Source organism: Nicotiana attenuata, chromosome 6 (assembly GCF_001879085.1).
Source record: "Nicotiana attenuata strain UT chromosome 6, NIATTr2, whole genome shotgun sequence".
Lineage (NCBI taxonomy): Eukaryota > Viridiplantae > Streptophyta > Magnoliopsida > Solanales > Solanaceae > Nicotiana > Nicotiana attenuata.
The window spans coordinates 90749998-90816990 of NC_031994.1; the positions used below are offsets into that span (position 1 = coordinate 90749998).

General features: G+C 37.7%; 2 protein-coding genes across 2 annotated transcripts; both read right to left on the bottom strand.

Moving 5' to 3' along the window:
• Positions 29736-32079, bottom strand: LOC109227443 (ethylene-responsive transcription factor ERF114-like). The gene is made up of 3 exons (XM_019392611.1): positions 31651-32079; positions 30234-30611; positions 29736-30137 (listed from the first exon to the last, which is right to left on the bottom strand). The coding sequence occupies exons 1-3, from the start codon at positions 31793-31795 to the stop codon at positions 29878-29880; spliced, it is 783 nt and encodes a 260-aa protein (XP_019248156.1). The 5' UTR covers positions 31796-32079; the 3' UTR covers positions 29736-29877.
• Positions 34673-45593, bottom strand: LOC109227445 (protein BONZAI 1-like). The gene is made up of 16 exons (XM_019392615.1): positions 45223-45593; positions 42608-42655; positions 41587-41735; positions 41458-41506; positions 39527-39583; positions 38786-38974; positions 38566-38700; positions 37732-37793; positions 37544-37646; positions 37122-37236; positions 36404-36480; positions 36184-36321; positions 35919-36083; positions 35354-35467; positions 35182-35275; positions 34673-35047 (listed from the first exon to the last, which is right to left on the bottom strand). Exons 1-16 carry the CDS (start codon positions 45370-45372, stop codon positions 34953-34955), a joined length of 1740 nt encoding a protein of 579 aa, XP_019248160.1. The 5' UTR covers positions 45373-45593; the 3' UTR covers positions 34673-34952.

The window sequence follows — 66993 nt, forward strand, 5'->3', positions numbered from 1 at the left end:
TGTGACAGAAATCGTATGAGGCGACCGAGTGAATTTGCCAATTGCTCTCTTATTGATGCCGTGGATGTAATCGTAGAAGCTGATGATGAAACGTTGACTATTGAGGACCCTCTTGCTACATGTCTGGTCAATTTAGATGAGGTGAATGGGGAAGAATTGGCAGAATGGGTGTTGGCTTTAGAGGGCAGAGGGTTTTAGGATAGAACTCTTGAATTCGAGCCCCTGCACTTAGAAAACAGAGAAACTCCTCCAGCCAAACCATCCATAGAAGAACCACCAAAGCTGGAATTGAAGCCACTGCCCGCCCATCTCAGGTATGAGTTTCTTGGACCTAACTCCACATTACCTGTTATTATCTCATCTAGTTTGTTAGATGTGCAGGCACAACAACTTCTGCAGGTACTCAAGGAGTGAAAGACTGCCATTGGGTGGACCATGGCAGACATTAAGGGGATCAGCCCGGCATACTGTATGCATAAAATTCTGTTGGAAGAAGGACACGAACCTTCCAAGGAGCACCAAAGAAGGCTAAACCCCAACATGAAGGAAGTGGTGAAGAAAGAAATGATTAAGTGGTTGGATGCGGGAATCATTTTCCCAATATCTGACAGCAACTGGGTTAGCCCGGTGCAATGTGTTCCTAAGAAGGGTGGCATGACGGTGGTAAAAAATGATAACAATGAGCTGATCTCTACAAGAACCATCACAGGCTGGAGAATTTGCATGGACTACAGAAAGTTAAATCTGGCCACCCGGAAAGACCACTTCCCACTTCCCTTCATTGATCAGATGCTTGACAGATTGGCAGGGAGGTCTCACTTCTGTTTTCTGGATGGGTACTCAGGGTACAATCAAATCTCCATTGCACCAGAGGACAGAGAGAAGACCTCCATTGCACCAAAGGTGCATGATGGCCATATTCACTGACATGGTCGAAGACATAATGGAGGTGTTCATGGGTGATTTCTCAGTGGTGGGAAACTCATTCGACGAGTGCCTTATAAATCTGACCTGTGTGCTGAAAAGATGTATTGAGACTGACCTGGTACTTAATTGGGAGAAGTGCCATTTCATGGTACAAGAGGGCATAGTCTTGGGACACCGGGCATCAAGCAAGGGAATCGAGGTGGACCGTGCTAAAGTTGACGTGATAGCAAAGCTGCCACCTCCCACTTCAGTCAAGGCAATCAGGAGCTTCCTCGGGCATGCCGGTTTTTACCGGAGATTCATAAGAGACTTCTCAAAAATTGCCAACCCTCTCTGTAAGTTGTTAGAAAAAGATCACCCTTTCTTGTTTTCTGATGATTGCAGGGTAGCATTCAAGGAGTTGAAAAAGAGGCTAGTCACAGCACCCATCATTATTGCCCCCGACTGGGAGAAACCATTCGAACTCATGTGTGACGCCAGTGACTACGCAGTGGGGGCAGTGTTGGGACAGCGGAAAGACAAGCTAATGCACCCAATCTACTATGCCAGCAGAACGGTGAGTGGAGCCCAGCTGAACTACACTATGACTGAAAAGGAGATGCTGGCTGTGGTGTTTCCATTCGACAAGTTCAGATCATACCTGATAGGCTCTAAGGTAATTGTATATACTGATCATACAGCTCTCAGGTACTTGATTGAGAAGAAGGAGTCTAAACCGCGCCTGATTCGTTGGGTGCTGTTACTACAAGAGTTCGACCTTAAAATCCGTGACCGTAAGGGCACAGAAAACCAAGTCGTTGATCATCTATCACGACTTGAAGGAGCTGAAAACTCAGTCGAGGTTGAAGATATTCTGGAAACCTTTCCAAACGAGCAGCTACTCACTACAAGTCTTGAGGAAGTGCCATGGTATGCAGACTTTGCAAATTACCCGGCAAGCGGTATAGTTCCCTATGACCTTTCCTCTGTGCAAAAGAAAAAGTTTTACCGTGACTGCCTCATGTATTATTGGGATGAACCTTATCCTTTTCGAATATGTGTTGACAATATGATTCGGAGGTGTGTCCCCGAGATAGAACAATCTTCTGTTTTGCAGGCATGTCATGCATCAGCATATGGAGGACATTTTGGAGGAGTCGGGACGGCCGCGAAAGTGCTAGAGGCCGGGTTCTACTGGCCAACAGTGTTTAAGGATGCACATCAATGGGTGAAGGGCTGTAATGAATGTCAGCGAACCGGGAACATTTCCCGTCGCCATGAGATGCCCATGAACCCAATTTAAGAGGTTGAAGTGTTCGATGTCAGGGGGATTGACTTCATGGGCCCCTTCATCAGCTCATTTGGCAATAATTACATACTTGTTGCTGTGGACTACGTGTCCAAATAGGTGGAAGCTGCAGCACTTCCCACCAATGATGCAAGAGTGGTGGTGGGATTTTTGAAGAAGAATATATTCACCCGTTTTGGGACCCCGAGAGCTATTATCAATGATGGAGGCACTCACTTCTGCAATCGAGCCTTCGAGAAGTTGCTAGCAAAGTACGATGTGTGCCACAAGGTGGCAACACCATATCATCCTCAGACCAGTGGACAGGTCGAAGTGTCTAATAGAGAAATAAAGAGTGTATTGACCAAGACTGTAAATGCCACAAGAATTGATTGGGCGAAAAAGCTAGATGATGCACTCTGGGCCTACAGAACTACTTTTAAAACACCAATTGGTATGTCACCATATAAGTTGGTGTTCGGGAAGGCCTGCCACTTGCCAGTGGAGCTTGAACATAGAGCTTGGTGGGCAATGAAACAGCTGAATCTAGACATTGAGGCTGCGGGCACAACGAGAATCATAGAATTGCATGAGCTCGACGAGTTTCGATATCTTGCTTTTGAGAGCACAAGGTTGTACAAGGAAAGAATGAAGAGGTTGCACGACAAGAACATTGTGGAGCGGACATGGTATTGCTCTATAACTCAAGATTAAGGCTATTTTCGGGTAAGCTCAAGTCACGATGGTCTGGACCATTTCAAGTGGTCGAAGTATTCCCTTCAGGGGCTGTAGAGATTGCCTCAGAGAAAGACTCTCATACATTTAGAGTCAATGGGCAGAGATTGAAACTATATGTGGGCATGAATGAACCAAAGGACATGTCAGAGATCCACCTGACTGAACCTCAGAGGTCGAGTGAGCCTTAAATGCGCTTGTCTGCGTCGTGCCGCGACGTTAAATCAGGCGCTACATGGGAGGCAATCCATTGATTTGTTGTAATCGTCGTGTCACGACATTAGCTAAGGCACAGGTTGGGAGGCAACCTAATGATAATAGTAGTTGTTAATTTTGAGCTTGGGAAATACTAACCAATGTAGGTGAGCTTGGGTAGGTGACAAGTCTATCGGAAGCGGAAAGAACAGGTGAAAAAAATAAAAAAATTCGTGCCCAGGAGCACGCCCGCGCTACCCACCGCGCTACAGGCCGCGCATATGGGTAAGTGTTCTGCCTCAGCTCCCAAACACTAGCGCGACCGCGCTAGAAGCGCGACCGCGCATATGGCCATGTGTTCTGCCTGGACTAGCGCGGCCGCGCTCGTACCGCGCTAGTCCCGCCCAACTGACCAATTTTTTTCCCTTTAACTTAAAATTAGTTTTTTATTTTTAATGTTAATTTCTTTTCCTTTATTCTATCCCCCCCCCCCCCCTCAACCCCAATTCCCCCAACGTTCAAGCAAAACAAAAGAACCCAAACCCCCTTCTTCTTCAAAATTCTATCTTCTTCAAATTCCCAACCCACCTTCCCCAAGTTTCAAGCCACGCTCTCCCCTACTCTTCTTCACTTCTCTTCACATTCTCTCACTACAGGTATGATTTCTTTGTGCCATTTTTCTTTTTTTTTCCTTCAGAATTTCATTTTTATTTTTGTATTTATGTAGTTGTTTTTTTTCTTTTCTTTTTTTAGTCAAAATTTGTAGCATATGTTGTAGTGATTGTGGGTGGTAAGGTTGGTGGAGTGTAGCTTGAATTAGTATGTGATTTTGGGGACATTGTAGTGGTTATGGGGTTGTAACATGTTTGACATGGGGTGTGAGTATATACTCCCCACAAGGTGTTTGTTTAAATGCCTCAGTGAATATAATTGAATAATTGTGACCAATTGTGCGCATGAAGTCTGAGTAACTGCATTGCGTCATAATTTTTTTTTGGGCTGTGCTAATGTTATTCCTTTTTCCAGGTACTATGGCTCCCTCTAGGAAATGCCGCACCACAGGTGCCTCTTCCAACAGTCAAGCTGGATCGTCCAGGGCGTGTGGGTCAGCTCCTGCTCGTCCCTTTGATGCCAACAGGTTCGTATCTGTAAAGGCTCAGGACCGCTTTGCGGATAAGGCCCCTAAAAAACCGATACCGGAAAGGGGCATAGATATAGGGTCGGTCCAGCTGGGCTGCCCTTACATGTATACTGAGCTGGTAAGGCGGGGGTTGCAAACCTTCATTGACGAGCCGGGCGAGGGGAATGTGATGGTTGTCCGCGAGTTTTACGCCAATGTGAAAGAACATGTGAATGGCATCGTAACTGTGCGCAGAAAGGCGATGGATGCCTCTATGGAGGCTATACGGAGGATGTACCAGCTGCCCCCTCCTGTGGATCCATATGAAGACGGATATGAAATGTATGGCAGATCACACACGCAGTGGGCGATGTTCTTTGAAATAATCTGTGTACCCGGAAAGGAAGTTATATGGATGAAGTATGGTCAGAAGTTTCACTCTGCGGTGCTAACCTTTGAAGGGAAGTGCTGGTTACATGTTATCAGCAACCGCCTGATACCGTCTTCCAACACCACGGAGGTGAATGGCCCTCGAGCGGCTCTGATTTGGTGCTTTATGACTGGCCAAAACTTTGACGTGGCCAAGGTGATTCATGAGGAGATGTTCATTCGTTGTCCGGTGAAAAGGTATGGGTTCTTTTTCCCTTCCTTAGTTACTCGACTTTGCCGGGCAGCTCGGGTGCCTGAAAATCTGGATGTGGATGGGAGAGTGCCAAGAGACCACAAGTTCCGAGCAAACAAGGTTACGACTGGTAAGGAGCCGGTGGCAGCAGGTGGTGATGATAGTGGTGAATCTGATGACTCTGAGGATGCGGAGGCTGAGCAGGAGGATGTGGGGGCCGAGCCACAGGCCCGTGAGCAAATTGCAGCAGCTGCAGCGCCGTCTGGGACTGCAGCACCATCTGGAGCTGCTCGGGTTACCCGGTTCACAGCTTTGGAGCAGGAGGTGGCTGGATTGCGTGCCTCGGTCACTGACTTGGGTACACGTGTTGACGCGGTGGCTGCCTAGCAGGTGAAATCGGAGAGGAAACTATTGGGCTGGCTGAGAGCTCTGGGTCGTGCTTGCAATTTGAACCCAGACACGGTCTCCGATCAAGAGTGATATTTCAGGGAAGTTCCTTTACCTCACTGTTCTTTATTTTGTATGCCATGAGGACATGTCTTCTTTTTAAGTATGGGGTGGGGATACTTCAATGTATGTATGTATATGTAACAACTTAACTGTTTAATGTTTTCTTGATTATTTTTGGTGGTTTGGAGTAATAGTCAAATTAGGTAAGTATAAAGTAGGTAAGTTGACTTGTCCCAACGACGGATCTCTTTCGACGGGGTTCTTGAGGGTCTAAATCGATGTAAAAAAACATAACAGGAATATGTTGGACTCTTCCTGATGACGGGTCTTTTAGACAACATTCTTGAGGGAAGTAAGTCTAAAGGAAATACCAAAAAGATTTTTTTTTGTTTTGTTTTAGGTAGTGTAGTAACTCCCTCTTGATTTTTCTTTGGGCCACGGTTCTTTTCCAAGGGTTTTGCTTGAACCGGGTGTAGTTAGTTTTTGTTTATTTTGTTTTTAGTTTTTAGTTAGTATTGATGGGCTACGAGCTGAAATAGAAAGAGAACCCCTTGGCGTTGATACACCTGAACACAGTAGACACTAGAGTGTAACGTTTAGTCTCAGTGGTTGATTCTTGCTAAAGTGTCTTAAAATTGTATGTTTGTAACTGACTTGAATACTCAAACGAGAGTGTCTTGATAAGCCAATCTGGAGTGAGTCATGTGCCATGTGTGTGTGAGTGTACTGTATTCTATGCTCTACATTTGATGCCTAGAACTTGCCCCGTGTGTTTGCAAAGCGAAATGGTAGATTTATTCAGTCTTAGAAGTGATATAGGCATTTCTTTGTTAAGTCAGATATATAAAGTAGACCCACCTAAATGTAATACATCGTAGTCAACCCCGTTGAGCCTATAAGCCTATTTCTTTGGCAACCACATTGCGAACCTTACCCAATTGTTTGAATGGCCCATCTGTTTGAACCCCTTTACCTCCCATGAGCACTTGAATGGTCTTAAAATATGCAAAAGCTGAAGTGGGGGGTGGTGGTTTGGTTTTTGAGTGGAACCGATGAAATAGAGGAAAGGTGCAGTTTTTGGAAAAGTAAAAGAATAAGCACCACTTAAAAAAAGAAAAAAAAAGAAAAAAAAAAGAATGAGTAAATGTAGTAGTTGATAAGTGGTGACTTGATACAATTGCACCTAAGGGAGTGGGTTGTTATAAGTAAAAATACGGTGGAATGTCTGGTTGACATAAGTATAGTTTTGAAGGTTAATGTGATTGTATTAAAAGTGCTTAGGGAGGTTAGTCACTATACCAAATATATCATACCCGTCCCCTTAGCCTACATTACAACCAAATGAAGTCCTAATTGATCTTAGACTGAATGAGCTCGATTAGTAGAGTAGTACACTAAGGGAAAGCCTATGGTGCATCTTTGTGGCATGTGAATGTTCTTTTTGAGAGTGAGCGAATTTTGTCTATCTGAGTTCCTAATTGTTCTTAATATTATTATTTGTGGAACTACTCTCGTGTGTGATGTGAGGTCATGTGATTCACGAAGGAAAGGTAAGTCTTGACTTCTGTATAGAGTAATTTGAGTAAGTACGAATATTGCATAGCACGTGAGAGTCGACTTTTGAGGCAAAGATTGTTCACTACTAGGCGTAACTTTGGCGAGTTGTTCTTGGTGTGATACGTTAGGGGAAAAGCTTAGTGAAGGAACCTTTATAGAGTGTGGTGGATTGCTCGTTAAGTGTGGGGTGTTGATAATAGGCTAGATTCATGTAATTTGGCGACTGTTTATGCCCCAGCCTGGCTATGTTTCACTGTTATAGGATACTTAAATGATAATAAATTGGCTCTAATTGTGAATTTCATGTTTTGCAGGAGCGAGTTGCGTGTATGAGGACTTAGAATTGTATTTGGAGCTAAAATTGAAGCAAGGGAAGCCCCTCGGAGCTGAGCACGTTGAAAAAAGAGAGAAAGAAAGGCTAAAATGATGACCCAGACTAGGGCGCCCACTAGCGCGACCGCGCTAGCCCAGGATTTCGAGGCAGAATGTTATGCCATATGCGAGGTCAGTAGCGCGCCCACTAGCGCGACCGCACTAGTCCAGTTCGGAAAAATACAAGTCAAGGGTAAACTTGGAAGTTCGGGGGTAATTCCACTTAACCTATAAGAGGTCCAGCTCGCCCAAAGGGACATTATCAAGGTTTTTACAGCTTAGTTGAAGGCAAGGAGAGGCAAGAGGCAAGGAGGATAATTCAACATCGAGTTCTTCATTTCTTCCTTTTGTATTTTACCATTTGTGATGAATTTGGCTATTGTTATGATGAACACTAGTATGAGTAGCTAAATATTTAGTCTAGGGTTTTGATGGAACCTGTTGAAGGATGAACTTCGTGTTATGTTAATATAGTTTGCCCGATTTAATCTCTATTTGTTCAACTACGTTCTTGTTATAGTTAATTGATAGGATCCTCAATTAGCTGTGCCTATTTAGTATGTATTACTCGGGAGAGAGTGCATATTTAGGTCATTGTTGAACAACACCACTCCCAAAGTATATGAGGAATCAATAACCGAGGGTTTAAAGGCGGGATTAGGGATAACGAAGCCTTGGGTGCGATCTAAAGTGAGCTGTACTAAAAGCCAGCTAGCGTAACTTGGGAGAGTGCGTCTAGTAAATTTTCGTGATTACTCGGGAGAGATTTACGGTATAAGAGTGCTCATGATCGATAGAGACGATTAGGCAAATCTATGTGAAACATAACAGGAAGGGATTCCATCAATAGGGAAAATCATAACGTTAGATCCTTCTCTTAATTGTTTACAACTTAATCATAGTTAGTCTTTATTTACTTAATTGCAGTCAGTTATAGTTAGTAAAAATATCCTCAATTATTATTCAAAATGTTTGGGAAGTTGATTACGTAGAATATAGTGAGTCTAACAAGAGTAAATGATAGGTTAATTCCTTGTGGGTTCGACTCTGGGCTACATACTCAGATTATATTTGCAACGTCTGCTTAGTCCTTTTTATAAGGCATAGTTGGGAGTGATCAGAAGTCATGTGTATTTTCTTGTAATTCTTTCTATTTATTACACCTCAGATTTGTCTATATACACGCGCTATATTTTTTGTATTGAGTTCAGCTTTTTGTATTAAAGTGACACATAAGAAATAGGGTTGGAGTGCAAAAATGGAACAAGGTTGAGATAGAGTGCCAAAAGGGAAAATGGTGCCAAGTTGAATGGGCTTTCTATGCATTTGACTTTTTTTTACTTCTAAAACGAACATTCAAAAATTCAAGGGATTTTTACCTTTCTATACTACATATGAAACATTATTACCCTCCCTAATAAAGTTTTAACTTAATTACGGTCATATACAGTTTACTAATTATATACAAATAAGTTTTAAATGAGTATCCCTTTATATTAGGAATTGAATAAGGAATATCAGTTATTTCCTTATCCCTTTATACTTGCCCTCTCCCTCTCTCTGTCTCTCTCGTCGTCTCTCTCTCTCTCTTCGTCTCTCTACTCTCTTTCTCTGTTTTTCCCCCAATTTTTCTTTCTTTGATGTTCTCTATTTTTTTATGCTTTCTTGTTGTATAGAGTTTTAATGGAATTCATCAATGGATTTTAATTGTTTTAACTTAGCAATTCCCTTTCATGTTGCACATTTGATATTCAAATTAAAATTGTCAATCAATAAATTTTGAAGATGTTTGATTCTCCACCGTTGACAACCATTAAAAAGCTTTGAAACTTTGAATTCGAAGAGTTTTCAAAAACTATTATTTATTTGGATTGGGTGTTCTTACAAACAATTGAGAATATTTTTTGGAGTTTATATCTCAATTTTGAGGGTGTTTGGTGAAGATTAGACTTGATTTTAGCCGAATTTCAGATTGAAAATCGAAGAAGAAGAAGAACACATGACATACAATATACTTACAAAATTGTATTAAAGTTGTATTATGGTTGTATGTAAATTGTATTTAAGTTGTATTCTGTTGTAGTTATATATATATTTTATTTGAATGTTGTATGAAAATTGAAAAATAGTTGTATAATATATGAATCGTTTTAAGAAATTTATATTTAAGTTATAAATACTATCTTTTTACATAAAGTTGTTAATATGTATCAAAATTGTATAACGAGAGAAAGTTTTGATTGGAATTTTAGAGAGGAAGAAGAACACACCACATACAAAATATATACAAATCAGATACAAAATACATACAAAAGACATATTGTATAAATTTTGTATGAAGATTATATTTAAGTTGTATGATGTCGTAGATGTATTTAACTGGGTAAAAATAATGTAAGAAAATTGTAGATAAATTGTACATATGTTGTATAATATATAATTAGTTGTGTAAAATTTATTTTTAGTTTATATGTTATTGTAGATGTATCAAATTTATACGAAATTTTATTTTTAATTTGTATGTTGTTGTACCATACAAATTTACTTTTCTTCATACCAGTGAATTACTTTTCTTGCTGTTTCTTTAAGTATCTCTGTGCAGTAGCATTTACAATCTTAATGAAAAAGTTCAGTAGCATGATCGTAACCACGCCATTCCAAACTGAAGCAAAAGAGAAATCCCATTTGTTCACCTGACAAGATGAAGAGTTGAATCAGCAAAAAAGAATCATGATTACAATCCTGATATTGATGGATAAAATGTATAAATTCCCTAATTTAAGGCACTAGTAATAGATTGTGTATATATATAGAGAGAATAGGGAAAGAGGAGAGGAGAGAAAAAAGAAAAAAAGTGTAACTAAATTCCCTAATTTAAGGCACTGATAATGGAATGTATATAATTTGTAAGTAATCTTTTTTTAGGGCGAGTAATATATAAAATTAGGACAATCTTAGTAAATAAGTTTCAAATATTGTATATGAAGGAAAAAATCTCTTCAAAGCTACAAAAAGTACAGGTTAGTTCGGCTATTTAACTTTTTATCTTATTGCTTCGTTTTTTTGGGTTCAATTACGCTGATTAATGGAAATGCCGTAAAGTTTGGCATGCGAGGAATTAACTGGGCGCTGAAACGAGTATTGGATATTTGCGGCTTTGTTTATCAAGTTGGAAATCACCTAAACTCTAATATTAGCGTGTGGACCAGGGATTGACCAATCAGTTCCATTTTATTTGGTTTTTTTTCGGTAGTACTGTTTTATCGAAGTGAGTTTGGGATCATATATGCATGGATCTGGAATTTGAGGCTTTAAAATGCCTAAATATTGGATGCCTACAATAATTGAATGCCAGTTTCGCGAATGTTAAAGTATTTAGGAATTTTTACCTCCTATAGCAAAGGTTAACACCTTATTTATTTTAAATAAATACCATTTTAAAAAATTATATTCTATAGATACCTTTTAATATTTATAGCAAAATATCTAATTTTGGTTACCTCCTACCCCTAAGCCACTAAATACGCTATTCAGTTACACTATTTTCTTTCTCTCTCTACTTTGATACATGTTATTCTCTTCCCCCATTCCTGAAAAATGAAAATAGCAACGAGGACGTTCAAGAAGTTGTGGTGGAAGTGGGGCTTGATGAGGAAACCCTATTGAGTTATCCAAAGTTGTTGTATTCAGAAGCTAAGGTCAATCACAAGGATTCAACAGCGACTTGTTGCTCAATTTGTTTGGCGGATTACAAGAACAGTGACATGTTAAGGCTATTGCCAGATTGTGGGCATTTGTTTCACTTAAAATGCGTAGATCCATGGCTGAGGTTAAATCCAACTTGTCCTGTTTGTAGAACTTCTCCATTGCCAATACCACAAACCACTCCTCTGGCTGAAGTTGTTCAAGGTTTTTGCTCGACAGCGAATTCGCCGGAAATTAGGGTTTGTTCTTGAACAAAGACAATGGAGTTTGGGACTGAGCAGTTGATTTCTGTTAAATATATTTCAAATGTATTTTTAATATAATCACGTCTTGTATTTTCATTGTATTTTCATTTGTGTTCATTATCTTTTTTCATTGTAATTCAATGTATCTCGCTGTATTCCATGTATTTCATTGTATTCACTGTCTTTTTTTATTGTATTTCAATGTATCCCGTTGTATTCTATGTATTTAATTGTATTCACTGTCTCGCTATATGCCATGAATGTATTCATATGTTTTTTTTAATAATATAATTTATGTATTCAGATGTATTATATAATTTCTCTAACGATTGCTATGTTTTTGGGGTATTTTTCGGTTGAGAATCTTTTTTATAACTGTAAATACAAAATTTGTGTGTTATAATTGAGTTTGTTGAGTTATATTAGGAGTCTATTATGTTAATTGATTCACTTTCCGTTTAAAAATAGTGTAATTCCCTGTTTCACGCTGTGAATACAGTCGAATACAATAATCTGTCCAGCTGTAATCCCATGTTTCACGCCATGAATACAGTCGAATACACTCGAATACAACAACTGATTAGCTGGGCTTCCCTGATTCACGCCTATTTTTGCTACTGTATTCATGAATACAGTAGCTTAAATACATCTAATACATCTTATAACAACAGAAAACGTATCTACAATCTGTAATATAGCAAATGATATCTATAGATAGCTAATTACCACTAAAAGATAGTGCTTTATAAAAATTTCTCAAGTATTTATCTACTAGTAACTTGGTGTTGATACGTGATGAATTAAGCTGCGGAACCGTAAAAATTGCACGGGGCGCCCTATTTGGTCGCCCCCATTTAAACTATACCCATTTTTTTAAAGTTTTAACTTGTACCCGCTTTTAAAACAACTTTAGCCCCCTTTCTCCTCCTCCTCCTCCTTCTTCTTTTTTCTTCTGCTGCTGTTGGTGCTGCTATGAAACTTCAGTTCATCGGAATGATTTTCATAAGTATATTCATCAGATTATTTAAAAATAAATTATAAATAACTTTCTAAAGTAAGTTCTGAAGAAGATGATAGTAATTTGTTGGATTCAGCTTTGTACATTATCAATGCATTTTAACCTGTTGTGCTAAATCATTTATCTAGTTTTTTAAGTTACTAATTCTACTTATGATAAACTTATTATCTGTACAAAAAATTAATTACATGATAGCATAAAACATGCTGAAGTTCAGCAAATATTGAACAAAACTTCAGCTAAAACATGCTGAAGTTCAGCAAATAGAGAACAAAACTTCAGCTACTAGTGCCTAAGTTCAGCAATTACAAACAAAAACTTCAGCCAACACTAAGTTTACGTGGAAAACTGCAGCTAAAACATGCTGAAGTTCAGCAATTACAAACAAAAATTTTAGCAAATAGAGAACAAAACTTCAGCTACTAGAATGCTTAAGTTCAGCAATTACAAACAAAAACTTCAGCAAATAGAGAACAAAACTTCAGCTACTAGAATGCTTAAGTTCAGCAATTACAAACAAAAACTTTAGCCAACACTAAGTTTACGTGAAAAACTTCAGCTAAAACATGCTGAAGTTCAGCAATTACAGACAAAAACTTCAGCACACTTGGTTCAGCAATTTTTGCTACTTCAGGCCCGTCTACTAGAATTGTAATGACCCGACCGGTCGTTTTGAGCTTTTGCACTTCGCTCGCCAGTTCTCGGGCATGTCTAGCCCCGTATTATGCATTATGACTTATGTAAATTGTTGGTTTTGGTTTTCAGGGTAATCGGAATGAATTTGGAAGAACAGTTCTCAGTTTGAAGCTTGAAATTTGAAAGGTTTGAATAAGTTTTGACTTGTTTGTATATGATCTTGGATTGGAATTTTTATGATTTGGTTAGCTCCGTTAGGTGATTTGGGACTTAGGAGCGTGATCGGAATGCATTTTGGAGGTCCGTGGAAGGTTTAGGCTTGAATTGGCGAAATTGAGATTTTGGCGTTTTCCAGTTGATAGGTGAGATTTTGATATAAGGGTCATAATGGAATTCCGGAAGTTGGAGTAGGTCCGTTGTGTCATTTGTGACGTGTGTGCAAAATTTGAGGTCATTCGGACGATGTTTGATAGACTTTTTGATCGAAAGCGTAATTTAGAAGATTTTGGAATTCTTAGGCTTGAATCCGATGCAAATTTGGTGTTTTAATGTTGTTTTGAGCATTCCGAAGGTTGGAAAGTTTGAATGATGTTATGGGATATGTTGGCATGTTTGGTTGAGGTCCCGAGGGCCTCGGGTGAGTTTCGGGTGGTCAATCGGACCATTTCATGTTGTGAAAAATTGCAGAATTTATGCTGTTGGTGTTGCGGGTTTTTGACCTTCGCGTTCGCGATGCATGTCCCACGTTCGCGAAGGGTTAAGGTGTGAGGCTGTGGAATTGGCCTTTGCGTTCGCGAAGATGGTTCCGCGATCGCGAAGGTGTCTGGTCTATGGTCATCGCGATCGCGAGTCTCTTGTTGCGTTCGCATAGAGGAAGGGGGATAGTTGGGTCCCTAATGCTTTTGTTCTACGCGTTCGCGTAGTAGAGGTCGCGTTCGCGACCTTTTGAGTTTGCTGTGCTTCGCGTTCGCGTGGGTCTATCCGCATCCGCGTAGAGTGAATTTAGGGTCTGGGAAGCTTGTGCTTCGCGATCGCGATGAGGGTCTCGCGATCGCGATTAAGGAATTTTAAGTGCTGGGCAAAATGTTCTAAAAGCTCATTTCCGCGATTTTGAGGCTAAGTTCCTCCATTTTTGGGCGATTTTGAAGCTTCTTAAAGGGAATTGAAGAGAGAATCAAGGGGGAACACTTGGAGGTAAGATTTTTGGACTCTATACTCGATTCTTATGTGAATTCTACCGAATTAATCATGGAATTTAAGCCTAGTATTGAAGAACTAGGGCTTGTAATTGGAGACTTAGAATTTGGGATTTGAGGGGCCATTTGAGGCCCGATTTTGATATTCTTGATATGTTTAGACTCGCGAGAGGATGAGGATTCCACAGATGTTAATTTTGTCGGATTCTGAGACATGGGCCCGGAGCCGGTTTGGTCAAATTCGGGATTTTTGGTATAAATTGGATATTTTCGAGTGGGCTTTGTTCCCTTAGCATATTTTAATGGTTATGCACTGTTTGTGGCTAGATTTGGAGCATCCAGAGGTCGATTCGTGAGGGCAAAGGCATCGCGGGCTAGAGTTTAGTCCGGATCGAGGTAAGTAATGATTGTAAATACTGCTCTGAGGGTATGAAACCCTGGATTTCACATCGTTGTGCTACTTTGAGGTGGCGGACACGCTAGATGACGAGCGTGGGGTCGTGTACCATTGGGGATTGTGACTTGGTCCATCCCGTACGACCATTAAGTCGCGTATTTTACTTGAAAACTATTGATATTGCTATATTTTAGAAAATATTATTGTGTTTGGGGCTAAATGCCGTGTCTGGACCTTGTGCCGATTGTTTGGACCCTTAGTTAGGGGCTCTTAGTAGTGTTTTCCCTCACTATTTTGGTTTAACATTTATACTCAGTCATGCTATGTTCTTACTGTTTTCATAACTCGGTTTTATTCACTTCTTTTGATTTCATAAATGATTTTGAGCCGAGTACTTATTTTACTGTCTGCCCGAGGGGCTTGAGTGAGATCTGACTGAGTGAAGCCGAGGGTCTGCGTTGTGAGGATATCATGGGATCGGGCTGCGCAACACAGCATGTGGTACCGAATTGTGATATATGAGAGCCCGAGGGCCAAATTTATTATGCCACGAGGTGGCTTGTGATTAATATGAGGCCGAGAGCCTGTTGATTATGCCACGAGATGGCTTATTATTGCGCTTGGGCTGTAAGGGGCCCCTCCCGGAGTGTGTACACCCCCAGTGAGCGCGGGTACCCAGTGTGTGTGATGTGTTGTAGCACGAGGGGCTGTTGTTATTTCACATTGAAGCCCGAAGGGCTGTTCTTGATCCATGTTGCCCGAGGGGCGGTTCTTGATTCATGTTATGCCCGAGGGGATAATTACGAGTGATTGTGAGGTAGCCCGAGGGGCTGATTCTGTTGATATTATGCCCGAGGGGCGATTTATGGTACATGTTTTGCCCGAGAGGCTGTATATGTTTCTATCATTTTTACTCATTGTTTTATCACTCGTTTGAAACTATTGAAAGTTGTTTTAAAAAGGAATTTTTACTGAAACTGAGCTTGATTTACGAAGTAAATGATTTCTATACTATTTGTTTTGAAATGTACTGTATTTGCTGTAGTGTTATGACGTGGCTTACGTGTTTTCTTACTGCTCAGCTTTCATTTACTTTTCTTACTTACTAAGTTGGCGTACTCACATTACTCCCTGCACTTTGTGTGCAGATTCAGGTATTTCTGAACCCGGTAGTGGGTGTTGATTGCTCAGTGGCAGAGTCATTGGAGTTAGCAATGTAGCTGCCCGACGTTCGCAGCACTGCTTTTCTCCCTCTTGTCTTCCTTAGACTGTATTTAGTACATTTTAGATTCTTAGTTGTGTTCAGACCATAGTAGATGCTCGTGACTTGTGACACCCCGATGTCGGGCTTGTGTATTTGTTCCGCACTGTTCATTTAGACTTATGTTATGAAATATCTGATTAATTAAAGGCTTAAAAATGATTGTTATTGATTAAAGGGTTAACTTCGGGAGTCGTGTCGGCTGGCCTAGTTTCATGATAGGCGCCATCACGACCGGGTCGGTTTTAGGGTCGTGACAAGAATGCTGAAATTTACGTGATTGCCTTTGCTACTTCAGGCCCGTATGCTGAAGTTACGCGAAAAAGTGGGTACGCTTGCAACTTTTTTTGCAAAGCGGGTACAAGTTAAAACATGACTCAAAAAGCGGGTATAGATGCAAATCCCCCCTGCGGAACTTGCTCAAGTTTTAATGGGTTCGCAAGAGTGCTTTTGATGATGGGCTGATTTGGGTTATGCCCAACTTAACCCATCAAAAATCGGGGTAAAAGTAGCACGGGCTAACCAGTTTTCGAACTGGTCATTCAAAAATAGCCAGCGTTTGCAAAGTCATTGAAAAATAGCCACTATTTTGCTACAACACGAAAAGTTCTAGCATAATATACTGGAGATCGGGGCACCTGTATCTGAACTTCCAGCATATTATGCTGGAACTCCAACACGCGGATAGTTCCAGTATAATATGCTGGAGATTGGAGCACCGGTGCTCCAATCTCCGGTATATTATGCTGGACCGGTTTATTATAATGGAACTCCAGCATAGTAATATTATACTCTAGAATTCCAGTATATTATACTGGAGTATTTTTCCGGATTTTGAACAGTGTTTTCGTTCAGATTTATCTTTACATGAAAAGTGGCTAAATTTCAATTACTTATGAAATTGTGGCTATTTTTGAATGACCACTAGTAAATCTGGCTATTTTTGAATTTCTCCCAAAATAGGGTGAAATTAAAAAATTGCCAGATTTACAAGTGGTAATTGAAAAATACCACAATTTCAAAAGTAATTAAAGTTTATCCACTTTTCATGTAAAGATAAATCTGAACGAAAACATTGTTCAAAATCCGAAAATATATTCCAGCATAATATACTGGAGTTCAAATTTTTTCATGTGAACTTCCAGCATAATATACTGGAGTCCCAGCATAATATGATGGAAGTTCATATACATGTGCACCAATCTCCAGTATATTATGCTGGAATTTTCCGTATTGTAGCAAAATAGTGATTATTTTTTAATGACTTTGCAAACGCTGACTATTTTTTAATTACCAATCCGAAAACTGGCGAGCCTGTGCTATTCAGCCCAAATGGAACCATGTATCAACCCAAACTTGACCCCAGAAATGTATAATTTTTGCAGAGAAAATCAACCAGCATATACAATTGAGAAATGCAAAAGAACAGGGTCAAAGCTTATGTTTGTGTTCTTTTTGTTGTTTATCAACTAGGAATCTGTCTTTTTTTTAGTAGTAATAGCATCATTACATAGCATTGTGTCACTTAGTGTGACATTGTCATTAGACAACCCTGTATGCAAAATAGTATCACTAGGAATGTTTTGGTTGCCTAGAGTTTTTAGCATATTACAAACTGAAATAGAAAGTTTCTTTGAATGTTTACAGTTCCCTCTCATGTCCATGCTCATCATGTGTTGTACGCAAAACGGCGGTGCTGCAAACACTTTTAATTCCTCCGGCATATATTTGTTTTCTTGATTTTTTGCTTCCTTAGCTAGTGCATCTGCTATTATATTTCCTTCTCTAAAGTTATGCCGTAGTAGTAGGTGCTTCCCCTGGTGCATTAACAACCTGCAAGAGTGTATTAAATTAGATAAAGTATTGTGGCCGTTATTGATGGCGTTGATTACATCAGTTGAGTCAGTTTCTACTTCCAGGGGAAATAGGTTGAACTGGTGCGCCATTTGTAGTCCTTCATAAAGAGTCTGCAATTCAGTGTGAGAGGGAATAGACTATGACAAAACCTCTGAAATCCTATTATCCATTTACCTGTATTGTCACGAAAGATACCACCTATACCACTTTTTTTCTTTTCAAAGGCCCCATCGATATTAAGCTTAATCCAACCAGTTTGGGGAGGGTGCCATTTAATATAGATTGTTTTGGAGTTGTGAATTGTTGTCATGCTTGAGCTCATGAAGTTGAATTCTAAAGATTGATTTATTAGTCTTTGGAGGTTGGGAGTGAGGGTTGTGTTATTGCGGTTGTTGGTGTTCCTGTTAATCCATATCTCCCATATAATGAAAGGAAAGAGTTGATGCCGGTTAATATGAGGAGATTGAAAGTTTGTTTTGCTGTCTTTAAGGTGCACTAGACAGTGTTGAGTGTTTGGAATGGTGTGATCCCTGATTCCTAGATCATCCCAGAGGGTTTTCATAATGGGGCATTTTATGAAGATGTGGTTGATGGATTCTTCTCCGTTATGGCACATGGGGCATTGGTTATCTATATATATTAATGTCAATGTAATATAGATATTGACGACAAGGAATTCTGTTGTGAAGACATTGCCAGAAGAAGAATTTAATTTTATTGGGTCATTGTAGTTTCCAAATCCACTTGAAATCATACTGATGATTAGTTGTAATTTGGAGCAACTTTGAGCATGATTTGCTTGTGAAGCAACCATTAGAGTTGAGATTCCATATCGGAGTATCACTGCTCCCAGTATTCAGAGGTATTGAATTTGATTGACACTTATAATTATTTCCTTTAGAATTTGGAAGGATATTTTTGTTAGATCCCAATGGTTACCAGAAATGATATCTCTAACCTTCATGGTTACCTCCTCTTTTTTAAGGGGTCCTTGAATACTCAAACGTAGAGGAAGGTGGTCTGGAATCGAATTGGAGTGCCAAACACTGAGGGGTGATTTTTTACAAGGCTGCCAAGTGATTCCTTTTGAACAAAGCGACCACCCTTTGATAATGATTTTCCAAATGAAGGATGTATTGATTAATAGTTTGCTACCGGCGTATCTCTTAATTAGCATTTTTGACCATAATGCTGAGGCATTTGTCATGACTCTCCACGCAAGGTTGCTTAAGGAAATTAAATTCTTGTTTTGGGCAGATTGTAATCCAAGCCCCCCTTGTTCCTTTGTTGTTGTAACATTGGACCAGCTAACATAGTGGATCTTTCTTGATTCAGTGGTGGATCCCCAAATGAAGTTTCATTGAATACGATCAATTTCCTTTAGGGTTTTGCTGGGAGGTATGTTTAATGCATTGCATGACTTGGGATAGAGTTAAGGGTAGAAATTGCAAGAGTTGTTCTCCCAGCAATGTTGAGAAATTTAGCTTTCCATGAAGATAATTTCCTATGCATGTTATCAATTATGTATTGGTAATCTTTGTGGGTTGGTTGATTATGAAGAATAGGATATCCTAGGTATTTTTCAAAGGAGCTGCTTATTTTGATGTTGAAGATATTTCTCTACTTCCTTTGCTAGATTAGGGGAGCAATTCTTAGAAATGATTAATTTTAATTTTTGGAGAATTATATTTTGCCCTGACATTTTGCAGAATAGGTCAAGGCTATTTTTTATGGACTTGCAAGTTTTCCCATTAATTTTAGCTATCAGGGTGAGGTCGTCTTCAAAAAATAGGTGGGAAATGCCCGGATCTCCAGGGCTTAAATGAATGGGGTCCCACTAGCAGATATCTACTTGGTGAGATATAAGTCTAGAAAACATTTTCATAGAAACAATAAAGATGTAGGGGGATAGAGGGCAGCCTTGCCTAATACCTCTACTTGAGCTGAAGAAGTCCGTCACAAATCCATTGACTAGGATTGCTATGTTACTAGTACAGATGCAGTTCATAATTAATTTGGAGATGGATTTAGGAAATTTGAAGAAATTGAGAGTTCGGTAGATAAAAGACCACTCTAGACGGTCAAAAGCCTTTTCTAAATCCAGTTTCAGAATCATATTGGGCTTTCTTCCTTTTATTTTCTTTAGTTGGTTGATGATTTCTTGCACTATGATAACGTTATCACTAGTTCTTCTCCCTTTGATAAAACTAGCCTGATAAGGGGAAATCAACTCATCTAAAAAAGGCTTTATTTTATTGGCTATAATTTTCGTAACAATTTTGTAAATAGTGTTACAAAGCCCTATAGGTCTAAAGTTTTTTAGGTTATTAGCATTTTGAATTTTAGTAATGAGACAAATATAAGTGTTATTCATATTTTTTGGAATGGAGCTATTTTTGAAGATTTGCAAGCAGACATTAATAACAGATGGCCCCACTATGTTCCAGTATTTTTGATAGAAGAATGGGTGTATACCATCCTGTCCTGGTGCCTTAAAGGGTTTAAACGAAAAAATTGCTTTTGTGACCTCAGCAGGTATTAGGGGGTTATCCAAGCTCCTTAGATCAGTTGTTTGGAAGCTTGTAGGATCTTGGCAGATGCTTAACCAATTAGTAGACTCATGGGAGGTTGTGAAACTGTTGAGAAAGAAATTTTGAGAGTGCTTTAGAATTTCTACTGTATCATTGATCCAGTTACCCTGGTCGTCTTTGAAGAAAGTAATTTTATTAATCCTTCTGTTGTTTGTGGCCATTATGTGGAAAAATTTTGTATTTGCGTCTCCTTCTTGAATCCACGGTATTCTAGCTCAAAGTTTTCAATAGTCATCTTCGATTTTAAGGAAATTATTGTACTCTAATTGAAGGGAGCGTTCCAATTCTTGGAGGAAGGTGCTATTAGGATAGTGCTTGGATTCCTGAATATCTTTTAGCCTAGCAAGAATTCTTGTTCTTCTTCTAAAAATATCACCAAAAATGTTATTTTTCCATTCTTTAACACTATTAATAAAAGAGCTAGAAGATTCCTGGTAGTTAGAACTCGTCCAGTTTTCTTTAACTAGGTTAGTAAAAGTCGGGTGACGACACCAAAAAGTTTCCAATCTAAATGGCTTAGAAGGAATATTGGTTCTTTTAGGTACTAGTTGAAGGAGAAGCGGATTATGGTCAGAGTGAGTTTTGGGAAAGTGAGTGACTGTTGCGTCAGGAAAGCAGTTAATCCAATCACTATTAGCTAGTATTTTATCAAGTCTTTCCATACTGAGCCCCTTATTCTTTCTCCTATGATTACTCCAAAGTGTATTTACATCCCTTAAAGCCAAGATCAATGAGGCCACATTTGTTGATGTAGCCCCATAGGTGCCTAATACGGTTACTATTAACAGTGTTGCCTCCTATTTTTTCATTAGAACCTAAGACATCGTTAAAGTCTCCTCCAACAAGCCAAGGTCCCGAACAGTTATCATGCATGTTGATAAGGTTATTCCACATTTCATTTCTATGATAAATCTTAGTACTTGCATAAATAGAAGTAAAAAGACAAGACTTGTGGGTAGGAATTACCTCTATGACGGCACTGATCTCTTGATTCCAATGCACAAAGCTATGGACATTCACAAGAGTATGGTTCCATAGAATAACCATGCCACCAGATTGACCATTTGTCGGGATTTCGATCATGTCAGTGAATCCAAAAGGATTGAGAAGAGGCATGTGGTTATCCATTCTTATTTCCAAGAGTGTAACCATGCATGGGTGATGGGTATCGATCATCTCCCTAAAGTGCATCCTGAAGTTATCACTATTACCCCCTCTCACATTCCAGATTATGAAAGAAATAGGTCTATTCATGTTGAAGTTCCAGTTGTGTAGGTCTCCATTCTCCTGCACCCTTGGTGCATGTACTGGGTTCCTCCTCTGAAAGGGAACCAGTATCATGGCATGCTGTCCCACAGTTGGGTCTGCTGGAGGCCTTATGTCCATGGTGCACTTGTAAAGTGCCATCGGACATTTAAGAATCTGCCTCTGTTCTTGCCTTTCCATGAAGATGAACACTTTTATCTCGTCTAGGTTTGAACTTTCCATTATTAATTCTGGAAGATTAAGTTGATGGCCGCCACTGCCTCTTCCATTACTTCCTCTCGGGGAGGCGCGTTTGTTGGTGCATGGGGGTGTACTGGACTTTGGTGAGGGTTTGGGTGTGCATGTTGAGCATTTGGTGTTGGATTCTGGGTTGCATGAGCATCCCATGGTGTAAAGATGGGATTGATGTTGGTGGCAATTTCTGGGGTGAAAAATGGTAGGTCTAGTGGTTGAGCATTCTGGATCGGAATAAAGTGGGGAGGTAGATTCCATTACCCCATCATTGTCTGGGATGCATTGAGGGGTAGGTTTGGTGCAATAGGATGGAAAATGTTGTTCAACCAGAGATGATTCATGTAGTTGTTCATTGACAACCGTATTTCTTCTGGGATCAGCTGGGCGAGATAGTGAGAGTTGTGAAGAACAATCACTGTCTCTCTCCCATTCAACATGATGTTGAAGGAGATGGCATGCCCTATCAAGCCCAACTCTACCCGGGATAGTGGTTGGTGATTCTCCGGCATTGGAGGTTAAATGAAGATTGTGGGAGTGTTGGTTGTTTTTTGGGTTGGTGGGTGGCAGGTTTGCCATTGCCTGTGAGTGAGTGAGGCGGATAATCTGTAGGAGTCTCTATCGTCTCCTGTTGGAAGTGGGTAATCTTGGCATTTTCTGATAAGGGAGTTGGACTTATAGGGGGGATTGGAGTCTTGTTGTTGCCTTGGTAATTTGCAGTATCAACTTCAATGATTGTAGAATCTCTTTGCATGATATTTGTAGGGGATAGCGTATTGGGTATATTTTGGGGGGTAGTAGATAGGTTTTGGATTACGTGTTTAGTAGCATTGGCCATTTGGAGTGAGGGTTTGTCTTGTTGTGACAGGTATCCTTTTTCATTACAGCATGCATGGGATAATTATGTATTTTATTAGAGTTATTTAGAGTAGTAGGTAGGTTATTAGGGAGGGGGTTACTTTGTTTTATAGTATTACCGGGGGTGTAGTGCCTACTGCCAGGCACGTCTCTTAGAGAATTAGTTCCAGCCGTTAGATTATTGGCTAATGGATAATTAATTTTCTGATCAATGGATGTCTGGTTTTTGGTTTCATCCAAAACCATGTCCTGCTCCATTAAGGACGAAAATTGGTTTTTGATAGAGGTGGGGATTTGTTTGGTTTGGATTCGTTTTCTTGTTTACTAAATATTTTTTTCCCAGTTCGATTATCCCCTAATTGGTTCGTATTTTGACGAGCTTTGTAGTTGAGGGTTTGAGAGGTTAAGAACATACCCGTAGAAGCATCACATATGTTTACATTGATACCTGTTTTTGCCGGAAATTCCTTGATTTCGTTCACCACCTGTTTTTTCTTCCCTTTATTGAAGGTGACTGTCCTTCACTCTTCCTAGGTTGTGGATTGTTTCTCTTGCATGGCAGTGTCTTCGCCTTTTTTTTTCTCCTCTGGTTTTGTTGTTGTTGAAGTTGTTGTTTGCTGATTCATTTTATTGCATTGTCCAGTCGAGTGGCCAAGATGGCCACAATTTAGGCATAGAAGTCTCTCGCACTCATACAAGATTTCTTGTTTATGGGACCCAATCCACACACTGGATTTAACCTGTTTGTGTAGTGGTAGCTCGACACAGATCCTTGCATAACGCCCACGCAGAGCTGTTGAATTGCAGGCATCCACTTTGAGCAGTCGGCCAATTGTATTTCCCACTTTTTGTAGTATCTTCTCGTCGTAAAACTCTGTGGGAAGTTGTGGCAGACGTACCCAAATGGCAGTAAGTGTTTGTTTAGCTTTTGAGGGTACAAAATTGGGGTCCCATCGTTGCACTGATAAGAAATGCCCAAAGATGAACCAAGGACCATTTTATAAAGCATTAATCATGTTTTCTTCTTTATTGAATCTCACCAAGGTCTATTAGAGGAAAAAGTTCCGTTGGCTTCCAGATCTCAGTCAATTTTCGTTTTAGTATTTGGTGTAATATTTTTTTCCCTTGGAGTTTGTTTATAACTGAAAATCTCCATGGATAATAGATTCGTTTTTTGTTTTCCCCAGTTATTGGGACTAAGTATACCTTTTCCCTTCTTCCTCGATGGCATCAATGGCCATGGGTAGTAAATACAGAGGGGGTGAGGATATTGAAAGGATTCTCTCTTGTTCATTGGTGAGAAGTTTATCCTTGAAGGAGATTGGTTCATTCACCTGAGAGGTATTAATGTTTGGAGGCTTAGGAGGTACTTCCTCCAGGTTAGTGATTGGTTCCATTAGTAGCAGGTGTGGGATTTTTTTTTTTTACATGCATACGTTATTCTTTTTACTAGTATCACTAATGGTTATTAGTAGTTAAAAGTTATTTCTGATAGATTTTAAATATGTTTTTATGATCACAAATTACTGAACATCGTTTCGAAATAAATTAACTAATGCATACCTCATTCATATAACAAATGAACACCATAGTATATATTTGGGCAATTTTCATAAAGCACTATTTTTTAGTAGTAATTAGCCATTTATAGATACTATTTGCTATATTACGGATTATAGATACCTTTGCTGTGGGTATAAGATGTATTTGATGTATTTAAGCTATTGTATTCATGAATACAGTAGCAAAAATAAGCGTGAATCAGGGAAGTACAGCTAATCAGTTGTTGTATTCGAGTGTATTCGACTGTATTCATGGAGTGAAACATGGGATTACAGCTGGACAGATTATTGTATTCGACTGTATTCACGGCGTGAAATAGGGGATTACACTATTTTTAAAACGGAAAGTGAATCAATTAACATAATAGACTCCTAATATAACTCAACAAACTCAATTATAACACATAAATTTTGTATTTTCAGTTATAAAAAAGATTCTCAACCGAAAAATACCCCAAAAACATAGCAATCTTCAGAGAAATTATATAATACATCTGAATACATAAATTATATTAATTAAAAAAAATATATGAATACATTCATGGCATATAGCGAGACAGTGAATACAATGAAATACATAGAATACAGCGGGATACATTAAAATACAATGAGAAAAAAAGACAGTGAATACAATGAAATACATGGAATACAACGAGATACATTGAATTAAAATAAAATAAAAAGACAATGAATACAATGAAATACATGAAAATACAGTGTGATACGTTGAAAAAATATTAAAATATATTAACAGAAAATCAAGTTGTTCAACCCCAAACTCCGTCGTCTTTGTTCAAGAACAAACTCTAATTTCCGGCGAATCCGCCGTCGAGCAAAAACCCTGAATCTCACTGTTCACACGCCGCCGTCGATCGGAGGCTTCATCTCCTTTGGATTCAATTTCGGTTGCAGAAATTACTAACACTGCTTGGGGACCCGTGACCGTCTTGTCAGAGGAGACATCCATAGCCGCACGACCATTTTTCTTATTCTTGTTTCTGTTCTACGCCATAGCTATGCGAACAGGGAGACGTAAGGATTTCTTCTGCAATTGTAATTGCAACGGAAGGGTTTAGGGTTTAATATTCCATATGGAGGAATAAGAATCTTTAGAGTCTTCAGCAATGACCGAAATTATATATACATACCACAAATGGAGAATTTTATCAAATAAAATCCTAATTTCCCAGCTCTTTCCCTCTAATTTTCGTACTCAGTGAGGTCTTCTTCGTTTTATCCTTATACTAAAATGGCGATGGTGGGTGAAGGAACTGGAGAGCTCTTTATGAGAAATCTGAGGTAAAAGTTGTATCAAAGTAGAGAGAGAAAGAAAATATTATAACTGAATAGCGTATTTAGTGGCTTAGGAGTAGGAGGTAACCAAAATTAGATATTTTGCTATAAACATTAAAAGGTATCTATAGAATATAATTTTTTTAAATGGTATTTATTTAAAATAAATAAGGTGTTAACCTTTGCTATAGGAGGTAAAAATTCCTACATATTTTCGATAGTTTCTATTTTGGGAATGTTACCCAAATAGCCGGCCAGATTCATTGTTTACTTTTTCTAGCCAGTATACATAGATTATACATTAATTATACACAGCTATACACATATTATATATAAATTTTACGTATATTATACATCTTTCAGCTACTTTTAATTTAAGAAAATTGGTGGGTGACTATTTGAGTTAATTCTTCTTCTATATTTTAATATTTAAGAATTATAATTTTATCATTTCTATACTATGTTAGTATAATATCTTACCAGCGTTAGTTTTTGTTTAATTAAATATATATGAATGACTAGAAATATATCCGGTGAGAGGTGAGACTCGAAAAGGATCAGAGGCGGATTTAGAATTTTAAATCTTTAACTAGAGGTAAGTATTGTTTCATCCTTAACTAGAGGTTTTGGGTTCAAAATGTTGTTATGGAGTTGCCTTTGTTAGGGAGCATTTTACCCCAATGTAGGACTTTCCAATGCGAATCCGACCGATTTAGTCGGGCCCCAATGCGGACACCGAATACCGGGTCGGAAATCAAAAAAAAAGGAAAGAGGAAAGAGGAAAAGTCAACCATTCATGAACCACGTACTAATCGTGGTAGTACGTGTTTTGCCCAGTTGAAAATAGATGACTGTCTGTTTGTATTTTTGCAAGTCGACATATATCGTCAATAAAAGCCGAATTCCATGACTCTAAATTCATTCCTTTCACATTCCCTTCTCTTTGTTCATACGATAATATACAGCAATTATATAGAGAATACAGAACTTGAAGATTTTAATGTCCAAAACTATAAATATAAGCAAGCAAAAAGCACACGCCATATACTCATTCCAATGTAAGCTTTTTTGCACTACAATATAGCATGTTCACTGTGTTTACATGCAAAAATGGAGAAGCTCATTAAATCACCAGCATCAAACGTTGGAAGTGTCAAAAAGATGAGTTCGAACTATATCGATCTTCTCTTCTTCTCTAATATAAAAAGAGAAGACTTGATATTTTAAGGATAAGTATAGATGAATATTAAGTTCGGACTTATGTGCACTGACAAAGATACAAAATTTTTACACAATCATATTCCATAATATAATTAACAGTATATCTCTGTGATAAGTACTAGCTTGTGAGTTATTATTAGTAAAAATAAGAATTAACATGCTATCTGTAACAGTCCAGTCTATTTGTGATATTGTCCGCTTTGGACCTAGGCCCGTATGGCTTTAAAACGCGTTACTAGAGTCTAAGCTATGTTTTCGTATTTGCCTAGGGTGTTACATACACCCCCTTAGGGACTCACCGTCCTCGCTGAGATTTGCCCCACTACCGTTTAACTGAACGGGCTAGGCCCAAAGCGGACAATATCACTTGTGGGCTGAGATATTACACTACCACAGGTTAAAATTCACTGGTCGTATAACAAGATTTACACTACAAATGTTTGTGTAACTTTCATCTTACTATATGAATAGTTAATGATGGTCATAGTATGTACTCTATGCCTAAGCAGCATTTAGGCTAATTAATTAACGGCTTAACCTAATTGGTAATATAACATTCTAGACGTAGCTCATTGATTTCCTACTACTTACTGTCCATCTCCATCAATGACCCAATTTCTGCAGTGAACAAACGCTGTTTAATTGTGTAAGAAGCTGATAATACTAAAAAGAAATAAAAGAAAGGACAGCAGTATAAAATCTATAATTACTACTGCGTATTTATGCTCAAATTAAAGGAAGCGATAGCTTAATCCCCCACTATATATATATAAAGTTTGTGCCCACAAGCTTTAATGCATCTAGTTTAGGCAATTATGAAGTTCAAATGTACCATCCAATTGCACTATCAAGCAATGTATTAACTTTAACAACTTGTTTAGATTGTTATTACATATCGTTTCATAATTTATCATATTATATTGTACTGCATTGTGTATTGTATTGTTTGATAAATATAACGTTTGGATAGATTGTATCATTTGCCGTCATTTTATGATGTTACGCACCAACATGAAAAACAAACTTGCAACATTACCAAGAAAAAATAGAATACGGAGTAGAATTATTATATAAAAAAGTAGGATAAAGAATAAAATATGATTATTTAATAATAATGAAGGGCAATATGAGAGAAAAAGGCAAGAAAACGACGCCACCATACAAAATTCGTCGTTTACGTAATAATGGATTTAATAATGCAATACAATAAAATTTAAGTAACAATGAAAACAAACAATTGTATTTAAAATAACAATACGACACAATACAATAACTCAATAAGTAACAACCATCCAAAAAAGCTGTAAGTGTTACGCACAAAAGTTTTATAAACACACTTTAGTCAAATTGTGCCCTTTTGAGTTTTGACCTTTGAACTGTTTTACACTGACCGTAGAAATAAATAGGGGTTTTGACATAGTTACCCAAAAAAATAAAAATATTACCCTTCTCTATCCATTTGTTTTCCTACCCATAAACTAATTATATTTCCTACCCATAGTAGATTTTGTGGGGATTTTTTTCTTTATTCTCCAATTCTTTTTTATTCTATGCTTCTTTTCTTTACTTTTTTCTTTTCTCCTCTTTTTTTCTCGTTTTCTTCTTATTTTTTCCTTTTTTCCTTTTCTAATTTCATTTAACTTCTGTCTTTTTATATTATTTTTCTCTTCATAATCTAATTTCATTTACTGTTTTCACTATTTTTTATTATTCTTTTTTTTTATATTATTACTAAAGAAAAATCAAATTGTGCACCAATTAAATGTAGCTAATACAACCAAAAAAATATTAACTAACATATGATACCAGTATAATATATAGCTATACCAACATGGTATACAATTGTACGCAAAGAGTTAAAAAAATTTAATTCAATTATTAAACTGAAATAATATCAGTTGTCAAACAAAAATTAAAAAATTCTAAAAGGATCTCATTGTAAGAGTATACCGTTACATATAGCATACTATATATTTTTTTTTTTTTGCATTTTCAATTTACCCCTCACGTTGGGTAAAAGCTTAAAACAAATTAAAAGGGAAAAGACAAGTGAATTTACGGGTAATAAGTATACTATTATAGTATATTGTATGCTATTACAGCATATTGTTACAGTATCTTGCATATTATTACAGTATACCATAACAATATATCGTATACTATAATAGTATACTGTTGTATATAACTATATACTCCTATAGTATATTAGTATACTGTAGCGGTATACTGTTTTGTAAACTATAGTGTTGCAGTATAGCTATATACTCCTACACCATATTGTATACCGTAGCGGTATATTGTAGCTGTATTCTTCTTCGATTTTCAACTGACAATTTCGATCTCAATCACCTCAAATCAGCTCCAAACGCTATCAAATTTCAGTATGAACTTCCAGAAGGGTACTATAAGCAATATTTAACAGCACCCACTTTGAACCAAACAAGAAATCGTCAAAAATAAATTGAGCTTCCAAGCCCAACAATGGTGGATATTCAAATACACATAAAAATTTAGATCTGGAAAGCTTACTCGAAGATACTGTAAGCAATATTTTATAGCATCAAATCGAATCAAACAATAAATCTTCAAGAAGAGAAGTGTTTGTGCAAACTAGCTATAATACTTGTTAATGGCGTCATCTTCTTCATCTTCATTATCATCCTACTCACCATGTGCAGCATGTAAATTCCTACGTCGAAAATGCCAGCCAGAATACGTGTTTGCTCCTTACTTCCCACCAGATCAACCCCAGAAATTTGCAAATGTTCACAAAATATTTGGAGCCAGCAATGTGACAAAGCTGCTCAATGAATTGCAGCCTCACCAAAGGGAAGACGCAGTCAACTCTCTCGCTTATGAAGCTGACATGCGCCTCCGCGATTAAAGGGTAAATAGGCGGGTAAATAGTTTGGGGGCCATGGGTAGGAGTAGTAAATAGTTTCGGCATGGGCATTAAAGGGTAAATAGTTTGGAATTAATGGGTATAAAGTGAGACAGATAAATAACTTACCCGTTAAATGTTGATGCGTTGATGGATACTAAATACGTCCAGGTTGATAATATTTACATTTTCAAATTATTGTTTTCCTCGTTGTTATGTGATCTATAATTTTTTTTATTTAGGGGTGAGAAGGGGGAATGAAGAGTTAAGCGCATTAAACCACGTGAAATTTATTTTCATAAGTACATAACTACCACTTGATTATTTTATACTTTGAAAACCAAAAACTTGGAACTAAGTACTTACGCCGATAGTAAAAGGCATCACAAAGAAACCTTCATGTTGTCGAAAGAATTACTTTTGATAGTAAAATTCCTCCCAATTATTACTACTTTCACTAGGTCTTGAGCTCGAAATATTCCCAAAAAGAGATGAAAACTTCACAATATTTTCATCGACTTGCTGGTAATTACTTGGTGCTTGTTGTACATCATGAGATGCCTGTTGTACCAAAGATGTCATCGACGACGAGTCTGCAATGGAAGTACTTGACAGTGGCGGATCTAACCATGAGTTTGCTAGTTCAACAGTATTCAGTATGTCAGGATCAAATCCTGCATAAGTATGAAAAAAAAAAAAAAGTACATAAAATTAAATATATATTCCAGAATTCACGACTTTTAAATTTTGGACCCGCAACTGATATATACCTGATATGTGATTAAATCTTGATGAATCAGCGCCAGTGCGAAGCAGCTCATGAGGGTAATGTTGTAATTGAGAGAAAGGCTTGAAATTACAATTTGGGAGAAAATTAGCAGCTGGAATATTAATTAATTGCTCTTGAGGATTAGTAGTAAGGTAACCAAATTCAGTTTTGGCTAATACTCTTTCGGGGAAATTAAGCTTAGCTTTATTTCCTTTAAATTTAAGAGCAGCTTCATCATAAGCAATACCAGCAGCTTCAGCAGTTTCAAAAGTCCCAAGCCAAACTCGAGCAGCTTTTTTTGGGTCACGAATTTCGGCTGCGTATTTTCCCCATGGTCTTTGCCTCACTCCTCTATAATGTCTTCTTCTTTCAATATTCCCTTCACATATATACAACACGTAAACAAAAAGGTTTAAATTTGAACCAAGGAAAACAAGGAGAAATTTAGCTATTTGTGGAAGTATAAAGGGTATATATATCACGGGTTCGAGCTATGGAAACCAGAGGTGGATTCAGGATTCAAACTCTATGCGTTCAGCCTTTAAAGTTTTTCTCGTTGACTTATTCTATGTTTTAAAAGTACGGGTTCATATATACTATTTGTTGAAATTTTAGTAGATTTTTACACATGAATTCATGCACCGTGCTCGTCAATAGTTATGGATTCAGTTGAACTCATTATTAGAAGGCTAGGTACGCCCCCGGGTGGAACACATCTAATGTTTTCATTAGGGTATAGGCTGTCTATATCACCCCCTTAGGGTGCAGTCTTTTCCTGACCCTATGTGAACGCGAAATGCCTGGTGCATCAGATTGCCCTTTTTACAAAGAGTATACAGATATCTTACACCATCATATAAAATTAACCTTCTACCATAGGTAATTAACTCGACATCTGTATATCAAGCCTAATATGATATTCTACAAAATAGAGTGAGAACCTGCAGCTACAATAAATTTAATTAATGATGGTGTAAAAACTCTTTACCTCGTTAGTTATATATATATACGTATCATCATATAAATTTAATTAGCCATCTTCAGGAAAAACCCTAATAAAATTTGGTTGATAATGAGGATCATCAACAACAAGTTGCAAATTAATACACATTATTTTTTTCTGTCTTAACAAAAAGGGGCTAAAAGAGAAGTTTTTTTTTTCCGATAGTTTTGCATGATATACTAATCTGATGTCCGTTACGAACTCGTTAATTAAATGATATACAGTTAAATCTCTCAATAAAAATCTCGTCTGTTCTGATTTTTTTTTTTTGTTACTATAGTGAACTGTTGTTATAGAGAACATGTATTATAACATAAAAAATAATTTCAAAGAAAGCTTAAAAATGTAACGTACGTTAGAGTAACGTGTTATTAAAAAGGATGACGGTTATGAAGAAGTCTGACTGTATGTATACCTTGTTGTAGATTGGGCTGAGGTTGGTTTTGTAGAGAGAGATGACTTAGGGTATTTCCTGCAGTAGAAGAAGTGTTGCCAATAACTTGAGAGAGGACAGAAACCATAGTAGACATATCTTGCTGAGATCGAGCTGCAGAGTACATATTAGGAAATATCTCATCTTTTTTCTCCTTCGATTCATTGGATGAAAAGGGCCTCTTGCCATTTCTAATTTGATCCACTTTTGCTACCTTGATTTTCTTATAATTTCTTCAAGAAAAGCTATGATTATATTCTCACACAGTAGCTAATTAGGAGCTCTATCTTTGTACTAACTACTGAAAAGAAAATACATGAAGAAGTTGAAAACAAAGAAAGTGAAAGATTGAAGAATGCGGATATATAGGAATAAGAGAAAAAAAAGAGGAAGGAAATGCTAGGGTTTACAACTATAGCTTTATAAACTACGTGAACTACGTATCTAGAATGAGTGTAGATTTTATAATATTTATTGGTCATACTAATTTGTCCTTATTTAACTACTATATACTTTTAGTTTTTTATGGAAAGAAAAAATTCAAATAACTCCTTCCGGTCCATATTAATTTATTGTCGTGGTTACTAAATATATTTGGTTAAAAATAATTGTCATTTTAAAAAATTAAGATATAATTTATTGTTATTTTTTCATTGTGCCCTTATCATTAATTGTCCTTGAAAGTAAAAATTATTGATTAATAGAGAGAATATTTATGGCAAAATGCTAGTCAAAAAGCTCATATTATTACGTGTAAAAGAGAAATACGATAATAAAATGGACCGAGGTAAGTACATGCAAACATGAGTCCTAGCTAGCTAGTTGAGGATGGTGAAATCTTTCGGGTCGAACTTCCAGCTTTATTTTCTTCGACATATTCTTTCTTTCTTTTACTTCATTTTCCTGCTATTTTTTCCGTTTCAAATTATGTGAACCTATTTTCTTTTTAGTCTGTGCCAAAAAAATTCTTTATTTGGAAACAATTTATTTTTATGCAATGATTTGTAGCCACAAAAAATATATGTGCCTCGTTTTAATTTATACCACAAGTTCAAAAGTCTTCTCAACTTTCTTAAACTCCGTGTTCAGTCAAATATGTTCACATAAATTGAAACAGAGGGATTACTCTTTAATTCTAAATTCAATATGCTTCATCTATCATACTCTTCTTTAATACAAGAAGATTAAAAAGAGAGATGAAGAACTAATGCTTACATATTTCATGCCACTAGTGAATTCCTTTCTCCTTAACAGTTGTGCAAAGGAGGAGAATAAGAAAAAGAGAAATTCCCAAATGACATGACACTAATATTGTTCACTTATTGTTGAATTCACAATGTAAATTCTAATTTCACTTATTATATAGTTGGTAAATGTATCTCATTCTCCAAATAATAACAATACCTCAATTACGCACAAGTTGAGGTCGATTGTATAAATTATCGTTGATCATATATTTTATTTGAATTAATCTCAGGCTAACACCATATATAAAAAAAAAACTAAAAATAGAAAGTATTAGAAGTTCTTTACCTTTTCTATTGCCATAAATTATTAGATAGGCGATATAAAGACTCCTAGATTCCCGATGTAATATAATAACCTATAAAAAATTTATGATTGTGTTTAGAAATTTATTCGTTAGATATTCATCCTGATCATACTTCAAATACGCCAACCAGAAAAACACATTTTCTTCTTGAGTTTTGGGCGGGGTGGGTTTGGGGGGGGGGGGGAGTTGCGCTGTGTGATTTCAAAAATAAAGTTGAGGGTAAACAATGAAAAATTGACTAAAATAGTGAACCAGTGATAGCTCTATTATTGATGCTGCAGCTGCAGGTCAAGTCAATACTTGTTCTAACAAATCATACGGGAAAATAAGATGGTGAAAGAAATAATAAAAGGTGGAGGACTTGGTCAGTAGACATAAATACCTCATCTTATAGATTTTTTGTTATTGTCACCATCAACCCTGGAGGAACTGAACTTCATATCCACTCCTTTATTTATTTTTTTATTTATTTATTTATTCTCTTCTTTTATTTGAAATAAATTTGAAAGCGAAACTCTTACACAAATAATTACCACAATAAAAAAATAAAAAAAAATTCTTACTCAAACATACGTCCATGCATGTATTATCGCTTATCTTATTAATTTGTAAATTTGCTGCCCATTAATTTTTTCTTTATGGAAAATTTTAACATAAGAGAACTGATAAGCATGATAAGACAATATAACTTCCCATTTTTTTTTTTTTCAAAATTTCCGAGCTTTTATATATACCCGTATATATTCAACTTCTCCACTGGGAATTTTTTGGTGTGTGCACGCACGCGCCTGTGCTTATGTGTGTTAAGGCAGGTGAAGGAGGAGAACCTGAAATTGCTGCATATAATAACAAATTGCTATCTAGTATCTCTTGTTCAAAGAAAACCACATTTGGTGGTTAAAGTTTTAACATGAGAACCTTATTAATAAGTTCATGGATAACATGTAAAAGGGAATAAAAAGAAAGAAAAAGTTGAAGGTTGAAGTGACATGATTACATGGTTCAACAATTTGACTTTGAATTTGAGAATAAGACAAACTAAAATAGAACGTTGATTGTGTCAAAGAAAAGACTAATATAGCTTGGAATAACATTTAGTCAAACGGAAGAAATAATGTTACTCATATTATATCAAACTGACGTTGCTTCTTCGGTCGATCAAGGAATCCCTTAATATATGATGCAAAACGCTCTGATTCTATCCGTTTTCAATGACCATTTTTTATCGTCTCAATAACTGAATCAATCTAAAGAATCCAAATGGTTGAAAATGACACAAACATAGAAGCACTCTATTCAAGCAAGCATTTTTACGATCTAAACCCAGCATTTTCCAATAGCTAGCTCCTTAAATAAAAGTATCCCGCGTTCATGCAGGGTCTGGTAGTTCAGCGGCTAGCTCCTTAAATATTTGGAATTAAATAGCAAAGTAATGTGTAGATACTCACAAAATGAAGTAATTGCAGCATCCTCTCATGTTAACGAGATTGAATTTACTCGATCAGTACAAAAGTAGTGAACTTCCATATGAAAATTTTACCGACAAAATCAACAAATACATGATTATAAAGAAACATAATAAATTATACAAGCTTCTGGGCAATATGAAAGAAAATACGTAATCAGACATCCTAAAAGTAAAAAGATTGGCAACGTGGGAAAAAAGCTCGAAAATGGCAATTATAATGGAGCAATGCACGAATCAATATTTGTATGTACAATTCTGGTATGATCATAAAGTTGGCTGGATCCTTTTGAGCCGCATGTATTCCAAAAACTGGGAAGGTAATTCAGCTAAAAGTGATTGAAGGACCGAGGCATCTCCACCTGCAAATGAATGCAAAGGAATCAGGTCAGATACAGCGAAAGCCTACTCACACGAGTGCCATCCTTGGAAGAGGACTTTTGATTTATCCTCTTCAATAAGAGAGAGCTCGTTGTTAAGCATTACAATGACCTACTTTGTACATCTCGGAATGGAACAAATTGGACTATGTCACGCACTGCAACACGTCCACGTGTCGATTCAAGCCTCTCTTTATCACCATCTAAAATCTGTGAACATACAATATGGGACCATTAGTCGATTTAATACCATGATATGCTATATGCGGAGAAAGAGTAAATACATACCTCCATTTCCTTGTAATCTGCTCCTCCTACCCCAACAATAAGAATTGACAATGGCAAATCCGCAGCATGAACAAGGGCATCCATTGTTTCTTGGAGATCTGTTATCACTCCATCCTGGGATTTTTGTAATAATATAATTCAGCATCGAAATAAACATATGAAATTCAGTCAAAAATGTGCATGATAAAATTCAACCTCGACAAATATCAGATAGAAGAGCTTCGCTCCAGGTGAAATTCAAGTTTAAGGTTTTCCACACCATTATAACGCATTTCAGTGAAATTTTTCCATGCAAATACATATATATGACTAGATACAGTACCATTTGCCTAGCTTAACTTAGCAAGGCTTGATGGTAAATCGGGTTCATGCTACCAAGCAAAGTTCAAATTTCAGACGTTTGACAAGAGATCAGTTGGCTGGGACTCTAATCAGTGAAAGCCAACAAGATAGCACATAATGGTTGACATTTAACTTGATCCACGATCATCAGGAAATAATATGAGAATACAGTGTTCATCCGAATTGAAAAAGAGATAGTTTACGCTCAAAAACTGAGATATACCGTGATTATTAACAAAATGAAATACTTCCGCTCGCCCTTCATCAAAGACTTATTTGCTATATCTGCAGCTGACGTAATCACCGGTCCAAATATAGTTGGTCCTGCAAGTGAAACATTAAAAAGGGCACTCATGTACGCCGTCATGATACCCTGGATTCCTTGCACCTAGAATAAGAAAATACTGATTAATCAAATGTGATGAAATAAGGGAATTCACAACATTAAGATATAATAAATTTGGCACATGTAATGATCTTCTGCATACCTCACAGTAGTCACTGCTGCCATTTAGATTGAAGCAATGAGACACAGGGCCATCAATTGGCCGTGCTCCGAACCCCCAAGCAGGATAATGTTGGTCTTTATCGTAAAAATGCAAGACCTCTCCAACTTCCAAGATTGCCTGAAATTTGAGTTCTGATTCAATGAAGCCAATCATATGAAGGATAAATATAAGATCATTATGCACACGACCATTTTCTCACTTTCTGATAAGCATTTGGCCGTCCTGAAGGATCGATATAATGCAATGAATCAGGTAAGCGCGGATTCCCATTAGAAGCTGACAAACACAACTCATGTGAGAAACAAATGCATGCTGAGATGCCAAACAAAAAAATCCAAAACCCACAGCAGAAGATAGCCGAGACAAACAAATAAATATAAGCCGATTAACGGAATTGACATAATAGATGCATATCATTTGTAGGTGGCAATCAAACTTTGTCATACTATTACATCTAATCCAAGCAGTTCCAACTGTAATGACACTAAGGCTTGCTTGTGAAGGCGGATAAAATGCAACAAATTAGCTAAATTCAAGGTGATATTGTACAGTCATACAGACAGTCACAGTCTACAGAATTGTGAGCATTCCAAGAGTAGAAACTTCAAATCTGGTATAAGGTAGCAGGACCCGGTAGAAGAGTTGAGGTGCGTGCAAGCTGGCTAGGACACCACTGTCATTAAGAAAAAAGAATAGGAACTTCAAACCCGTAAGGTGGCTCAATTTAGACACCCCCTCCCCCCCCTCTCTGATACCAAAAATAAAGACGGGGTCAGAGATCCTCCATGATAATCATCACATTTGTGAAGGCAAAACAATATCCCCATGCATAGCTACAGAAACATAACTCTTGCTCAAACCTGATATCATGAAGGAGAAAGAGTTAAAATAATCTGCATAGGTACACCAACACATACCAGTAAAGTCGATGGCCACCATGAAGTTAAGTTCATAGCCGCATGCCAAGTAATCGAGGAATGTATGCTGGGTTTTCTCGAAGAAGATATCCACAAAAAGCTGACTCTTTAGGACCTGGAAAAATCAGTGATCTCGATGACCAAATGCAGAAAGTTTAAAGCAGAAGTATCATTTCCTGCACTACTTGGACATTTTACTTTTGACTAAGATGTTTTTTGGTAGAATATTTTGTTGAACAAGATTCGGCATGTCCAATCTTCATGGTTCATTTGAGGAGATATGGTTATGTATGCCCTTCCGTAATATATTTACTTTTTGGATGCTAATATATGACATGGGGATCAAGGCCTAACGCTCCACCACTCGGGTGGCCTTTCAGATAATAAAAAAGTTATCTTTTCCTGACAATAGATATTTTTACCTTGTTTTGCGAATTTGGTCCCACAGCAGCTGGTATGAAAAGATTTGCGGACGAACCAGTCGAGTGCAACGTTTCTAAATCTGCTAGTGATTTCTGAACCTTTCTGACAATTGGCATAGGAGAAAGACTGTCAGCTTCCAGTCTGTAAAGGTCAGAAATGATGGAAAGATGAACGAAAGATCATTTACCCAATTAAATCATGCTTTCCATTTGTATTGAAGTCATAACACTCAATAGTCAGTGGACTGTCCTGCATTTGTTCAAATGTTATGGATATCATAATCCAGTTTTCAAGCATACTTGGAAGAATGACAATTGTACAGGCCCTCAATTTTAAAGCTAGAGAGGATTACTATTAGACAAGAAAAGGTTGGTTGTACTCCACATAATCCCATCACCCTAAATATGCTAATAGAATCAGAAAATATAACAACATAAAAAAATCCAGTATAATCCACAAGTGGGGTCTGGGGAGGGTAGTGTGTACGCAGACCTTACCCCTACCTTCGGGAAGGCAGAGAGGTTGTATCCAATAGACCCCCGGCTTAAGAAAAGAAGCAAAAGGAAGCAGTAACAAATAGAATCAGAAATCCCATGTTAAATTAAAGAGCAAATACATGGAAATTATTCTTAGTGAAAGCACACGATCTGCCAAAATTTAGTACTACAAATTGCATGGGCATCCCTCCACTCATCGGTGTGTAAATGATAACTAGCGACACTTAAAGCCGAGTTATCTACCATGAGTTAGCAATCCAAAGAAAATATGGCTATAGACTACATCAAAAGTATTTTCTTTTTTACAAATTTCAAAATTCATACAGAAAATTCTAGCAATTTCACACTTGCTCATACTGACATCTGATTCACATGGAATAGCACATGGTCCCAAAAAGAGGCACACTAGCTCAGAGAAAAATCTGATTCATAGGTTTTCCTGTTCCTCCCTTCCAAGGTTCTACATTTTAGGGGATGGTCTCAGAGATTTGCCAAGGAAGCACATGGAAGAACATTTCTTTTACCTTACTTCCAACTTGTTGAATATTCACTGAAACTGGTTTCCAATTTGGATTATGATCATCTTTTATAACTTCTGTTTTGCAAATTGGAACCACCATTCCATTCTCAGTAAATTTGGATATCACCAAAAACGGATCCTGCCACAAGCGGTAAGAATTTGTATTTATATCCATCACACATTTCAAAACGACAAAAGATAAAAGTACTCTAATGAGTTCTTACACTTTTTGAAAACAAATCCTTGGACACTAATTCTGAACATCTCAGTCTCAACTCTACAGTAGTCTTTGAGGAAACACTTTCTTCAGCACAAACAGTAAGCTTCCCAGAAGTTTGGGTCTGCGCTGGACCAGAAGATTGTTCTCCACGTATCAGGTCTAAGGTGAAGGACTTGTTCGACTTTGTAACAATCTACAAGGAAATCCAACATCATTGCATTAATATAAAAAACTACATAAATACCACTATACTGATCTGGAAATCATTATTGGAAAAAAGAATAGCTGTGTGCAAGAACATAAACAGGAGAAACAGATCAAACAGGTTTAAGCAGGCATCAAATGTGGTTATTATCTTGCTGATAACATTTATAAACTTAGAAAAAAATCAAGTAGGATACGTTGACCATCACGCAAATCCACAATGGTTTTAACTGCCGACCAACACACAAGACAATAAAAATAGGACCAGAGTAGCAACATTATTCTAACCCTGAGCAACAGATATGATAAGAATGAACTCTGAACAATATATTCTCAAGCATCCAGTGGTGGATTATGCATAACTGAGTTACACAAAGTATAGAGCCTTAAATGTGAAATACATCTTCTCTTTGCACTTCAGTTCACATCCAAATTACACCCCAATATTGAGCCATGCCCTTGTCTCTTACACCATAAGTAAGAAAACTATGCTCACATTATAATTTCAAAAGCAAAATATTGTATTGGTAAGTGTTCGCACCTCAGATAATGTGCAACTAGCCTCACCAAGAAAGTGCTGCTCCTCCAGTTTAATCATCTGTAAAAGTTATGCAGATTTCGACGTATTAACCTTGAGCCATGATTATATATGTTTGTATCCTTTAATATTTTATGAAAATTAAAATGTTTTAATCTTTTAGCATAGTCAGAAAATGATGGACCAAATAAGTGAATCGCAAGGCACATGACGTGTACTCATCAGGTAACATATGAAAGTTATTATCCAACAGCCTGCATAGATTACAATGTAGCAGAATGAAGAAAATGGAAGCAGAACCGGAAATGGTCAACTTTGCATGTTTATCTTACGACTGATCTACTGCAAGTCCAAGTACAACAACAACAAACCCAGTATAATCCCACATAGTGGGTTCCGGGGAGGTTAGTGTGTATGCAGACCTTACCCGTACCTTGTGGAGGTAGAGAGGTTGTTTCCAATAGACCCTCGGCTCAGGAAAGCATAAGCACCACAATAATAGAAAGAAAAACAAGACGGGACAACATCGAGAAGCCATGTAAAAGCAGCATAAATAACAAAATAGTAAGATGATCGAAATGCAAAAAAAAAGACAGGTAGTCAAAGAAACCTAATACCAACCAAATGCAAGTGTACGTACTAATACTACCGGATCTACTGCAAGTCCAAGTTAATCAGGATAAGTTCATAGCTAATTTTAGGTTCAGCAGATACAAAGGATAACGTAAAATACCATATGCACAACTTTGAAACCAAATACTAATGGGAATCCGAGAAAAGAAGAGCACATATAGATGTACAAGAAAATTAACGAATATTCCAAACCATAGAACCCGGGATGCTAAAAAAGTAGCAGTCTATAAGTTGAAAGATATACCTAACAGAGTGACTGTATGAACTTGAAATTTTCTGACAAATCTTATCTAGAAGTCCTTAAAAATCTAGAGAAGTGCCCGTTTGGCCAAACTTTCAAAATCCATCATTTTCAAAAGCATTTTTTATCAAGCAGAGTTCCGGAAAAAACGTACTTTCATATTGTACCAGTTTGCGTCTGGCCAAATCATCCGAGAAGTGCTTTTGTTAGTATTATGGAAGCAGTTTGTGTTAGGCTAATCTTTTCAAAGGCGCTTTTGAGCGGCAGAAAGACAGCTTCTTTCCCATGGTAGAAAAACAGCTTCTATTACTTCTTCTTTCTTTTTTGATAAGGTAAATTTTATTAAGCAAACAGCACCAGGATGGTACTGCAGAACAATTTTTATTACTTCTCAAAAGCACTTATTCTTTCCAGAAGTTTGGCCTAACACCTTAATTCTCCTAATAAAAACTTTTTAAATTTAAAATATTTTAAGCGTAAGACTCCTAGAAGCTTGGAGGAACAGACCAAAAGTTCAGTTCCATCCACAACAGCAGCATATCTTCACTAGAGTTTCTTGAAAGTTTGGTAACATACCCATGCTACAACGATCACGACCAATTAAGCCTGATGCTTTCAGTTAAATGGTTTAACTACAAACTGCGGCAACACTTCAGGAATAAAAGTTCTTGAAGGAGCACTTTTGCGACATATATGCAGGCCACATAGTTGATATGTTGATATCAAAATCTAGCGCATTGGTGGTAGATATTAGATGAATCACCCTAGGAAATCCATGAGAGAAAAAAAAAAATAGTATAGATACGACGTGATAGAGCAGGTATCACATTACATAGTCAAAATTAGTAAACCAGCAGTCCCTCTAATCATCAATTTCATCATTCTCAAATCTTCTCATAATCTGCCCCACAGTTAGGTGAAAATCAAATAGTTATAAATGCTTCAGAACTAAAGTTTAATTCTATATGACGGGCATAAGACTATTTGATTAATTGCCATGGGAGCAATCGGAAACTCTAAGTATCATATTTAGAAATCCTAAAAAATAACACATATATACCTTGACATCGTGATTGTGAAAATGAGTGTCAACATCATAGACACGAAACCTGAGATAAAGGGAATCTTGTAAGACAGAAAAGCGGTATCTAATTGACAAAAACCAGGATCTAAGGTGTCAAAGACTCACACCAAATTCTGCACCGTCTCAAAATGATAGGCAATAGTATACTTTGTAATCCACTTGGGATTCAACGAGTTCAGAATTACTTCAGTACGGGCAAGCTCTTGCAACGAACCATCTCTTCCTTTTGAATAAATGACAACCATAGGATCACTCTGTAAACAATACAAGATTCAGAGGAGAGCATGATGACTTGGTAAAGTCAAAAACATCTTTACGTCAAGAAATGGACAATGATGCTAGCAAACAGAACGGATTGTAAATTAACAAGGTGACCATCCATAGAACTAAGACAATGACCATATATTAGAAAAAAAGGGAGAGAGAGAGGGAGGGGAGACAACAACCAACATACAAAAGAATAGAATCCTATGAGTTTTAACATAATTGTATAGTGTAATGAAATAATATACTTCTTAGTTAGGTGGACACTAGTTCGTAGAAATACGCAAATCATAAACCCCAAAGTCAGTAAGTTTCCGAAATGCCAGTTTAGAAAGGGAAGTCCATTAAAAGAAAACTTGTGATATCTGTGGTATTACGGAAGACAATAACTTTCCATCATAAAGTCTGTAGTGAGTCTGATAATGAGGCATTTTCCACTAAACCATATTTCAAAAGCTAGCCATAGAAATAGAGAAGATATCAGATAATAGCAAGGAGCAGCATATACTATACATTCATCAATATGTATGATTGATACCACAGTTCTGAAGTGTAGTTCCATCAATCTTTCACCACACTAGTTTGTCTCTAGAAGCTAGTGCTATATGTAAAATAAGTGAATGATCTTCTAGGTGTACATCTAAGTATTAACACTGATCCTGATAATGACTTCTCTAATGAAATGAAAAACATTCTGAGTGCAAATATTCAGTGTATTACTCCAATTATGGAAATGAAGTAACATAAATTGCAGAAAAATGAAAACAGCAAATATCGTGAAGCAGTGTTACCATAAATCACATCACATGAAAGTCAGTGTTTGTCATTCACATTACTGAACTCAAACGAATAAGGAACAAACCTTGGAAAGCACATCGCGATCGCGCAAACTGGCAGCAGATAGAGACAACTGCACGTGAATAGAATAGTTTAAACCAAAAAGTACTGAAAAAGGAAAATTTCAATATTCATAGCACAGGTTAATCGTCAATGCTTAAGTTTTTTAATGGGCTAATAGCCAAGAACTAGAACGGTTAAGTAGTTTGCCAACAGTGATGGAGTTGCAAAAATCAATAAGAAGCTCATACAATTTGGAAAATTTCAAATGATATAGATTACTTCAAAGTAACAGCATCTGTGTATGCATGTCATAAGAAACCAAAAGTTGGAGATTTTGTCATCAATCTGAAACACATCACATACTTTATCTTCCTTCTTCAGAGCACTGTAAAATATTATTGAGCCAACAGTAGGTCAGTAATAATTTTATGCAACTTAGCAGCCTTTAAGTTTGTGTTGCAATGGATGTGCGGGCACACTAGGTTGGATAAGATTAGGAATGAGGATATTCGGGAGAAAGTGGGCGTGGCCCCTATGGAGGATAAGATGCATGAAGCGAGGCTTAGATTGTTCGGGCATGTGAGATCGAGAAGCCTAGATGCCCCAGTGAGGAGGTGTGAACGGTTGGCGTTGGCAGGTAGGAGAAGAGGTAGAGGGCGGCCTAAGAAGTATTGGGGAGAGGTGATCAGGCAGGACATGGCGCTACTTTAACTCACCGAGGACATGGCCATTGACAAGAAGATATGGAGGTCCAAGATTAAGGTAGAAGGATAATAGGTCGTAGTGTATTTTTCTGATCTGTTCCAGGTTTATTAGGGTTATCTGACTAGTACATTGTCTTCGATTCCTAGAGTGCTAGTACTAGGGTTGTTTTTAGTTCTATCTTCCGCTTCGGTTTTCTAGTACCCTGTCATGTTACTACTTGTTGCTATTTCTTTTGCTATTGCTTTCTTCCATTTGTTTTTTTTCCGGTTCATACATTGGCGGTATCATTTTCCTGGCCTTGTCGTTGATATGTACTTGTTCCTATTCTTCCTCTCGAGTCGAGGGTCTTTCTGAAACAGCCTCTCTACCTCCCCAAGGTAGGGGTAAGGTTTGCATACATATTACTCTCCCCAACTCCACTTGTGGGATTCCAGTGGGTGGTTGTTGTTGTAGCAGCCTTCAAATTTGTATTTGGATTATCGTCCGCTGGACCATCTTTAGAGAATTGTGAGGATGCAAAAGATATCAAACTACCAAAATTGATTTAGCAACAGCTCGGATCCTTAAAAGCACATCTAGGAAGAAGTCTAATCTTTAAATGAATAGCTATTTCCATACTCGAAATAGGTGACCTTTTATAGAAGCATAAGTTAAATGTTTTGAGATGACTACATTTGTAGTTCATACTCGCACTTTTAAGGTAATATCTACATCCTAGCTTAAGAACCAAAACTAAATAGGTCAACTTTACTCTGCAGTCAAACTTAATTGATTTAAGTCCTGATAAGAGAATCGTGACCGAGTAATATGGAACAAAAGAAGCACCTTTCCAAAAGCTGGAATCTCAATCCTGTTAATTAAAGCATATGTGGCGTTCATACTGTACTTTAATCACATAAATAGACGGAATACCCTTATTTAGCTGCAGCATAATCCTAAAGTCAACTAACATGTCCTCTTCTGCCTTCTCCCTCATACAATTTTCTCTTTCTTCACTGACTGAGATATAGAAACATGGATAAGCTACACTTACGTTATTTGCATTACATTCTCCGAAACCATGTAATACCAGTGGATGACCAAAACATGAAAATGGGCAAGATGAGGTATAGCCATATCAAAGATCACATGCATCAGTAGGTAGGCAAACTATGGTAATATACATTGATCAATCAATATCAATCAACTACACCTCAACCAGAAACTAGTTGGAACCGGCTATACAAATCCTCTATAGGATACTGCCTAATTCAAAACTAAGGCAAACTACATGAGCAGATTTTTCAAGTACTCTTATGCTCTCTATTCTGTTCACACACACCCCACAACCCACCCCGCACTCAATTACCATCTACTTGGAAATGAACAAATTACATTCCAATCTTTGCTGTGATTTGTATCCTCTCTAACCAATATACTTCAGTTTAGTAACATAATACAGTTTGTTCTGTTGTGGACAAGCATACAATCCCCTAACATAGATATAGAACAAACTCAACTAGAAAAGTCAAAATGTTGAGGGAAACGCTAATCCAGCTGGCGGTTCATCAATCACACAATAAGGCAGTTTCTAGAATCTTCTGCCCAAAGTCAATGCCAATTCAACTTGCAAGTCCAATCTGATAAATGTCAAGAAACAGTACTATATCCTCACCTAACACGAATTCCCCATCAACGATCTTAATCAACCACAATCATCCAACTAAACTCTAAAAATATCACAGTAAAAATGTGGAGGACAGATCTAATCAGGCTGCCAGTTCAGAAATGGCATAATAAGGTAGGTTCGGATTCTTCTTACAGTCAAAGCCAAGTCAACGATACATAAATCCGCACCATTAGTTGGAGAAAACAAAAAAACAAAAAAGTAGAAACTTGTCATCGGATAATACATAGTATAGAAAAATGTGAAAAACAGAGAGAGTGAAGAACCTCGACATGCGAGTAGACGCCGTTGTAACCGCGAGACTTGAGGAGAGCATCGATGGCTTCGTTATGACCGTTGTCTGGATTGGCCACGTAAGCACCGGTACCGCCAGCTGCCGAATGTCCACCGCTCTCGTCGGAGCAGCAATTTCCCATGGCAGCTACAATTCAAGAGCAACAAATCCAAATATCTACTCTGTGTGTGCGCGCGCGCCCGGGGGGAAACTTCAGCTGCTAGCTTACTAGGAACAGCTTGCTATATGTATGTAGTGTAATGGGCGTTGAATATGGAAATTTGGAATAGAGGGAGAAATGGAAGAAGGGACAGCAGAAATTGAGATGACCCACCTTTGTGGGCCACCTACTGCCGCGTTAGTCCAATAATCAAATAAAAAAGCGCATTTATTCCAATTATCTTATAAGAATGCCAACTTGGCTTTGGTTTTATTGATTTATGATAGTTACAAGTTGAACTATGTGTTGGTGTACTGTGTTCAAAATCAGAAATTGGAGATGAACAGAAATGTTAGTTATAGTTACACAAATGTTGGTAGCTTATTTATTTTAAATAAATATCATTTTAAAAAATTATATTCCATAACTACCTTTTGATTTTAATAGCCAAATATCTATTTATGGTCACTCCTACTTTTAAGCCTTAAAATACGCTGCCCTCTCTCTCATAAAATACGCTGCCTCTCTTTCTACCATTCCCTTCTCGGAACCAAATAGAAAATCCGTGCTTCCAGCCGGCGACGCAATAGCTCCCGCCGGTGGAGACGTATGAATCGGGCCGGAATTATCAAAGGCTGGAATTCAACGCATCAAACCTATCCTTCTCGAATCCGCAATCTAGTTGGTTTAGGCGAAGCTCTATAAAGATTATCATGCTCGAAGGCGACACTCCACTTCTGACGCTGGACGGCGGATTCGCCGGAAATTAGGGTTTGTTCTTGAACAAAGACGACAGAGTTTGGGGTTGAGCAACTTGAATTTTCTGTTAATATATTTTAATGTATCACGTTGTATTTTCATGTATTTCATTGTATTCATTGTCTTTTTTTTTATTGTATTTTAATGTATCTCGCTGTATTCCAGGTATTTCTTTGTATTCCCTGCCTTTTTTTCATTGTATTTCTATGTATCCCGCTGTATTCTATGTATTTCATTATATTCACTATCTCGCTATATGCCATGAATGTATTCATATATATTTTTTAGTTAATATAATTTATGTATTCAGATGTATTATATAATTTCTCTGAAGATTGCCATATTTTTGGGGTGTTTTTCGGTTGAGAATCTTTTTTATAACTGAAAATATAAAATTTATGTGTTATAATTGAGTTTGTTGAGTTATATTAGGAGTCTATTATGTTAATTGATTCACTTTCCGTTTAAAAACAGTGTAATCCCCTGTTTCACGCCGTGAATAAAGTCGAATACAGTCGAATACAATAATCTGTCCAGCTGTAATCCCATATTTCACGCCATGAATACAGTCGAATACACTCGAATACAAAAATATGTCTAGCTGTAATCCCCTATTTCACGCCTAGAAATGCTACTATATTCATGAATACAGTAGCTTAAATACACCGAATACACTCTAAAAAACCTGAAAACATAGCTATAAGAAGTAATATAGTAAATGGTAGCTACAACTAACATAATAACCACTAAAACATAGTGGTTTCTGAAAGTTTCTCAATAAAAAATCATAAAATAATTCCACGCCCATAAATTGTTTGTGTGTCCTTAAAGAATTAATCCTCTCACTGTTGCCAAAGGTTATGAATTAATTCCTTCCAGGATAGAACGGAACAACTATTCTGTGATAGTGGTACTAAAAATCACAGAACTTCAGCGAACTCAACAAATGGAGCAAATCACACTTGACACTTATATTTATTTGGAAAATAATGCAACAATGTAGAAAAGAGGGGAGAAGTTTTTATATTTTCCATGTATAAAAAAATAAGGTTAAGCCTCTAAATATATAGACAATGAAAGGGTGAGATGACGAGGTGCAATTCAAAAGGTGTCTCTTCCATTTACACTCATTCACGAAACCTAACAATCCCCCACATGAATGGGGAATGGCAATATGTTTAAAAAACATGTAAAAAACTTGTGTGATTCGCAAGTAAGGATTAATCGCATCTGAATAAGTAGGTTCCCCTTTGAATGTTTGTTGCTCCAAAACGCACACGCAAGTATACGTGGTCGACAAGTAATATAGGATTGTAAGTCCAGATATCGTACCCACAGGGACTTGTGATTAACTATCAACTAAATTAAACCAAACAATTAATCTATTCAAGTGATTCCTAAAGTGTGAATATTTAACTAAAATTAAACTAGAGTAACAAATTAAGAGATCAAAGAAAATAAGTTGGCGAATTATAGAGACGAATTCAATATGAGTGAATATTCTAGAGCTATGGGTTAGCTAACAATCCCGTTGAGTTTTCCACCTAAATCGTTTAATTAATTTATCTGGTTTATTGATTGACATGGTTAATATTGCTCGTAGCCTTCTCCCGAAGTACAACTCGTCTATTCAAGCTAACCTAACGCCTATATTCCTATGGAATTAGGATTAACAAGAACGCCTTTATAATTCCCGTATAATAACCAAGTAAGGCGATTAGGTATATTCCTATCCTAACCGCAAATCCGCTCACTCTAAGAGTTAAGATCTTGCTCTACTCAATCTTATATGCAATCTAGAATTCCCTCTCCCGAGTTCAATCCTAGATTCGTAGATAGTATTCAATTGGTGATCAAGCAATTGTTGGACTTTAAGCCATTGGGCTTTAAAGTAGAAGAAGTGTGAATTGGAAATGGAGGGAAATAAAATGGAGGGAAATTGAAAATTTGAAGAAGGGAACTTTTGTCTTGCACTTTGTCCCTCATTGATGAGGGACAACTACATTTGTGTGCTTATATATAGAATCACTTCTTAAAGCTCTTAAAAGGAGTTGAAGAGAATGAACCCTCGCGCCGTCGTCGTCGCTCGCTCGGCTTCGGCTTTGGCTTTGGCTTTGGATTTAGATTTGGATTTGGATTTGGATTTGGATTTGTCAAATGATCGATAAGATTATTTTTGGACAAAATTTATTTAATTATTTAATAATTAATTAAATGCCAAATCACTGCTGAAAATACGCCAAAGGTTCGGAGGGCCTCTCTGGCCGCGGTTCTGCCGCGACCGCGGTAGAACCGCGGCAAGCAGGTTCAGAAAGCCCCTCTGACCGCGGTTCTGCCGCGACCGCAGTAGAACCGCGGCAGGCAGCGTATTCTTCTGAAAAGGCACCTTTTCCAGACACCTCTTCTGATAATTGCCTATAAATTCTGAGGCAAGGCTCCATTTTCTACCTACGAAAAACACTCCAGAACTTCTTTCTTTCTGAATATACTGCATTCTAATTCGCAGTCTCTCTCTCTCAAATTCGTAAGTGTGATTTTGCTCCGCTCTTTAAGTTCGTTGGTATCCTGCAGTTTGTATTGCCACTGTTGCAGGAAGGTTTATTCCGTTTTATCCTGGGAGGATTTAATCCGTTACCTTGGCAACGTGTGAGGGGGTTAAAATTCCTTAAGGACACACAAGCAAATTGTGGACTCGGAATATTTCTCAAACTCTACTATTTTTCCAGATTTCTTTAATTCTTCTAACAGTTTTGTTTTTCCTGATTTTGTGTTTTAACACAGTAACGCTCACAAGCTTAAGGAATTTTATACTAACGTTTCTGTGTTGAAACATATATTAAACTGTTATTCATATTTTGTATACTGTTTTGGAGACTAAAGCCTTGTTGCTTTCTACTCCAATAATTCTTTTTGTCCGGTTTAAAGTACATAAAAACTTTGCCGGAATAATAAACGTACGGGTTTGAAGTATATAAAAACTTCACCATTGTTACGTGTTGTATGTTTGGTTTGATATTCAGTTTGAAGATATCAAAACTTCACTGATTTAACAAAGTTCTGTATTGTTTTCAACTTTACAGAAATATGACGAATGAAAACCAAACTAATTGAAGTGTTGCGGGAACGGGTGCTACTGTTACGAGTGTTGCTGCCTCGTCAAGCCGTTCTACTCCTGCTCATGCTATGGCACCGGCAGAAAAACCCGAAAAGCTTTCCGGTATTGACTTCAAACGCTGGCAAATGAAGATGCTCTTCTATCTTACTACGTTGAGTTTGCAATGTTTCATCAAAGAGGATCCTCCGGTCATGGCTGAAAATACTCCGGATGATGAACGACTTGTTGTAACTGAAGCATGGAAACATTCTGATTTCCTGTGCAAAAATTACATTTTGAGTTGTTTGGAAGATGGCTTGTACAATGTCTATAGTGTCATGGAAACTTCAAAAGCGTTATGGAATGCGCTTGAGAAGAAGTACAAGACTGAGGATGCCGGACTTAAGAAGTTCGTGGCTGCAAGGTTCTTGGATTTCAAGATGATTGACACTAGGTCGGTCATAACTCAAGTCCAAGAACTACAAGTCATTGTGCATGACCCTCCTTGCTGAAGGTATGACCCAAATCAATAATTTTATTAATAAGATTTATCTTATTATTAATAATGAATTTGTTATTGAAGGTATGGTCATAAATGAGTTTCAAGAAGGTATGGTAAAAAAATGAGGCATTTCAAGTCGCTGCTTTCATTGAGAAGTTACCTCCACTGTGGAAGGATTTTAAGAACTATCTTAAACACAAACGGAAGGAAATGACACTAGAAGACTTGATTGTTCGTTTGAGGATAGAAGAGGACAACAAAAATGCTGAAAAGAAGTCACGTGGACACTCGACAATAATGGGGGCAAACATTGTTGAGGAGGCGCCACAATCCAAGAAGAGAAAGAAGGCTTCTGGACCAAAGAATTACCCAAGTAAGAAGAAGTTCAAGGGTAATTGCCATAACTGTGGAAAATCTGGGCATAAGGCAGTGGATTGTCGTGCGCCAAAGAATGATAAGGAGAAAAAGAATCAAGCCAACATGGTTGAAGATGAAATGGAAGACTTGTGTGCCATGTTGTCTGAATGCAACTTGGTAGGAAATCCGAAAGAATGGTGGATAGATTCTGGAGCCACCCGCCATGTTTGTGCTAACAAGGAGTTATTTTCTTCTTATGCCCCCGCAGGTCCCGACGAGACAATCTTCATGGGAAATTCATCTACGGCCAAAATTGAAGGAGTTGGCAAGATTGCGTTGAAGATGACGTCGGGAAAAATAGTGACTCTAAACCAAGTTCTCCATGTTCCAGAAATTCGCAAGAATCTTGTGTCGACTTCACTTCTTGTCAAGAATGGATTCAAATGTATTTTTGTTTCCAATAGTGTTGTACTAAGTAAGAATGATATGTATGTAGAAAAAGGTTACCTGAATGAGGGCCTTTTTAAGCTAAATGTAATAGCAGTTCCTATCAATAAAGTGAATGCTTCTTCTTACTTGCTTGAGTCACACTTTATGGCATTCGCGTTTAGGTCACGTAAACTTCAAAACATTGCGAAAGATGATAAATTTAGAAGTATTGCAAAAATTTGATTGCATTAATTCCAAATGTCAAATATGTGTGGAATCAAAGTATGCTAAGCATCCTTATAAGTCCGTTGAAAGGAATTCAAGTCCTTTAGACTTAATTCACACAGATATTTGCGACATGAAGTCAACACCATCTCGCGGTGGGAAAAAGTATTTTATTACTTTTATTGACGATAGCACGAGATACTGCTATGTTTATTTACTTAATAGTAAAGATGAGGCAATTGATGCTTTCAAGCAATACAAGAGTGAAGTTGAAACGCAACTAAACAAAAAGATCAAAATGATAAGAAGTGATAGGGGTGGCGAATATGAATCTCCTTTTGAAGAAATATGTTTGGAAAATGGCATTATTCACCAAACAACTGCCCCTTACTCTCCACAATCTAATGGAATTGCGGAGAGGAAGAATCGAATGTTGGAGGAGATGATGAATGCATTGCTAATAAGTTCTGGCTTACCACAGAACTTGTGGGGGGAAGCTATACTTACAGCTAACCGAATAATCAACCGTGTACCTCATAGTAAAACACAATCCATTCCTTATGAGAAGTGGAAAGGAAGGAAGCCTAGCTTGAAATACTTTAAAGTGTGGGGGTGTTTAGCTAAGGTACAAGTTCCTAAACCTAAAAGGGTTAAGATAGGTCCAAAAACGGTTGATTGTGTGTTTATTGGATATGTAACCAATAGCAAGGCATATCGGTTTCTGGTTCATAAATCAGAAAATCCAGAGATTCACGTTAATACGATAATAGAATCAGATAATGCTGAATTCTTTGAAACTATTTATCCGTATAAAAAGGAAAGTGAAGTGACCTACCAAAAGTCAAAACGACCTCGGGAGGAAATAATAGATGGTATGCCTAATGAAGAAAATCCGAGAAGAAGTAAACGTCAAAGGACATCTACTTCATTCGGTCCAGATTTTCTGACTTTTCTGTTAGAAAATGAGCCTCGTACCTTCAAGAAGCAATGTCTTCCTCAGAGGCACAATATTGGAAAGAAGCTGTCAATAGTGAAATAGAATCCATATTGAGCAACCATACTTAGGAATTGGTTGATCTTCCTCCAGGTAACAAAACGTTGGGTTCTAAATGGATTTTCAAGAAGAAAATGAAAGACGATGGTACTATTGACAAATACAAGGCAAGACTTGTTGTCAAAGGATTTAGACAGTGAGAAGGTCTTGACTATTTTGACACATACTCGACGGTAACAAGAATTACATCCATTCGGATGCTAATATCGTTAGCCGCCTTGTATGATCTTCAAATCCATCAAATGGATGTAAAAATAGCTTTCTTAAATGGTGATTTAGAGGAAGAAATCTACATGGACCAACCTGAAGGGTTTGTGGTTCCGGGAAAAGAAAAGAAGGTGTGTCGACTTGTTAAGTCTCTTTATGGACTAAAACAAGCACCCAAGCAATGGCATGCGAAATTTGACCAAACAATGTTGTCAAATGGCTTTAAGATTAATGAATGTGATAAATGTGTTTACATTAAGAACGTTCCAAATCATATAGTCATTGTTTGCTTATATGTTGATGATATGCTAATAATGAGCAAAGACATTGTCGACATTCAAGCTACTAAACGCATGCTTGCTAGTAAGTTTGATATGAAAGACTTAGGAGCTGTCGTTGTAATTCTAGGAATTAAAATCCAGAGGACTCCTCAAGGTCTAGCTTGTCTCAATCACATTACGTGAAATTGGTACTTGAAAAATTCAAACACTTGGAATTTAGAAGTGCAAGAACTCCAATTGACTTAAATCATCATCTCATAAAGAATAGAGGTGAAAGTACGTCTCAATTGGAGTATGCTCGTGTGTTGGGAAGCTTAATGTACATCATGAACTGTACACGACCTGATATAGCTTGTGCGACAAGTAAACTTAGTCGATTCATAAGTAATCACAACAAACATCACTGGGTAGCAATGAAACGAGTTCTGGGATATTTGGAATATACCCAAGACTACGCTTTGCACTACAATAAATATCCTGCGGTTATCGAAGGATATAGTGATGCAAATTGGATAACCGGCTCAACAGAAACAAAGTCCATATGTTTTTACTGTTAGTGGAGGAGCAGTATCTTGGAAGTCTTCCAAACAAACGTGCATTGCTTGGTCTACAATGGAATCAGAGTTTATAGCTTTGGATAAAGCCGGTGAAGAAGCTGAATGGCTTCGGAATTTTTTAGAAGACATTCCGTTCTGGCCAAAACCTTTGGCTCCTATTTGCATACATTGCGATAGTGAGGCTGCAATAGGATGGGCAGGGAGCATTATGTATAACGGAAAGTCTCGTCATATACGACGAAGGCATAACACCGTTAGACAACTACTTTCTAGTGGAATTATCACTATTGATTATGTAGGATCAAAGGATAATGTGGCGGATCCACTTACAAAAGGCTTAACTAGAGAGGGAGTTAAGAAATCATCTAAGGGAATGGGACTATGGCCGAGGACAAGTCAACATGGCGGTAACTCTACCTAGAATTTTGGATGTTCCGAGATCTAGGTTCAAGGAGCTCAAACAAAGTTATGATTGACCGGTTCAACATTGTCAAAATAAAATCTTTGGTCCATTCTCGTGATGAAGACAATGTTCAGTAACAAGGATAGAACTTTACACGTTCTTTAATGATTACCTAAGTTTGATGAGGTATTTATCAAATAGTGTCAATCTAAAGGATTACACGTTTAGGAATCACCTATGTAAGTGTGAAGTGGAAGCCGCTTCAATGAGAATTCTGTAAGGCCAATTCTCTACGCACTTATGAGACCAGGCGGTGTTCATGGTTGAAACGAACACAACAATGAGAACTAAAAGACGGTTAAGGGTTGATTGTGTGACATATGGTTGTCTAGGTATACACTAAAGTTCGACGGTTCAAAGATATCAAATCTACCGATTGACCGACTATATCCGACATATGTTCACTACGGAAAGTTCAAAGGGAAACCTACTTATCCAAATGCAATTAATCCTTACTTGCAAAATCACATAGCTTTCATCTATGATCTTTCTTGATACAGCCATTCCCATTCATGTGGGGGATTGTTGGACTTTAAGCCATTGGGCTTTAAAGTAGAAGAAGTGTGAATTGGAAATGGAGGGAAATAAAATGGAGGGAAATTGAAAATTTGAAGAAGTGAACTTTTGTCTTGCACTTTATCCCTCATTGGTGAGGGAAAACCACATTTGTGTGCTTATATATAGAATCACTTCTTAAAGCTCTTAAAAGGAGTTGAAGAGAATGAACCCTCGCGCCGTCGTCGTTGCTCGCTCGGCTTCGGCTTTGGCTTCGGCTTCGGCTTCGGCTTCGGCTTCGGCTTTGGATTTGGATTTGGATTTGGATTTGGATTTGTCAAATGATCGATCGATAAGATTATTTTTGGACAAAATTTATTTAATTATTTAATAATTAATTAAATGTCAAATCACTGCTGAAAATACGCCAAAGGTTCAGAGGGCCTCTCTGGCCGCGGTTCTGCCGCGACCGCGGTAGAACCGCGGCAGGCAGCGTATTCTTCTGAAAAGGCACCTTTTTCAGACACCTCTTCTGATAATTGCCTATAAATTCTTAGGCAAGGCTCCATTTTCTACATACGAAAAACACTCCAGAACTTCTTTCTTTCTGAATATACTGCATTCTAATTCGCAATCTCTCTCTCTCAAATTCGTAAGTGTGATTTTGCTCCGCTCTTTAAGTTCGTTGGTATCCTGCAGTTTGTATTTCCACTGTTGCAGGAAGGTTTATTCCGTTTTATCCTGGGAGGATTTAATCCATTACCTTGGCAACGTGTGAGGGGGTTAAAATTCCTTAAGGACACACAAGCAAATTGTGGACTCGGAATATTTCTTAAACTCTACTATTTTTCCAGATTTCTTTAATTCTTCTAACAATTTTGTTTTTCCTGATTTTGTGTTTTAACACAGTAACGCTCACAGCAATCAAATAATTAAGTGCAAGATTGAATAAATAAACCAATATGATAAAATAATAGGAACAATTCAAGCTTCAAACTACAACGTTCATGTAGCACCCAAAACTCTAGAACTAATAAACTATGAGATTAAAGAAAGAGAAGAGAAGAAAAACTAGTTTAAAGCCTCCTCCAAGCGTGGTGTGTGTTCCCCCATGTGAATTCTCCTCCAAAGTATGTTAGAGCTCTCTAAAGTGGCGTCCTCTCCCCTCAAAATACCGTTTTTCCATGTATATATACCAAGTAGGGTTGGGCCCAAACAATTATACCTTCTCCAATGTGAAAAAGGACATTTTTCCCGGGTTTGACTAGCGCGGTCGCGCATCTGGGCGCGCTAATGGCCGCGCTAGTTGGACAACTTTCTGTCCTGGGCGCGCTAAAACTAGCGCGAATGTGCATCTGGGCGCGCACTTTTCACCCTGTTCCGTTTGGAATTTGGAAAAACATAAAACATGAAAGTTGTAGTCCTTTGAGTTAGATTTCCAACCATATATTGTAAAGACCAAATGGAGTTCTGAGCAAAAAGTTATATCCATTTTACTAGACAGTGTGCCTGCTCGATTCTTCGTTCGCTCTAACTAGTGTCACACCTCCGTTTTTACACACCTACCCCGAAGGATAAATGTATAAGGGAGTTTTTCCATTTAAAGTGACATTATTCGAAATGAGATTATTTGTTTATTTTTAGAGTCGCCACTTGGGATAGAATTGGCTTTTGGTGTCCCAAGTCACCGGTTTTACTTGAATCCCAGATCGAGAAAAATTGTCGACTTCCTAATTGGAGTCTGCGAACCAGAAATTCTGAATAAGGAATTCTGTTGACCCGAGGGAAGGTGTTAGGCACCCCCGGATCCCGTGGTTCTAGCACGGTCGCTTAAATTATTATAAATGGCTGAAATATGATTTTTATACATGTTCAAACCTATAGTGCAATTTTAGAATTGTTTAACCGCTTTTAGTTAAAAACAAATTTAAGAAAGTGAACGTCGTTTAAAAAACGTATTTTTGGATCACGTCACATGAAATGCACCCGGATCCTCGAGACATTCTTATTCAACGTTTTGGGATTTGGATTTGGGTTGCGTGAAATGCACACCCGTATTTAGGAAGGTAAAATTATTAAAAGCGCGCCTAAAGCGACTAACGTGTTATTACTTTGCGGGGGGGGGGGGGGGGACATGAAATTTGCTAAACGACACGCCCCGGATTTTAAGTATTTTAATTAAGCATTTAATGAGGGCCCCACGATTTGTGCATTTTATTTGGCGAGGCTCATCTCAATGTGTTATTCAAAGGCCAACCTAAACAAACTAAGATTTTTTATTTATTTTGTCTCTAAAAGGGCCTAATTAATTCGCATTTATAAATTCGGGCCTCAAGTTCAAGTCCGAGTTCAAACAAAAGGGGAAACCTCTTAATTTGAACCCGCTATCTAACTCGAACGCCCCAAATTTATGATTCAAATTTTAAATCATCAAATCCGATAACTTTAGTAGGAAAAATAAAACTTTTAGCAGGTTGGGCCTCGAAGCAGCCCATGGAAGGAAATATCATTTCAGCTTTATTCAATNAACTAACTAACGCCTATCAGCTACGAGTTACAAGATTCCTATCTATGAGTCTCTTGAGCTTGATCTTGAGTCTTGGTTTGGTTGTTCATGCGGACCCTGATCTGAATCTTGATGCTTGTTAGCCGCAAGTGTTGGTTCAATCTTCTTCAGTTTTTCAAACCAAGACGGGACATGCAGAGCTTGTAACCTCAGCCGTGTCTTGAGCAGCTCACATTTTTCATCAATTTCTGCATTTTGAATTCACTTCTTTTCTTTTCTTCTTTTTCTTTATTCTGGATTGAGACTCATTCTTTTGGTCGTCTCGAACCCTGTGTCTTGAGGTCGACCTGCTTAAGATACCAAAACAAACAAACGAACGAAATTTTCTGCCCCAGTTTTCACTAGGAAAATTTCGTGAGTTAGTTGTGACACATATCTAAGCGATCAAATCAGGATTATGTAGGGAGATCCTCGGTTTTTTGGCCGGGATTTGGAAAGAAAAAGCTCCTCGGTTTTTTGGCCGGGAGATCCTCGGTTTTTTTGCCGGGATTTGGAAAGAAAAGGCTCCTCGGTTTTTTGGCCGGGAGATCATCGGTTTTTGGCCGGGATTTGGAAAGAAAAAGCTCCTCGGTTTTTTGGCCGGGAGATCCTCGGTTTTTTGGCCGGGATTTGGAAAGAAAAGGCTCCTCGGTTTTTTTGGTCCGGGTAGATTTAAGGAATGGGATCCTATGTCTACCATGATTTGTTTTTCTTTTGGGATTTTCATTTTTATTTCCTTTCTTCCTTTTTTTTCCTCTTTATATGTTTTCCTTTTTATTTAGCAAAACACATGAAAGAATTTGGGGGGAAACTTCCTTTTTGGTCGTTTTCCTGCTGCAAAGCTGTTTCAGCGCTTGCGCATTTCATTTTCTTTTGGATTGCACCTGCTTCCTGCACGGTTGCTTTGAATTAGACCTGTTTTCAACAAAGAACAATTTATTAGTTTGAAACGGTGGTTCGTTCTGTGGCCTTGATCATCCCAATTGCTTGATCCCGGCCCCTTTTCCGTTGAGAACTTGCTGCTTGTTGGCCTTGAGGGTGAATCTCTTTTCCAACCGACCGAGTCCAACTCTCAGGGCTTCATTATGAGTCGCCCGTGTGGGCTCTAGCCTTTTCACTTTATTCTGCCCTTGGGACCTTTGCCTTTGACTTCCTTTATTTTCCAATGTGTTTGCTTTGAAAGCATCAACCACCATGGTCAGTCGGGATTGGCCTGACGAACTCGCTGAGGCTGGGTATTTTCTTCGACTCTGACCAGGCGGAGCCCTGTGAAGCCGGTCCTGCCATCTTTTCTTTGTACTAGTTACGGAATCAGAGTTAAACCGAAAAGGACTCAAAGAGAAGTATGAAAAAAGGCAAGCATATGAGTTTGAAGAGAAGCGTCCCTTTCGGGGGAAAAGAAGGACTTATCTGGGGTGCATGCTGGCTTCAAATGAACATGACATGCTTCTTGGACTGGACGCCGGACCCACACAAACTTTCCAGCTTCCATTGTTCTGCATTTCAAAACCAGGGAACCTTGCCAAGACTCTTTCAGTGATGAGATGTCTTCTTTTCGGCCGACAGCGCCCTTTGCGGGTTTTCGCCAATCGACCTCTCTCATTTCTCTTCTCACCGTCGCCCGATAGTGCTCTTTGCGAGTTTTCAATAAGCGGACTCTCTCATTTTCAGTTTCTCTACTTACCATTGTCTTATGGTGCCCGAAGGTTTTCACCGATAAGACTCTCTCATTTTATTTCTCTCAATTTGAATTGTATCAGATTCCAACAATGACGTTTGCCACTTCCATGCCTTTGTCAATTGATCGGAAGGACTTGGACAAGGTTTTGGGGTAAAAAGGATTTTGGGCGGAACTACAACTTTGGAACCATTTCGACGCTAGGGTTTCTCTTATTCGAAGGGTTCGAGAGGGATTTGGGGGAAACTAGGCTTAGATCCGTAATGAGGAGGATGAGAGGAAGCAGGGGTGTATTTTTTGTGGCCATTGGGTGATCGCCGCCGGCGGAGGCGATTTTCGGCCGGCGGCGGACGGTGGGGGACGGTGGTGCTAGGCGGCGTTACGCCGGAATTAACAGGGGTGTGAGAGAGATGAATGAGGGGTAGGGGGGGTGCTTTCAGACAGTTATATATTTAATGATGGGGGCTTCCCATCCGTTGGATTAATCAACCTCGACGATTGAGATTGATTGGAGTTGAAACGGTGTCGTTTTGATTCCACTGGGGCAGGCCGGGTTAGAGACTAGATTGGGCCTGGGCATGGGGTGATTTTTGGTCCAATTTTTGGAGTCCTTATGTGCATGGCCCAAAATCAAAAACCCTTTAATTCTTTTTATCTTTGTTTTCTTTTCTTTATTTTGTTTTCGTTTTGTATTATTTTTTTTATATTTTTTTCTGATTTTATTAAATGCAAGATTAACATAAAAGACCCAATTGACTCTACAATTATACTAATTAATTTTCAAAAAACTTAAGACAAATTTTAAAAATTAAAAGTAGAAATGCAAGGACCATTTTGGTATTTTCTTTATTTTTAAAATGCACACTATTTTTGTATATTTTTGGAGTTATATCAATCAAAAATGCAAACAAGACACAAAATCATGCAATTAATTCCTAAAAATTCAAATAATAAAGGAGAATCCTAATTCTGAGGAATTTTATAGGAGTAATTTAAGCGTGGCAAAAATCACGTGCTCACAACTAGCATCCGTTGACCCCCAAACGCGATCCCGGCTCGTATCCTTGGGCTTTTACTCAGACTTCAAAGCTCCAAATCACTTGAATTCATTCCATAACATCTACATAGCTCGGAATCACTCCTACAAAACACACAGTTAGTGCAATACACTAGCGATTAAAGCGCAAACTCAACCAAAGTGCAGTAAATTTGAGTGTAATAATCGACTAAAATAAGTAATTGTAGCCTATCATCAACACCCCACACTTAAACGTTGCTCTTCCTCGAGCAATGGGACTATCTAATAAACCCCCCAACTACGTACAAGTATCAATTATCGAGGAGTACTTTATCTTTTACCCACACACTATACCCTAGACTATGATCAATACCGGCACACAAGCATGAACACACAAAAATTCACATTATTCCCGTCTAAGCATGCCCAAGTATAATATTTCACTTCAATCAATTCCAACAACCTATTTGTCACCACCCAACCTCAAAAGCCGACTTGTAACCACTAAGCACCCTCAATTCATGCACTTACCTAACAAGAAAGTTTACAATATTACCAATCATTCATGAGATCATGTGCCCTCACCAACAAACAAAAGAGTGACTATAGATAGTCCATACATTCAAATATACTTTTGAATATGGATTAAGAACATCGCACAATTGAACCAAATTCACTCACTCTCACAAAGAATTCATATGCATCCCGTGGTCGTACCATAAGCTTGCCCGTAGTGTATATCTCTACTAATTTAAGCTAGCCAAATCTAGGATCAATTAGGACTTTTAAGTTTGTAATGTAGGCTAAGGGACGGGTAGGATATATTTTGGAATAGTGGCTAACCCTCCTAAGCACTTTAATACACTACATTTACAATTCAAGCTCATATTCTTCTCAACCGATTCACTTGCCACATCCAACATAGCCCTCTTTCCAATTAAGCACTTATCTACTTTCACTAGCGCAAATCAATAAGAATTGGAGGTGTTTTATGTTTCTACATACTTTCACTATCATTTTTTTTTCTTTTCTTTCAATTTTTCTTTTCCTTTCTCTTTTTTTTTTTCTTCACACACTCCATACAATAAAGTTCCTTGGCTAGTATCTTTGATTTCAACTTTAGTGCACCAACGGGCCCTTCCATGGTTCCGCTCGAAACTACTCCGCAATATCTCACCTTACTTCTTTTAGCGACTAAGTGCCTTAGGAGGTAAAGGTTCAATCAATATCAAATTAAGAACAAAATAGGGGTATGGCTTGTAATGTGGGTACCAAAGAAAGGTCTATAGGCTCAAAGGGGCTAGCAACGGAAATTTTTATTTCTATGTGACAAGCACGTCCATGATCAAGCAAGAAAATGACTACGTCATCTCCTAGATTAGCACACTTACAATTTCGCTTCAATTAACACACGGGGCAAGTTCTAGACTACACAGGATAGCATAGAAAATTATAATTCCTTACACACACGTTGCACATGACTCAATCAAGACGGTTCTATTCAACTCTCAAGTCAAGTAAGCACACATAATTAAAAATTTTAAGCAATATTGCACTATGTAGCATACAAGTCAAACAACTGAGAAAAGGCGTCACAAAATAGGCTATTTACTTTACTTAGGCTTCACAATTCAAACCAAATATACGAGAAAACAGAATGTATGTCATAGCCTATTGTGCCAGCATCAACCATGTCAATGAGTATCTCGGAGCGACTCAGTTTCTTCCTAAACTTCTCCTAAAAAAATAAAGTACCCGGTTCGAGCTACACCCTTGGAAAAGAACCGACGCCTAAAGAAAAACCAAGGGATACTACCTAACTATCCTAAAAAAAACTTTTTGGTATTTTTAATCGGACTTTTATCCCTCAAGAAAATTGTCCAAAAGATCCATCGTCGGGAAAAGTCCAAACTTTTTCTAAATTTTTGTTTTGTTTTTAACAAAAACTACTACACTAAGAACGAGTACTACAACTACACTAAGAACGAATACTATAACTAAGCTAAGATAGCACAGAAAATCACCCAGACAATCTCCTCACCCCACACTTAAAATTGTGCAATGTCCTCAATGCACACTAAAAATAACAAGAGGGTAAAAGAAACTCCCTGGTAGGCCAAAGGCCGAAGAATTAGCAGCTCACGGGATACTCAGACTTCTCCCTGGTATGATCCCTTGTACGGGTACCTCTCACTTAGTTTCAACCACCTGCTCGCTTTTGCACATGCCTATTGGCTTTGACTTCATGCTCCTACTCCTACAAAACGCAAAAATAATACTACAAAAAAATAATACAATAAAATAAAAGAAAAGAAAAAAAAATTGGGTTGCCTCCCAACAAGTGCCTTATTTAACGTCGCGGCACGACGCTATCACTTTCACAACTTTTCCTTCCACTTTGAAGATATGAATTGCGCCTCCAATTTTGCATCAATTTTTGTGTCACGTTCTTTGGGCGGTGGTGTGAAAATAAAGAAACGAAGTAATAGGTATTGCATCTTGCACTTCTTGGCCTTCAAGTGAGGAATGTCGTTTTGTCTCCTTGGTGTGGCGAATTTCAGAATGTAAACACTTTGTTCCTCATCCATTGACTCCTCCATATGCTCGACTGGGTCAATTCTCATGTGACCAACCAAACACAATGTTGAAAAGTGTTTAGAATGAGGTCCAATACGCTCCAACTCCAAAATTACATTATTTTTGACATCCTCAATTTAGCACTCTTCGTCAACCTTGGCATCATTAATAATATTTTGGTCTAATAATTGGTATTCCTCTTTGTGCTTCACAAGCTGACCAGTATCCACAATAATTGGTTGTAGGGCATCAGACCCCTCAACCTTTTTATTCAATTGATCATGCAGGTCATGAATATCTAAGCCAAATTGGTCTATCTCTTGCCTGAGCTCAGTTCTTCCTTCTATTAGTTGTTCTGTCATATTTGAAAGACCATCACGTAGAAACTCATGAGATTTTATTAGTTGAGGTTGTTCCTCTAGCCAAGATTGGCTCATTATATCTGCTTCTTCTACATTTTCTTCTGGTGGGAACTCTCTCTCTTCAGCCACTTCCTCCGCCTCGGCCATCATTCTCATGATTGCCTCACTAATTCTTTGTATAGCCTTTCGATTTTCATCTTGTTGCTCGGCTACTTGCCTCATCATGTCCATAATACGAGCCATGCCTTCCATATCCTCCACTTCCTTGCTCCTATCACACTCATAAACATTATTAGAGACATTATAATAAGAACTCTGAGAAGGATAATAAGAATTAGGACAACCATCCCAATGGCCACCTTGACAACCACACACATTACAAAAATTCCACACATCAGATTGAGATGCACAATTTTGCCCAAAGTGTGGTCCTCCACAATATGGACATGGATCACCAAAATAAGAATAACCAATATTCGACCAATTATCATTCCAAGATGCCATATCAACAAAGATCGTAAAATATTAAACTAAGATAAAAATAAAAAATAAAAACTTGAATAGGCAAAAAGTAAAAATCCAATCTAGTAGAATAGTTAATTTCTAAGTCCCCGGCAACGGCGCCAAAAACTTGTTGCTCCAAAACGCACACGCAAGTATACGTGGTCGACAAGTAATATAGGATTGTAAGTCCAGATGTCGTACCCACAGGGACTTGTGATTAACTATCAACTAAATTAAACCAAACAATTAATCTATTCAAGCGATTCCTAAAGTGTGAATATTTAACTAAAATTAAACTAGAGTAACAAATTAAGAGATCAAAGAAAATAAGTTGGCGAATTATAAAGACGAATTCAATATGAGTGAATATTCTAGAGCTATGGGTTAGCTAACAATCCCGTTGAGTTTTCCACCTAAATCGTCTAATTAATTTATCTGGTTTATTGATTGACAAGGGTTAATATTGCTCGTAGCCTTCTCCCGAAGTACAACTCGCCTATTCAAGCTAACCTAATGCCTATATTCCTATGGAATTAAGATTAACAAGAACGCCTTTATAATTCCCGTATAATAACCAAGCAAGGCGATTAGGTATATTCCTATCCTAACTGCAAATCCGCTCACCCTAAGAGTTAAGATCTTGCTCTACTCAATCTTATATGCAATCTAGAATTCCCTCTCCCGAGTTCAATCCTAGATTCATAGATAGTATTCAGTTGGTGATCAAGCAATCAAATAATTAAGCGTAAGATTGAATAAATAAACCAATATGATAAAATAATAAGAACAATTCAAGCTTCAAACTACAGCGTTCATGTAACACCCAAAACTCTAGAACTAATAAACTATGAGATTAAAGAAAGAGAAGAGAAGAAAAACTAGTTGAAAGCCTCCTCCAAGTGTGGTGTGTGTTCCCCCACGTGAATTCTCCTCCAAAGTATGTTAGATCTCTCTAAAGTGGCGTCCTCTCCCCTCAAAATACCGTTTTCCATGTATATATAACAAGTAGGGTTGGGCCCAAACAATTATACCTTCTCCAATGTGAAAAGGGACATTTTTCCCGGGTTTGACTAGCGCGGTCGCGCATCTGGGCGCGCTAATGGCCGCGCTAGTTGGACAACTTTCTGTCCTGGGCGCGCTAAAACTAGCGCAATCGCGCATCTGGGAGAGCACTTTTCACCCTGTTCCGTTTGGAATTTGGAAAAACGTGAAACATGAAAGTTGTAGCTCTTTGAGTTAGCTTCCAACCTTATATTGTGGAGACCAAATGGAGTTTTGAGCAAAAAGTTATATCTATTTTACTAGACAGTGCGCAATATGCCTGCTCGATTCTTCGTTCTCTCTAACTAGCATCTGTTGACCCTCAAACGCGATCCCGACTCGTATCCTTGGACTTTTACTCAGACTTCAAAGCTCCAAATCACTTGAATTCATTCCATAACATCTACATAGCTCGGAATCACTCCTACAAGGCATAAAACACACAGTTAGTGCAAAACACTAGCGATTAAAGCGCAAACTCAACCAAAGTGCAGTAAATTTGAGTGTAATAATCGACTAAAATAAGTAATTATAGCCTATCATCAATGTTCCGTAGTGAGCTTATGTCGTGTATATTCGGTCAAACGGTAGATTTGATATCTTTGAACCTTCGAGCTTTGGTATATACCTAGACAACCAATAAGTCACACAATCAACCCTTAACCGTCTTTGGTTCTCATTGGTGTATTCGTTTCAGCCATGAACACCACTTGGTTTCATAATTGCATAGAGAATTCGCCTTACAGAATTCTCTTTGAAGCGGTTTACACTCCACACTTATATAGGTAATTTCTAAACGTGTTATCCCGTAGATACACTATTTGATATACCCCGTACCAAATTTAAAAATGATTAAAAATCCTTAACGCTTTATCCTTGGTACTGAACATTGTCTCATCCCAAGAATGGATCAAAAAGAATTTTATTTGACAATGTTGAACCGTCATTAATGACTTTGTTTGCGCTCCTTGAACCAAGATCTTGGGATCTCTAGTCTTCTAGGTAGAGTTATCGTCACAATGACTTGTCCTCGGCTATAGTCTCATTCCCCTCGATGATCTTTCAACTGCCTATTTAGTTAGGCTTTTTGTAAGTGGATCCGACACATTATCGCTTGACTTCACATAGTCAATTATGATAATTCCCTTAAAGAGTAGTTTCCAAATGCTTTTATGTATTCGTCGTATATGACAAGACTTTTCGTTATACATAATGCTCACAGTACTTTCTATTGGCGCTTGACCGTCGCAATGTATGCATATAGGTGCCAATATTTTGGGCTAAGATGGAATTTCTCCAAAAAAATTCGGAGCAATTCAGCTTCTTCACCGGCTTTGTCTAAGGCTATAAACTCAGCCTCCATTGTAGAGAGTCAATCCACGTTTGTTTGGATGATTTTCAAGACACTGCTCCTCCACTAATTATAAAAATATATCTACTTGTGGATTTAGTTTAGGTTGATCCGGTGATCAGATTTGCATCGCTATACCCCTCAATAACCGCATGATACTTATTATAGTGCAATGCATAGTCGTGGATATATTTCAAATATCCCAAAACTCATTTTATTTTTATGATAGTTCAATGCGAACTTCCTTATGTCATAGACTAATATGTCTCGACTTTCTATTGCATATCAGATTATTGACTACACTTAATGTAGCAATATTATATTATAATAACAACTGAAATGGTTAGCATCAATTGTGGCCACAACCTTTTAATATCTAATACATTTTGCATCCATTCCGTCTTTTCTAGCATTTGTATGCTATTTATTCTTCTTCTGTGATAAAATACAAGTCTCCTTGATATGCAAATTATATAACCTTCATTTATGAAACAAATCCAACTTACTATGGATTGTTATCATTTTCATTAATTGGTTCACCATATTATAGACCAACGTATTAATGCATCTATTCATGAACAGTTATGTTTATACAAAATATACAAACACATCTTTCATTAATAGTCAAAACCTTCCAGTGACACCCTTTCGTAAAAGAGCTAAACATTATAAATGTTCAAGAAAGAATACATCCTTTCTGGAAAGACACGTAAACAACTTTCTAATTTGTAGTTTCATCACTAGTCATCACTAAGACTGAACAAGTAATGAATTCACCGACTACCATATCAATATCCACTAAGGATTCGTGGGGTTCGAAGAATCATAGACATCACGTCTAACATTAGCTTTTGTTATGCATAAGCTAAATGCCCCTATATTTCACATGTTTCATGTGCCTTTTCTATCAACATATCATCCATACATAAACAAATAATGACTACATAATTTAGAGTATTATTAATGTAAATACACTAGTTTGAAACCGTTTAATAATATTTTCTGGTCAAATTTCGCATCTCATTGTTTGGGTGCTTGTTGAAGTTTGTAAAGTGACTTAACAAGTCGACACACCTTCTTTTCTTTTCCAAGATACATGAACTCTTCAGGTTGTTCTATATAAATTTCTTCCTCCAAATCTCCATTTAAAAGGTTGTCTTTACGTCCATCTAATGGATTTCAAGGCCATGGCGATAAACACTATTAACACCCGAATAGATGTAATCCTCGTTACCGGCGAGTATGTACCAAAATAATCACAACCTTCTCGTTGTCTAAATTATTTGACAACTAATCTTACCTTATATTTGTCAATAGTACCATCAGCTTTCATTTTTCTTTGAAAATTCACTTCGAACCCAAAGGTTTATTTTCTGGAGGAAGATCAACCAATTTCTAAGTATGATTATATAATATGGATTCTATCTCACTGTTGATTGCCTCTTTCCAATATTGTGCTTCCGAGGAAGACATTATTTCTTTAAACGTTTTGAGGCTCATTTTCGAACAAGAATGTCAGAAAATCTAATCCAAATATGGGCTGCTCTTCTCTTCACCACAGTCTCGGGTTCGAACGTTGGGTAAGGAAAAATCCTTGGTAGGGAGCGCTTCCCCCCGAATGGGCCCTTACGCAGTGCGAATCCGAATATATTCGGGCTCCAATGCGGGTACCGGACACCGCGTGAGAAACCAACAAAAAAAAAAGATTTTTCTAATTCAACGTACTTTCCTTTGCTTCTTCTCGAGGTCGCTTAGATTTTCACTGGACGACTCACACTCATTTTTATACGGATAAATATTCTCAAAGAATTCAGCATTATCTGATTCGATTACCGTATTAATATGAATGTCGGAATTTTCTGATTTATGAACCAGAAAACAATATGCCAAACTATTGATTGCATATCCCATGAAAACACAATCAATAATTTTTTCGGTCCGATCTTTACCCTTTTGGGTTTAGGAACTTGAACCAACACCCCCACACTTTAAATATTTTAAGTTGCGCTTTCCTCCTTTCCATTTTTCATTTGGAATGGATTGCGTGTTTCTATGGAGAATTCGATTGAGTATTCGGTTAGCTGTAATAATAGATACTCCCCCC

What these genes read in the sequence shown, in the direction of transcription:
- LOC109227443 (XM_019392611.1), bottom strand. Translation starts at nt 31,795, where the DNA reads ATGTACTCTGCAGCTCGATCTCAGCAAGATATGTCTACTATGGTTTCT. An exon ending in TCAGCCCAATCTACAACAAG is followed by an intron (nt 30,612 to 31,650) that starts GTATACATACAG and finishes ATATATGTGAAG; the next exon opens with GGAATATTGAAAGAAGAAGA. An exon ending in AAGATTTAATCACATATCAG is followed by an intron (nt 30,138 to 30,233) that starts GTATATATCAGT and finishes ATACTTATGCAG; the next exon opens with GATTTGATCCTGACATACTG.
- LOC109227445 (XM_019392615.1), bottom strand. Translation starts at nt 45,372, where the DNA reads ATGGGAAATTGCTGCTCCGACGAGAGCGGTGGACATTCGGCAGCTGGC. An exon ending in GAGACGGTGCAGAATTTGGT is followed by an intron (nt 41,507 to 41,586) that starts GTGAGTCTTTGA and finishes CCTTTATCTCAG; the next exon opens with GTTTCGTGTCTATGATGTTG. An exon ending in GCAGCAGTGACTACTGTGAG is followed by an intron (nt 36,084 to 36,183) that starts GTATGCAGAAGA and finishes TTCTTATTCTAG; the next exon opens with GTGCAAGGAATCCAGGGTAT.